Source organism: Ptychodera flava, chromosome 8 (genome assembly GCF_041260155.1).
Source record: "Ptychodera flava strain L36383 chromosome 8, AS_Pfla_20210202, whole genome shotgun sequence".
Taxonomy (NCBI): domain Eukaryota; kingdom Metazoa; phylum Hemichordata; class Enteropneusta; family Ptychoderidae; genus Ptychodera; species Ptychodera flava.
In genome coordinates, this window is record NC_091935.1 from 20538820 (window position 1) to 20609113 (window position 70294).

The 70294-nt window shown below is 37.8% G+C and overlaps 4 protein-coding genes and 2 long non-coding RNA genes across 6 annotated transcripts; 1 reads left to right on the plus strand and 5 right to left on the minus strand.

Annotated features, from left to right (window-relative positions):
• Positions 1 to 251: 251 nt before the first annotated feature.
• On the minus strand, positions 252 to 2802 carry LOC139138012 (uncharacterized). The gene is made up of 4 exons (XM_070706230.1): positions 2634 to 2802; positions 1095 to 1317; positions 593 to 672; positions 252 to 373 (listed from the first exon to the last, which is right to left on the minus strand). The coding sequence occupies exons 1-4, from the start codon at positions 2782 to 2784 to the stop codon at positions 252 to 254; spliced, it is 576 nt and encodes a 191-aa protein (XP_070562331.1). The 5' UTR covers positions 2785 to 2802.
• Positions 2803 to 4350: 1548 nt separating this feature from the next.
• LOC139138013 (uncharacterized) lies at positions 4351 to 23374 on the minus strand. Its single transcript, XM_070706231.1, has 33 exons — positions 23200 to 23374; positions 22745 to 22925; positions 22458 to 22624; positions 21848 to 22021; positions 21534 to 21725; positions 20789 to 20959; positions 20275 to 20519; positions 19918 to 20042; positions 19220 to 19385; positions 18900 to 19059; positions 18614 to 18779; positions 18137 to 18405; positions 17725 to 17945; positions 17345 to 17554; positions 16610 to 16856; positions 15690 to 15902; positions 15402 to 15495; positions 14886 to 15149; positions 14124 to 14260; positions 11090 to 11338; positions 10373 to 10661; positions 9888 to 10017; positions 9511 to 9744; positions 8951 to 9154; positions 8396 to 8570; positions 8102 to 8256; positions 7849 to 7968; positions 7173 to 7314; positions 6504 to 6692; positions 6060 to 6211; positions 5512 to 5690; positions 4656 to 4785; positions 4351 to 4542 (listed from the first exon to the last, which is right to left on the minus strand). The coding sequence occupies exons 1-33, from the start codon at positions 23372 to 23374 to the stop codon at positions 4351 to 4353; spliced, it is 6117 nt and encodes a 2038-aa protein (XP_070562332.1).
• Positions 23375 to 23522: 148 nt separating this feature from the next.
• LOC139137909 (uncharacterized) lies at positions 23523 to 25206 on the minus strand. Its single transcript, XR_011553492.1, has 3 exons — positions 25106 to 25206; positions 24456 to 24627; positions 23523 to 23617 (listed from the first exon to the last, which is right to left on the minus strand). It is a non-coding gene; the product is annotated as an uncharacterized lncRNA (long non-coding RNA).
• Positions 25207 to 28565: 3359 nt separating this feature from the next.
• LOC139138014 (uncharacterized) lies at positions 28566 to 32148 on the minus strand. Its single transcript, XM_070706233.1, has 6 exons — positions 32033 to 32148; positions 31338 to 31548; positions 30509 to 30694; positions 29581 to 29787; positions 29014 to 29328; positions 28566 to 28571 (listed from the first exon to the last, which is right to left on the minus strand). The coding sequence occupies exons 1-6, from the start codon at positions 32146 to 32148 to the stop codon at positions 28566 to 28568; spliced, it is 1041 nt and encodes a 346-aa protein (XP_070562334.1).
• A 455-nt stretch (positions 32149 to 32603) lies between these two features.
• On the minus strand, positions 32604 to 34269 carry LOC139137910 (uncharacterized). The gene is made up of 3 exons (XR_011553493.1): positions 34119 to 34269; positions 33493 to 33563; positions 32604 to 32746 (listed from the first exon to the last, which is right to left on the minus strand). It is a non-coding gene; the product is annotated as an uncharacterized lncRNA (long non-coding RNA).
• A 17452-nt stretch (positions 34270 to 51721) lies between these two features.
• On the plus strand, positions 51722 to 52465 carry LOC139138015 (uncharacterized). The gene has a single exon (XM_070706234.1). It carries the CDS (start codon positions 51722 to 51724, stop codon positions 52463 to 52465), a length of 744 nt encoding a protein of 247 aa, XP_070562335.1.
• Positions 52466 to 70294: the final 17829 nt, after the last annotated feature.

A 70294-nucleotide genomic window follows, 5' to 3' on the forward strand; every position in this document is an offset into this window, starting at 1 on the left:
TTATCTCCCAGATGAGTGTTTTTAAATTCACAACAGGTTTTCGTCAACTTCGCATCGCGATAAGTAACAACAAAGTCTCTGGTTGCCAATTATTATCCTCTTCTGTCGCAATCAAGAAGGAATACAATCCATGGAGTCAATCGAAGACCCCATAAGACTATGTTTCCAAGTGCGACATGTAAAGGTACTGTGCAAGTATTATTATAATTCAGAGAAACCAGTCACACAACTATGCCGAAAATTATATTCCATTACATAATCGTCACAATTTTATACTTACCAGAGTCAAGATTTAAATTCACAACAACATTGTTGTTTCCATTCTCTAGGCGTACTGACGTTATTGTCGAATCAGCTATGACGTCATTCTGACCTATTAGAAGAAACAACGATCTATTAAAATATTGGTCATTACGATATCTAAAGATTTTCGCCTAGGGTCGAGTCCGATTTCTTGCTCAGAAACATTGTCTCGAAATTGTTTATCACCGACATATCGTTAACAAAAAATATTCTAAGTGTTTGTGTCATTGAGTGTCTCGTATAATAACCTTATAAGGGTTTCTTTAATGATTGAATCAATTTTACTTACGGAAAAATATTGTTTTGATAACTTTTGCCACTTCACAATGATGTCCGACAGTGCAAACTGCGATCTGACTGAACAACGTCCTGACAGAGGAGACATGGTGAGAACGGATGAGAGACAGACAGACAGACAGACAGACAGACAGAGACGGGAACACAGCGGCAAATTGAGTCACGCAATAAAATAACTTATTATACAAAGTCAGAGTGGTTTGATAGACAGACAAGCAGACAGATAAAGTTACAAACATAGCAGCATCACGGGAGCGAGATTCTGTAATGCTGATATTATATATTTACCTTTATCACATTACAAAAATAACTCGATACGTTGTCCATCTTGTATTATTGTCTCTAAAACTAGTACGTAGCATCGTGTTTTAAGGGTTTCACGTTTAACCAGAGACACAGATCATTGAACATTGCTTTACCTCCGCCCATACATATATCATCTTAAAAATAAGAAACATATGTTATATGATTTGAAATTTATAACAAATTTATACCTTCCAGGTTCCATGTGAAAATCATTTTCTGTCTTCACAACATCGTTACATATTCTCTCAGCGCATTCGTCGTTAAGGAATTTCAGATCAGAAATGTTGTAGTTTGGAATAGAAGATATGTACATGTATGGGTCTCCGATCCAAATGGTACCAGAATCGTTGAAGACAGCCAGTGTGTTAGGTATCACGTCAGAAAGACCTTCCTTCGTGCCGATTTGAAAGTCTATAAGAGAAAGGCGTAATGATTCCACATGTTTACAGTGTGTGTGACCGCTACATTAAATGGACTTTTTTCGCACAATTATAGACTGACATTACGTAATGTAAACGATAATTTCAGGTAGAAAAAAACACGGCCCCCACTTGGTTCTATTGTCAGCATGCTGCGCTATGGTATTAGTGTAACCACAAAGTAGTAATCTTTTTGATTAAGGACACCCGTTTGCAGTCGAAATCGTCCCTTTGACATCTGTTACTCGTCCTTCTGCTTTCATCTGATAAAAGGCAACATTTCATTCGACGTAATCCGAAATATACTGTTTTATATGTTATCTTGTCTACAAGTTCTGATAGTCAAAAAATTCAGCTAAAGATTCGTGTGGCACTCTGTCCGTAAAACGCTCACATCTTCACAGTATTTTAAAATGTGCAAAACTTATAGTTCAACTTCGACCTTCGTATAGTTCATTAGACCACAGAGGAACACTTGCATGCCTTTTGTTCCATGGTCGTCTCGGTAGACTATTGGCTTTTCATATTAAAATGAGCTTCAAAGGTGTTAAACTTTTTGGAGGCTTTGTCTGTGGTTGATAATTACACGAGATTATGCGAAAAATACGACGAGATGGCATCGTACTGCTAGTCGCGTAGCAACCATAGTTACTTTGTGAGCTCTCAGGCCAGAAACACTGCTTCACGCCAATCAAAACATAACACGCCAGCAGTTTCATAAACATGTCCTTCCTTGACGCACGTGTAAAAGAGGGTATGACTGACCGTAAACCATTGAGTAAAACCAAAACCAGACAGTATCGATAAAGGACTTTCAAATTTGGGTCAAAAACACTCATTATATATTCATAAAAATAAGAGAGGAATTTTTAAAACGGTAAAACTTACTTTCCTGAAGCTCAAAACACTCCCGTTTTCGCCAGCACGTCAATTATGCTCAGCACTGCACGACAACAACAACACAAACTTTGCCGAACATACTTTCGCTTAACAATTGGCGAAAATCCGAAAATTACCGACGGATGCATGGTCGGCACTCTTCGGAAAAGAGAGGCGAGAGCAACCTGAGGCGAGGCGAACATGGATGAGTTACGTAACCGCTTCACGCCTTAAACAATACCCGTTGCGACTCTATCTATCTTTCTCTATGATTAGTCATTCTTTGTCTAGGATTATCGTTACCTCCTCTTAAAAGGGAAGGCTATTCCTTCAAGTGACGTTTAATATCAAGTACTGTGAGTCATTTCGGTACGTTCCATCACTACACAATAAACTTATACAGAACATTGTTACTGGAATTTCACTTACAATAATCGCCGATGATGTCGTTATCAATCCTATCCCACGTGACACCGACTGAATCCAGGTCGTTGCTGAGAAAGGTCTCATTACCAAGGAATGGTTGAACTTCTCCTGACCTTGAAACCGCGTAACAATGCATGCCTGACACCTCTGGCATATCCAGCACCACTTCCACAGCTGTGTGGAATTAGGCAAGCAGTCTTTTCAGTGTTATTAGTGTGAGATATTCTGTATAGTTGGCAGACGAAATGTCGGTGAATAATTATTTAAACAGCCCAGTCAGGCTACTTCGATGTAACTGAACGATAAAAAATTGATAAGTGATACAGTCATTTGCCTGTCAGAATGAAATGAATGACGTAATCCTGTCAAATTAATTGTAATTGAGGACCGAACGGGGTTAATCTCGAATCCAAAAATACGAAGCTTGGTACAAAGTACAAATCTGACTTAAATATCAACCAAATAAATGTAAGATAACAAGACGTTCCATGTGAGCTTCACTGATACAGTAATTACCTGTTGTGTTTCCAGTCTCCAGATCTGCCTGGTCGATTGCCTTCACAGTAATGTAGTACGTATGACGGTTTTGCAGGATTCCAAGGAGATTTGCATTCGAGGCTTGCGTAGCATTTCCGACTGACACAAAGTATTGGATGTCAGTTCCACCGGGTGTAGTACCTATCGCCCATTTGTAGTCCTTGACCTGAGAAAATATGTAAATGCGTCATGCAAATAAATCATTGTAATAGTACCAGATGAACAGAAAATCCGTTATATCTTCAAACATGGCCAGGGGGTTAAGCACTGTCGAAATTTGCCTTAATGTACATACGAAATTAGAAATATGAACTATGTTACTTTAACTCATTATGTTGTTTTCCTTTGTTACTTTAACTCATTATGTTGTTTGTTACTTTTTCTCGTTGCTGTTACATTAACTCATTATGTTGTTTTCCTGGAAAGTAAGCATAGTATTGCATGTTCTTCTTCCTTCCTTCCCGGCGATCTAGACAAGGTTATACTTGCGCGTGTTAGATAGCATTCCTCTAGATGACGAACATCCCCAATCAAACCTGCTTTTCAGGTTGTTTGAAAAAAAAGAGACATTTAGGTCTTCGTCCAAAATTAAGCGTTAAATTTCAAGATAAGTTGAAATATTATTACAAATGATATTCACAGATGATGTGTGTTACTGACAGGTGGCTTGAAGTTTCTCACTGACAACTAATAAAAGTCTGTCAACAACACCGGAAAATTATCAGAGGATACAGCCACTGTCTGTGTTTCACATACCGATGTCCCAATATCATGAGCAGTCCACATGGCAGCTATGGTAGAATCACTGCCTTGGTGTTCTATGGGCTGCTGATCTGACCAGTCTTTGTCAATACTATACAGTGTTTCGAACACTGGGGGCGTAGTGTCCAGTATAATCCCACTGCTATGCGATGTTACCGATCTCCCCGACGCTGAAATATCAAAGTTATCCAAAACAATTTAGTGTGGACGTATCATATCAAATGTGCAATTTGAAGGGTATCGTTCTCACCAGTATAAAAAATCTCATTTATGTCGCAGAAACTGCATCGTTGGACAGGTTCTTATGATCTTTTACGGCAGTCTACATTTGTATCTTTCCTTACAAAATAAGTCACAAACGATGTTACTAAACAGGTCTACGTGGTAACGAGATCCGGAAAGTGATACATTTTCACGATTACTACTTACCGGTAAAAGCCACAACCTTTACGAAGTAGCTGGCGGCAGTCTCTGTGCCATTGGTGATGACCCACTCTGACAGATTTAGCCCGTCAACTTTGACCTGGTACTCTGACGTCGCTGGTGATGGACATCTCGGATCACAGTTATAAATACTACACGAACTGCTACACGTGATGCACGGTCTCTCAACCTGCAAAACAGAGTGTCAATTTAAAATAACAACCATTTGCTAATTGGTACCAGGTACCATGTTTATTTCCGTGGTGTTGTTGAGAAATTCACGACGCATACTCGTATACGTACCTCAGCAAATGGTGTTATGTTCTCATAGTCTGTGTACGAAGCGATGGCTGCGTAGAATGTCACTATTGGAGCAATTCCATTACGAAAGGCGTTACCATAGCGACATAGTTCTTCTCTGTGTGGCGGCATTCTGCAATTAGGAAGAAAAATGACAGAATTGGTTGTCGAACGCTTTTCGTGACTTGAGAATATGCATCTTAGATAATAAATCATTATAATCTGATTTGCATATCTAAACAACACTTATCGATACAATTTGCATGGAGTCTTACCATGTCCCCCTTTGGCCATTTGATGAATTTGATTTCATTGTAGGTTGATTTTTTTAAAAGGTAGAGACTCCCTTAATACTACACATGCAACAATTCATCGGAAAACTGTTCAACATTAATTGTATGTACCTTCGTGTTACAACAGAGTGTATGAATGAATGAATGAATGAATGAATGAATGAATGAATGAATGAATGAATGAATGAATGAATGAAAATGAAAGTAATAATCAACATTCTGAAATTACTGCTATGAATATGATTTTCTGCTTTATACATAACAGCATACCCTTCACTTTAGGGATATTATGAACAGATTTCTACCAGCTCGAAGGTCGGAAATATCCATGGCAGAAATATACCACCTTATGTTGGACTTAGAGTATCTCAACGACTGACTTGCAGCGTGTTTACAAGGTTATATCTGCTTGGTCGATTGTAAATATTCACAGCAACCTAGGGAGTTTATTGGTGCGTATTATTGCATTATACCGGTAAGATTCTGCCTACCAATTGGATGACAGCTTCGAAATCGCTGTCGCCCCCAATCTCCGTGGGTTTCGTTTGATGTTTGATATTTCTTACCTCACGACAGCAAACCTTGCTTCTGAAGAAGGCGGATTGAATACATCCTCATAGGGAGCAACATAATCATCTCTGTTCCAAACAGCCAATGTGAGAGAGGTATTCACGCTTAAGATGGGGCATCCGTGGAGCTCAAAGATTGGTTTTCCGTCCACCGACAACTCTACCAACAATTGTTCCTGACAAGAGAAAAATGGATCGCCATATAATATGTGAAGACAACGATCTGAGATTTTGTCCTTGTTTGGATATTTCGTTCGCATAAATCACATCGTTGAACAGTGAAAAATAAGCATTTCCAATTGTCAATAGTAACATGATGGTATTGGAAACACGATGAGTTTTTATAGATGTCTCAATTAGAGTATCAGAGTAACATATTTCTGCGTTTCGCAATTTGCAAAAATACAGTGCCAAGTATTTAATATGAAAGAAATATTTTCGTTTATAAGTTTTTGCTCTTTTCTTTTGACACTGACGTTGTACGACTCTAACTCATACTTCCTGGTGGCGTACTCAGTCTGTTATGTTTTGCTGTGTATGCATACCTTGTCAGGGAGAACGTTCACTACGTATCTGTGAACCTCGTCGTCCGGGTCGAAATCCAGTTCTTTCATTGCATAGACTGGCACAAGCCTGTCATTTTCATGGCGGCCCCACAGCGTGACAAAACTTCTCACTGTACCATTGTATTCAACACCTATAGAAAGAGGAACATTACGTCATTTGACAATGAACAATCTAACGGTCCGTGTACCTTCAGATGTTACTTGAAATTAGTAGATGCTTTAATGAATGGAGGTAGTATCTTGTGTCTCAAGTTTCATGACAGGGTGCCAATCGTTATCTTTTATTAACAACCCTTCGTACGGTCTGTTTTGTCTTTATACAAGCAGAATTACTGACTGCATGTTACGTCAATATTATTGGCAGACACGTAGGCTCTAAAGTCTCACTCACAAATGGTAGAGAGAAGGATGGGGCATATTTACCAGGAGTTAGTTGGATGCCAATTGATCTGTACGCTGAGCTAGCCGATGTCCTATCATGGCCGCCAGTGTCACCTTCAAGTTCATCTTCAATAATTACTGGTGGAGGGTTGTCATCAGGAATCTCTGTAGTTGTTTCGATGTTGCTGCAATCACACAAATCTAAGCAACCCGACGTATCTCTGTCGATATCTGTAAAATAAACAAATTAGTTATCAAGCAAGAATGAACCTCCAAACTAATGCAGGTAGTATAAATGCGCCTTGCGTGCAATCACATAACTTGCAATCGTAAAAGCGGGGGCCAAGGCATGTGAGCAGCGAACGCGCAAACTCTCTCTCTCTCTCCCTCTCTCTCTCTCTCTCTCTCTCTCTCTCTCTCTCTCTCTCACACACACACACGCACACACACCAACACCAACACAACAAATGTAAAGTTGGGTAGCAAAAGCTTTTCACGAGAGGACTCTTGGCATGGAGGACAGTTGCAAATAACTTTGTATTTTCCTCCAATCTTTTTTTTTGTTCTAAACACGTTTGAGAATTACATTTACACGTAAAGAGACCCCTGTTCCTATTTCTCGAAATTGTCAAGTTTTAGGCTTCTCCTGAAAGATACACTCTCAAAGCACGCACACTTCAGAGTCCTTATAAATGATGTATCTTTAATTACCATGGCAACAGGTACATTCTCCTTCTCCACTGTTCAAGTCGTACAATATCGCACCGAAGTCTCCAACCACACCTTCAGGACCATCCCAAAACACAACACTTGTCACGGCTTCTAACTTCGAAGACGCTGCCCGTATTTCAAACTATGAAAAAGGTGTTGAGAAGATGAAAGCGATTGTTTTTCTTCGAAATTTCCAACATATAAAACATCGATTATACATTGTTTCCTAGCTACATCGAAGAAACACATGCAATTTCATTATTCTTAGTTACGTCTTCAAAACGGTCTTCATCGTCAACATTTGCGTTGGTAACATTTCTGTCTGTGGCCTCTAAGCTAGGCGACTGATGCCGTATGTTGTGGGTTCGAATCCGATTGAAAACTAGCCGTATTTGCAGAACTAGTTATGGAGACAAATTGTATTTCAAAGAAATATCACTAAAGAATATGAACTTTACATCCTAATGAAATCGTGGAAAACTTGAAATCGAGTATAGAAGATTATTTAAAATCATAAACTGACCTAAAATCACTATTGATTATTGTTATTTTAATCCCTTAGATCAATTCTTTTCGTTTAATTGCACCGTGATTTTGTCCCTTTTCAATATATTAAAGTTACTTGTTTGGAAACATTGCGCATGACTGAATTGATGCGTCACAACTGTCGCCATACCTCGTACGTTCCACCGACACTGACTTCGGGTTCCGGTGTATAGTATGCAGCAGACAACATTTGTTCCGACTGGACGTCTCTCAACATCTCGATAGATAAAGCGTTGCCATGGAAATGAAGCTGTAAAATAAGAGTTGATCAACTGTGTAAAAATTAGTCGCGTTTTCCTCGTGCAACTTGGCCTGTTCGAAATATGGCATATACAACAAGGATGTTGGGCCAAGCCGTTTGATCAAGGTGAAACGACACTTACCTGTCTCTCGTCAAACAATATCCTGTGTTCCCTCTCAAGTCCCCATACACCCTTGGTGTGAATGTGATGCCACGCTGGATGGCGCCCTTCTTCAAAGTCGTACACAAGACCCGGACATACTTCGCCCTCGTGCAGTGGTTGATGTATGAAGACACCTGTATATAACACCGAAGTAACAGCTTTGTTAGTATATTGAATACCGACGTTCAAATCTTTTTTTATTATTAGCGAGAACACTGAAGATTTATTTACTTAAATTGTATTTTAATTTTTTTTCATTTGCTTGTCTCTCACCTTCCATTGTTGAATTATCGGCTTGATATTCAACATCTTGCACAAAGTTTAAACCGTCTTTGACGATGCCTATATCAGGATCGTAAGGGTCAACAAGAATCGGCATCGATGTGGCTGTAGTTGTCAGACCGGCATTGTTGATTGCCTTCAGCTGCACAAAGTAGGGTCTATCAACCTTGTAGAGGAAATCATGTAGAAGACGATTAAATGGCATAGTGCGTATTATATGATACCGATATGGCGCAAATACTGCGATCTCACTGGTCGAGACCTGAAAACAACCATGCTATAGCACGGTTGAAACAGGCACGAGCTCTAACTTATAGAAAAATTCCTTTTTTATGTTTCACGCCAGAATTTCAATTTGATAGTATGGTATAATTGCAGTGAACCACTTTAGCAACGGGTATGCCACTCGTTTTTGACCAGTTCACTCTATATATGCACTCGCTATCGCTCGTGCACATATGTTGTTAACTGATCAAAATCTCGTGGCATATATATGGCTCAAGATAAAACGTTACTTTGGAGAAATGTATACTATATTAACAATACCTTTAGTTCAACTTCATTGAAAGTAAAGTCGTTGATGGATGGGGGTACGTCTTCAAAATCGCGCAGCATAACTTGTTGTCCACTACCTTGGCAACTGACACCATCGAACAATGCGATCGAGAAATGACTGATGCCGCTCTCGTCATCCTTGAAATCACGCCATTCAACCGTGAATGAGTCTAACCTAGGTACATATGCCACACGCTGAAATATAAAACGATATGCATCATCATCATCATCATCATCATCATCATCATCATAATCATCATCATCATCATCATCATCATCATCATCATCATCATCGTCGTCATCATCATCATCGCTATTTGTCAAATTCATGCATAGAATCTAAAGGAAAGTGTGTGAGAATCGTAAGACATACAGAAATCGGTCCACATAAAACAACAAAAAAGTCCAAGAATGAAAATATGTCTGTAAAATAAAGAACAAAAGCAGCAAACGATTTAGTTTTTTGCGTTAGTTTTAACCTCCGACAACTATCACAATCAAACACAAGCAGTCTTTAAATGAAACATCTTGACCTGTTGGCATCTGCTTACCTCATCATAAAGCGGACCAATAACAAACTCTCCTTCCTCTGGAGGAGTGATATCAACAGTTATGCTGCTGTTTGCAACGGCACACGTTGCCGACTCGTCGTTAGCAACCACAACAACGATGTACTCGTGGTTATGTTCCAGTTTAAGTCCACTCTGAACAACCATCGTATCATCCCTGACGTATGTCAGCGGGTATACATCAAAATAGCCATGAGCAGCATTTCCTGCATCCCTCTGTTAAAAGAGGAATTGCGATTCAATGAATGATTCTGAAAGCAATCGAGTCTTAACCAAATTGAAAAAGTGATCGAATGATGTACTTCAACTGCTTTGTGGAGGAGAGATCTGCAAAGGATAGAAAAGACAAACAAACATACCAAATCGCTGCATGATATTCCTCCAAGTTCTGTGCCTGCCGACATCATACCCCATTGGTAAAACAAAATCGGGAAACCGAATTCAAACCCAGTCCAGGAAGCCGTCACATTGGTCGTCGATGAAATATACCTAGGCAGTGGTAATAGTATTGGTTATACCCACAGTTTCAATAATGCACTATTGGCTATAAGATATAGACATGGCAAATAACTGCATCGTCTGGGAATCACTAAGCAATGTGCTTGAGCATTTGACCTGACCTTTGTAAATGCCATATCTCTGATAGCAAAAAGTGTCAATTAAAAATCAGAATATGTTTATCGTTCTCATCATCCTCACCAATATTTTACCGAAAATGCGATTGATTATGGCAGTGAAATATGCGACAATGAGTAATTAAATTCAATGACATTATTATTATCCATGTCATTCCTTCTGAGTGGCATACATAATGAACATCATTTGTCAGTGTGCATAGCCCTACCGGTCGACGGTAACTTCGCCTGGACTGAGCACCTCGCCACCATAGCCAACTTTGACCCCATTTGAAGTCGATTCTGTCATCGTAGTGGACACGGCATAAGCTCGGACCGTCAAGTAATACGTCACAGATTGGGGAACGAGACGTAGACCGTAGAACGTGTGTGTATTATTCAAACCAACATCGACGAAAGGGTGAATATCATTTCTGGTACTCGGGTAGCGTCTGTCGGTGCCTGCTGCAACCTCATAGTGATGAACTTGTTGACTTTCAGGAGTAGCCCCAGGGCCGCCTATTAAGTAGGACAAAGATTGTACAGTGGCTATTATGAACGTTAATCCAGGCAACGTAACAAAGTTACTGTATTTTCGTGAATCACGGTCACACAATCCAAATAACTGTAAAATTTTTGCTGCGGTCGAGTTGGCCTCTCCGTCGACTTGTTACAACGCCTGAAATATGATTGGATATTTGCGTTTTTACCTCATTCACAAAGAACAATACAATTTTGAATTAGAATCAAAACTTTTTGAAGTCATCAGGAAAATCAGTATTGCATCATATTGTCGGTCTGTGCGACAATTTAACATAAGCACCACGTGTTTGACAAAGGAATATGCACCTTGTTTATCTCGGCCTCAGAACAGAAAGCAATACAGTGACCACGTAATTAAAACAACTGAGCATAGTTTAGTGCATAAAAAAGGCGAGACCACTAACCGTAGCCATTATCTTGCCCGAACCCGTCCCAGTTTGCTGAAAGGGTTACCACAGATGCTTGGTAGTTGAGGTCCAGACCAACAATGTCACCATCTCGTACGATTCCAGGCAGCAAAGGTTCCATCATGATATTGACACCGTCTGACCTCAACGAATACGAGTACCCTAACGCGTTGGTTGCCTTGACAACGATATAGTAGGATTCGCCATCACTCATGCCAAGTCCATCGGTTGTTGCACTTGTCCTGCCTGTCGAGGGAATGCAGGTAAGACAATATGCTTGTCTGCGGACATGAAGCAAGAAGTATTTTGTGTTGTTGCTATAGAAGCTTATTGACCTGTGATATAATTCAAACTGTGTACAGCACATACAATTGTACAGTGTGCCTCGTTGAATGATGTTCTGAAACTTTTATTATACTGTTGTGGTCTACTGCTTGTGGGCATTATTTTGAAGTTTGTGGCGACGAAATAAAGTCTTCGCAGGCTTATTTTTTTTTTGAAAATCAAAACTTCCCCTTTAGAATTAGCACGGCAGTCATTGTAAGTTTCAAGTGTTAAGAAATATTCGGTAATATGTTTCTCTGGTACGTAATTTTGCACGGTGATCTCTATCCTTAACTTCGTAAGGGAATGCTTATAAGTTCCCTAGCGGAAAGTTTGAGCAAAAGTCAAAGTCATTCAATTTCGAGGCAAAGGCTAAGTTCAATTACAGTAAATCGAGTTTCTTGTAGGTTTAATGGACGACCTTCCACCGTGACGTTTGAAATTTAATTCAATGTAACTGGTTGGTTATGACGATCACAAAATGCAATTTCCTTTAGGGAGCCTTCAGTAATTACAGGGGGGGGGGTGGGCCGGGGGAATTTCGCGAACACCTGTACCGTAAAATGTGACCCTCCCCCCAATCCTCCTGTCTAAAATGTGACCCTCCCCCTTGTCCGACATTCTAAAACTTGACCCTCCCCCCCACCACTGCGGTATTCTCCCCGGGAATAAATAAAACAGTATCAGCTAATTTACATAACAATTGGTTCAATTGTTATGTTAGGGACAAATTACAGAGGGGAGGACTGGTGTTTTTGGAGGGACAGTCGCAATTTATCACGCAAGAATTTTTCAAGAGATATGGTATTTCATACAGTTTAGGGAGGGTCACCATATTTTGTCAACTATAAGAAGGCAAGATGTAGCTGATTTAGTGCTTCATCCAAAAATATCAAATCATAATACATGGAGTCTATCAGGCAAATTATTGACAATTTGCCCCACCAAAACATGCTATATCTGTATTTTATACATGTTTGATAATGTATTTAAATGTACTTTGCTTGAATAGGGAAGTAAAATGAACATTTGTTGTACAAGAAATTGATTTCTGAATTTCATCTAAAAAGTCGATTCACTATACATGGTGTTTATGATGAAATTATGAATAGTTTTTTCCAATACAAAAATAGGTAAATCTTTGCATTTCTGTACTCTTGATTATTGATATTAATTTTCTTGATTAGACTAGAGTGGTTACAAATCTATGGTTGTGTAAGAAATTTGATTTTGGAATTTCACCAAATGTCATTCAATACACTATGCATTGCGGTCTATTATGAAACTATGAATAATTTTTTTCAGTACAAAATTAGATAAATCTGTGCATTTATGCATGCTTGATTATTTAGATTATTGTTCTTGATTAGAATACAGTGGTTACAAGTCCATGGTTGTGTAAGAAATTTGATTTTGGAATTTCACTGAAATGTCTATTCACTATGCATTAGGGTCTATGACAAAACTATGAATAATTTTTTTTCAGTACAAAATTAGATAAATCTGTGCATTTATGCATGCTTGATTATTCACATTATTGTTCTTGATAAGACAAGAGTGGTAACAAGTCCATGGTTGTGCAAGAAATTTGATTTTGGAATTTCACCAAAATGTCGATTCACTATGCATTGGGTCTATGACGAAACTATGAATAATTTTTTTTTCAGTACAAAATTAGATAAATCTGTGCATTTATGCATGCTTGATTATTCACATTATTGTTCTTGATAAGACAAGAGTGGTAACAAGTCCATGGTTGTGCAAGAAATTTGATTTTGGAATTTCACCAAAATGTCGATTCACTATGCATTGGGGTCTATGACGAAACTATGAATAATTTTTTTCAGTACAAAATTAGATAAATCTGTACATTTATGCATGCTTAATTATTCACATTATTGTTCTTGATAAGACTGGAATGGTTACAAGTCCATGGTTGTGCAAGAAATTTGATTTTGGAATTTCACCAAAATGTCGATTCACTATGCATAGGGGTCTATGATGAAACTATGAATAATTTTTTTCAGTACAAAATTAGATAAATCTGTACATTTATGTATGCTTGATTATTAAGATTATTGTTCTTGATTAGACTAGAGTGGTTACAAGTCTATGGTTGTGTAAGAAATTTGATTTTGGAATTTCACCAAATGTCAATTTACTATGCATGGCGGTCTATAAGTGTGTGCGTATTTTGTTGGTGATTTCCTATTCAGGAAATATCACACGGACAATCAAAGTTTTGGCCATAATATCAGCTTCTGTGAAAAGTGACCCTCCCCCCAAGATAGGTTTATAAAAAGTGACCCTCCCCCTTGAACTGTTTTCTAAAAAGTGACCCTCCCCCCAATTCCCCCGGCCCACCCCCCCTGTAATTACTGAAGGCTCCCTTATGGCGGATCGCTAAAGATTACAATTACGTTGTCCGAAGCGTTCCTCCGTGAAGCTCACCGACACTGTCATATCACGTGATATGAATCAACCAATGGAACCTATGAAAGCACATCTAGTTACCGTAAAGTAGTTCTACGGTTAGTTTGCACTGCTCGGCATAGCAACTTAAGATAGTGAACACTTTACAAAGCATCCAAATATTAAACAAAATTGCACCGGAAAACCTTTAAATACATGTAGCCGGTATCTTGAGTAGTCCTAAACGTCCAAAATTATCTCATTTTAGTGAAAAAAATAACGATTTCTGACCAACCGGATGGTATATCTGTCATGGGCTGCATCTCTGCACCGTCAAATCTCATTATCGACCACTTGTACTTCACAATAGGACACGGGTCACCATTAAAATTCCACTGTCCACTTATCTCGTTAGTGTCATCTTGATAATCTCTGAAAGTTTAGAAACAACGCGTAACTCAATAACGTATTCCCTAGTCTGGTTCCATGTCCCTTTTTTTTAACGCTGCTGGCGCTACACTTACGTGAGTAGCCCAGCCAGCGGTAGAAATGGGACAGGGGACCACTGAGACAACGCATTCCCCGGCGATCAACTTGACCGAAAAGGAAATTTCATGAACCTGGTAGTAGAGATAAATTTACCAGTAATTCACTTTTTAACCGCAGTCCAAGGCTCTATAATATATCTTCTCAATGTCTGCCAATTTGTAATATTTCTGCTTCGAATTTTAAAAGAAAACCTAAAAGTGCTTGTTAAGATTTCATTTTTTGCCCTGGTTTTAATTTCGTTTTGTGTCATTTTTTTAACTAGCCGTTTCTTGCAAGTCCTGTTACCATATTTTTATCTGTTTTTACTAAACTTCTCCTGTAAGTACTGAAGTATGTATTTTTAAACTGTTACATCTGTGTTGGAGTTCAAGATAAATATTAATAAATGGACAAAATATGAAGTACAGGCAAACAACTACCTGATACGAAATCTTGCAATGAATTTATTACAAAATATGTGATAAAAATTACGATAGCTTATATCGAAAATTATGTCAATGGCACTTACATGTCGCCGTCAAAAATATCTCCATCCCAAACATAGATTTCTCCAAGTGGGGACAAGCCAGAACTAACACGGCTGATGAATACACCGTTAGAAGAAGCAGTTGCCGACAGCCCTACTTGATTGAAGCCCCGCACCATGGCGTAGACTACCCTAACTGTTGTCAAGTCCAGCGCCCCCACGTGAACTGTCATCTGCCCGTCATCGACGTCCCTGAAGTCCAATAACTGCGTACCCCCGGGGCTTGTTCCCAAGGCAACTTGGTATCTGCACAAATCATCAAGAAGAACATTGCAACTATGTTGTTATTGGTACTAGATTGTTACTACATTGACTGTAATATCGTTCTAATTATGTATTGGACAGAAATATCGCTATTCCAGATTGCGATATACATCAAGTAACTTGGCTCGAACATATTTGTAACCATCATTAAATACAGTTTTTGATGAAACAGTCGTCACGTGATCTACATGACAGATCCAAATAAAGTGCTGATGAAGTATGCAGATTACATACCTTTTCATTGAAGATTCTGGATCTTGGAATGGTTGCCAGGATATTGTGACAGAAGTTAGTGATTTCTGACAGACGGCGTCATGTTTATCACATTCTGTTGAGGGTTTCAAAAAAAGGGTCAAACGTCAATGACATACGACATAAAATATAAATAATTCTTGTGCGAATCTTCAAACAATAATTACTAGTTGTGAATGGTGTAACCAAGTACTAATATATCATTTCCCCTAAAGAGCGTCGGCGATATGGAATTTCTCATATTTTATAGAAATGCGAACCCGCACTCACCTTCGTCAGTTTCACAGCCAATGGCATAACCGCTTGCTCCGGCTGTCAGGTTGAGTCTATGTACACCGTCCAGTTCTATAACTCTACCCGGTATTGGAGGAGTTAAGTCGACTGTAATCTTCTCGGAGTAAGCACTGCTCTCGTAGCCAACGCCGTTCACAGCAATGACCGTGACGTACAAAGTGGACGAATGGTTTAGGTGTGTCTCAAAGTCTTGGGAGAGAAAAGCATTTCGAAACATTTTTCAATAAGTTTAGTAAACACGTAATATCATTTCGCTAATGAAACACTATTTTTTTGCATTTTCATTATTCTATGGACTAGATACTACAACGGATGTCTATTCACTCTAATTAGTCGAGATAGATTAATAAAATTTAAATACTCTGTTGTTTATTTACAAAATTACTTTCAGATATTATAAAGATAAAAACAATAATTAGCAATTATAATAACATCAAGCAACATGCGGCAATCTTTACAGTATTTTATCTATTTGTTCGGGAAAGTGAGTGTATGCTGAATTCTCCTCCTGAGAATCCAAGTGTGTTTTATTGAGAACTATTTGCCTTGATAGAACTCAAAGCACATTGTGCAATATGAAATGACGGCATTGGAGACTAAAATGAATTCAATAACAACGAAACACGGGACATTGCAGACACACAGGCCATCTTAACAAATTAAACGATAGCCTTTTCGACATTGATTTGGGTACTTGAACAATGAAATCTGTTTAAATGTAATTATGGAAAATACACCGGACGTTTCAACTCATACAGCCAGCATTAAATATCAGCATTGTAATAAATACTATGAAAAGTTACAGACGTTACAGAAAGGAATGATAATTGAGAATTTCTATGAAGGTTTATATTATATCGTGGAAACATTTATTTTTCATATTTCTTATTACTTACTTTTCGCTGTAAAGTCCCTGTAGTGAGCGGCAAGATCGATGAATGGATATAAGCTGTCATCGCCCTCTTCGGTGCCAATGCCAAATCTGTAACCGACCACGTCACTTTCGGAATCATGGAATTCAGACCACGTACATGAAATGATTTCTGTATCATCAACGTAGAGTGGACATTTTACAAAGCCAGCAGTGGCGGGTGTTGTGTCCACGATGATACTACCGGAAACAGTTTGCCCCCACAGTCCGGCCTGAAAACAAAAAGAACGTGTTTTCTCGCATGAAGCCTTCATAATGTATAGTTGCATTGACTGACAATACATCTTTTCATTGAATGAACGAATGACTCAAAACATTACTATGGTAGGACACTAAGTGTAACTGACAGGTGTAGGTAAGTCCAAAATATTTTAGCTTGTCACGTGAGGGAAATAGTGTCCTCAGATCTTGATTCGACGGACATTTATCGACAATGACATTATTTTGGATGGTTTCATAGTTTCCCAGATTAAGACTGCTAAGGCGTTCTTTGACAGTTATACCCGACAAGGCGTTTCAATTCCAAGTTAAAGCCATGAGTCCATCGTTGCACACCTAAAAGATCCATTCGTGACTACTTTTTCTTCTGACGTACACTGTCTTCATACGAACACGGAAGTACACATCTGATACTATTATAGAGGCAACAGTGTATGAATGAAACCGTCCTGTGATAGAGAGTACATCAAACAAAACTTACTTCATTCAGGGTTCGAAGGAAAAGTATATTAGATTGGCCCATATCAGCAGGAGACACCATAGCATTTGGTATGTTCAAGCTTTCTGACGTATCGGTACAGTTGTAAACATCGCTTGCTCCTGGATAACTGCCGAAGCAAAACTCCGAGAAGACAATGTCACTTTCTGGTTCATTGATGGCCCATTCTGCAGTGATACTATCACTCGAATCCTGTATAAGACAGATGTACATATATATTACAATTCAAACTTCTTATCTGTTTATATTTATGAATGGTCTGCGTCGATATTATTCTATCTACAATACTTTGGTAATTTTACATAAAAGTGAAAGGCAGATACTCAGTACATAAATCAGTTATTTTTTTTATGCATACTGACCTGATAACAGACGTCAATCATTTTGCTGCAAGTGACATTTTCTTCCATGGCAACGCCGATTGTCACGATGTTGATGTCCGGTTTGACTATATCAACTGTGAAACCATCAGCGACCGATTCGAGGGCGTTTCCAGCGCCAGTAATTGCACGTACGGTGATGTAATAGGTGACGCCGTTCTCGAGATAAAGTAGCGACTGACACTTCCCAAAACCAGCAATTCCTGGGTTAATAGAGTTTTTATGTACATCAAAGTCAACACCAATAATAATAGGGGACAGAAAGTTTCTAAGCCATTTACTAAATACAACACGAGATCTTTTATGCTACGTTTCTGTATATTAGAAAGAGGCATGTTGATTACTCCGTAGTAATTGCTCTGAAGAGCCATCTTCATTTGTCAGACCAGCTTACCTCCACCAGGATTGTTCTCCTCAGAACCTACAACGATTCCAGCTCTGATGAACGGTTGAACATCATCACCTCGGGGAGTTGTACCAACGGCCCATTCATAGTGGACAATACCGTGCATGTAGCTTTCGAAGCCATGGAAGTGGGCCGAGACCACTGTTGCTTCCTTCTGATAGTCTACGTCACCTATCAGTGTTCCGTTCTCTGACATCGCCGGTTCTGATCCGTCTATGACTATACCCACCTGATCACCAGGAACAATCTTTATAGGACTGGATATTGTTGCAAAACAAATAATGAAAATGATAAAGAACTTCGAGACTTTAAGACAAAGCTGATAGACAAGATGGTCAAGAAGAAATACTTTCCACAAAAAATTGCAAGATTGGAATGACAAGATCAACTTAAAGACAGAGTCAAAAGATATTTTTATATTATTTTATACAGTTTCAATTAATACACCTATGCTAATTTTCGTACCTTGACACCATTTCTTCGGACAGACTATTGGCGCCATTTTGTGCCACAACCGTGAGGTAGTATATTGGGCCATCTTTCTCATCATCGTAAAGCTCTAGATGCAAGCCGTCGATGTAGCCTCCTGCCGATGACCCCATGTCTCTCCTTTCACAAACATCAGATTTCCCTGGAAAGATGCATTCAGAAAAGCAATCAAAATGGAGTGATCGCCTACATGACATGTTTCAATGGGTGGGATTTAATAACGTGAAGGGCTACTCTAGCCCTCCACTTTTTTGTTTCATACCTGGTGATGTTCCAACGCTGACGAAGTACGTCTTGATTCCGCTTTCGTAATCAATGGCGTACCAGTACGCAGTGATGCCGAATTCATCAGTCTGCTGAACAAAACCCTCGAATAGTTCCTCCATGTCCGCAGCCATGTTACCAATAGCAACTGTGTTCATCTATTTACAGACCAAAGATAAAACAATGATGGAAAGTCTGACTCCATGTGTGGCTTCGGAGACTGAAAATTCCGCGGAATCTCATGAGAAAAATAAAAACAATAAATCATAGATAAAAATATTCAATATTAAGTAAATATAAATTTATCAATGAACTCACTCTTGGGGCAGTTGGATCAACTATGACTCCATCAGTATCTTGCACGTTTGACAGTCCAGCATAATTGATTGAAGACACTCTGATGCTGTATTGACCTCCCGTTTTCAGATTGAGACCTGGAGAGGTCCAACCAGTTGCCTTGCCTTCAACAATCTCCCACTCGTCACTGGAACATTAAATAAATGCCATATTCTTAAAATGAACAAGTTTGTGGACGAAGGAGATACAACCCTTTTCATCCAAATACAGCGAAAGAACAGCAATTAAATCGAACATGGTATCCGAATAGTCTGCATGTGACTAACCAGTAGCGATAATGAAGATTGCGCACTAATATACTAACATTGAGGAGTCTTGCGCATATACCTTAAATTCCGCACTTGAGTTGGCTCCTTACACTAAACCTTAATTACGTTAAATTTTAATGATATTACTATGAGCAATGTTTCATGCTCATTTACTTTATGTTATATGTATATATAGTCCCTTCGGATCAAAAACAGGTATAGAAGAGTACTCGTGTTGGTGAACGCTCAAATTCACTGCATTGAGATGTGTGCTGTACGAGCACTAAACGATCACGAGATGAAATGTTAAAAATCATCCATTGATATATCGACTAAGGTATGATGTAATAAGAAGAAAGTACTTTAACACAAACTATCGAGGTGTATAGAAACTTAAAAACTCTAAAGTACCTGCTTTTGGGGTGAATTTTCTTCTTTGAGCCACCGTATTTCTCATACACTGCCAATTCATATCGAGCAACACCGGACTCGGGATCTTGGAAATCCCAGTTTGCATGGAGGGTCGACTTGCTTGACTGAAACAGAGAAAATATAGCCGTATTCATTTTTCATGCAACAATAATGTATTTTACATCAAACCTAGGGGCTGATACATCATGTTGAGAGCAGGTAGAAAGTACAGTTTCAATAATGTAGAGGTCTCTGTACCAAAAAAAGATTGTTTTCTTTTCACTCTTGAGCCTTCTGTATTTTGAACAGAATTAGAAAAATCCATTCAAGGCTGTCTGCTGACAGGTGGTACAATACCGTAAACTGGTCGTTTTCTCCAGGTACCAAGCCATCTCCGAGAAAGTACATAATCGGGGCTGATACATCGATGACGAAACCATCCGTAGAATCCGACGTTGACGATCTCGCTCGATTCATTGCTTCAATATGTGTGTAGACCATATCACCTTGTTTATGATGGAAGTGATGCCAGTTAAATGAACTTGAATCTCCTGGCAATGTCACCGTATCTTGCAGTACCTCCCATGATGTACTGTTCTCATCTGAGTAGTCAAAGTAACAATTGAAGGCTGAACATAAGCTCGAAAATCCGCACAGTCACGTTGTACTTTCAATATTATGTCTGATGTCTTCCAATTCATAAAAGATGCAAACCACGTAGTACAACAGGGGAAAGATGCTAAGATGGTCAGCTTTTGTCCGCAAGTGCATGTATTCTATTTGTTATACATTCCGTGCCCTCTATGTTGGGGCAAATTTCGTTGGTACTTTACAAAGACGAAGTCGCAAATTTCACAATGACCATTCTTACCTCTTTTTCTCCAAATTGTTACAGCATACTCTTCAATGTCCGACTCAGGATCTTCGAAGCCATGCCAGTTAGCAGACACTGAGGAGGCTTCCGACGAGAATTCAACATCATTTATAGGATCGAGACCATCCAGGATTTCACCCTTCGTTGGTGGCGTAGAGTCATATAAAACTACAAAATAAATAGGGAAAATGAGATCTGAATTACTACTGTTTGTCAAAATGCAGTAACAGTAATCAGTTCTTGTGACTTCAACGTCATCTACCGTGTTGTTTTAATATAAATATTTCATATACCATATCCCTTAATGGCATTTGCACCGTTATACGAATATTTTACTCTTCAATTCACTTTCTATGCTGGAAACCCATGTACTATTTCCTTTAGCATACAGACACAATCAGTTTTTGATTTGTCAACACAACTTGTGTATCTGAAAGCGCGTTGTTCTTGCTGGCAACCGAATTCAATAGTTAACGATCACAATGCGTCTTTATTATGTGGATAAACCAAAGACTACGGGTTATTTCACTTTACAACAGGATGTATACCAGGAAATATCGTGATATATCCAATGAAGCGGGAAATTATTTGTTAAAAGTGTAAATTGTTCAGTTTCAAATTTGTGCGCCCCCCCAAAAAAAAACGCCCCCCGGCGACCTACCGATCAGTACTCTACGCTACGTAACATACACGCATTTCATATCACACAGGAAAATGTGTGCCAGCTTTTGGTGTTGCCTACCTCCGTTTGATGACACAGTTGTGGTCAGAATTTTGTGTCCAGCATTGTACGCAGTCAGGGTTGAAAAATACTTAGTGTTGTGCTCAAGGCTGACACTCTCATTGCATGCTGCATAGGCCTGGTGATGGTACTCTTGAAACGGACTGACGTCATCACTGAACGGGCTCGTCCCCACGCCCCAAACATACTTGTCTAATGAGTTAAGATTAAATAATTTTAAAGCATATTAGTTCAGTACATTTACATTCTCAGATATCGGCAATTACTGAAAAATTGCTTCAGTTGCTGAAATTGGTTTACATATAGTATATTACCAATGCCACTTTCTGGGTCATAGAAATCCTGCCAATTTGCACATATCTCGTGTTGCGTACTCTGATACTCGATGTCAATTCCATGCAGCGGCCCATCAAATAGATCACCGGCGGCTGGAGGACTGGTATCGACAACCACGGGTATTGGTGCATGTCCTGTCTCGTACAAATCAACTGTAAATAAGAATTAAATATTGAACCAAGTTAGAAATATAAGGATGTTGATAGGCACATTCATATACCCTATCACAAAGTTCTTCGCAAAACTAACTCTCAACGTGAAAGGCTTTACCTTTCGGGGTGTGTCAGAAATATTGCATACCATGTTTTTGTAATCTATTCGAGCTGGGGATAATTGCGGTATATGCGTTTAGAACAGAGGGTGTAAGCAAGAGTGGAAAGGCGAGTAGCGTTACTCAAACACTAAATAACGATAAGTGGATAGAAATGGTCGCCTGATAAGGTAAGATTTATATGTTGTAATGAACTGTTGAATGCAAATGTTCGGTTCACGGATAAGGGTATGGGTGGTAAATTTTCCAAATTTTAGAATAAAAATCATACATTGCATCGGAAAAACAATATGATGTTCACATATTAATTACGGTACCGTTATTCCAAGCTTTGATTCTGACCCAAGTCACAACACCGTCTGGTATGCAGAATTCGTGGGTAAGATTTGTGAAGGTGTAGTGGCGTTTCCAATCCATCAAATAGACGTCCCTTGTGCTCAGTCCATAACCAATGTCGACCTCTCGGATATAAGATAGTGGGTCACTGCAATGCATAGAGTTATTATAAATTATTATAAATTATAAATTTTCTATCATAGCTTCATATACGCAATATGATAAGGAACACATAAATTGTAAATTTCAGAGCAGTTGTTTTTCCTACCTGACATTGTAACCGACAGTCAAGGAGCACGTTTCATCATCATATTCCCAATCATACACTTCATGAACGAAAGGTGGCGTGGTGTCGATGGTGTACAATGTTGTATGGCAGACAGTAGTTGCCATCGGTCCACCAAACTCCACCTTGTTGAGGGCACGGACGGAGATGTGGTAATGTCCGTCTATATAGCGGATGATAATTAAAATATCACATGCAAAATTAGAGATCTAGAACTTGACGTATATGTATATTATTACTCATGCCCGATATTTAATTTTCCAGTTTAATAGTCACTGTGTGAAAGTGCAAACAGGACCACTGTATGATTTGTCTCATTCTAACTTATTACTTGTTTCTTTATCACGAGGGGGATTTAATATTATTGCCATTTTACATTAGCTCGGTTATTAATAGCACACTTGAAAAGTCAAACAAGTACACAGTCACCAACTTACCAGCCAGCAACATTGTAGCCACGCCCTCATGCGTCCATTCACTTTCATAGTATATGTGTGCATGTGGATCATCGTGTTGGTGTATATCCTCTTGGCATGTGTCGTTCCCAACCGACCACGTGTAACCATAGATACCCGTCTGGTCATCCTTAAAACCATCCCAGTTGGCTGCCATGTTTGGCAAAGTTAGTTAATAATTAAGTAAACACATACAATAAACTCTTAAATGTGTACGCTGATAAATTCTAAATGCAAACCTTTGTAAGTATACGAGAACGTTAAGTGATCAATTTCAACTGATGAACTTTCGGTAAAGTACTTACCTGATATGTATGTGTAGGCTCTGGTATACAGCAAATCAACAAAGGGTTCGTGGCCATTGAAAACTGTTTCAGATTCGGGTCCATCTATGACGTATCTAAAAGACAAAGGTCTTGCACTTTGGAAGGGCATGTTGTTACGAAGGTAGTTAATCTCACGCAAAGGTACACCAGTGGCCATCGGCACCATAACATGATTGATTAAATTATTAAAATAATAATGATAATAATAATTAGTAGATTTGCATAAAAATTAATACAAACCATAAAGGCAGAAAGTGCATAAATTCATGCTAAATAACGTTTGGAAGGAGGTTTCGAAGTTTCAACGCAACATATGTTTGAATGATATTAAATACTGAAAATGATTAACACTAAATGAACGAACAAGAGAATTTCACTCAGTGGGTTTGCAACGTGTCACAGTGAGTGTTAAATATTGTTTCTTACATGTGAATTGAACACCATTACCTGTAATGATGTTTGTGATTTGATGCATCGTTTTGTTGCGTGGTCTTAGTCACGCCTTTTATGTTTTTTATATAAAATAATAATTTGATAATATCGTGAGCACGAGCACAAACACGGGGGAGATAGAGCACATGCTACCTCTACCCCTGACGACATGTAACTTCTATACGTATGAAATAAACGGCTGTTAACTTTGAAGAAAGAGAGTATCTGCTGTGTTCATATATCCAAATGACATCTCGCATGGCAATATAGCGTTGGAAGACAATTGTGAACTATAAATAACGTCAGAAAGTTTACTAATGATATAGAACATTAGAAAAGTTATCTCCCTACAGATATACCCATGTGCATTGGTTGGAAAACTGAACCAAACAAGTGGCAAGTTACAAGTCTGCATGCGAGGTTATGATATACAAGAGTTCGTGCTTCAACGTGGAGAGCACTGCCGTTATTTAAACCTACCTATGGTTTGGCAGAGGAGTGTCTTCAATGCATCGCAGATGCCATTTGTCATGAACAAACTCGGTGCACTTTTCATTTATTGTTTCATCAAGTTCCTCGTTCATAATGGGACCAGTATCGGGGGTAGTGAAGTCCGCAAGAATGCCATCAGAAGATACAATCGATTGATAATCTAAGGAATAATTGTGATAACGAAACTAAGGAAAAATGCCAACTTTGAGATCTGTTCGAGAACACGATACAACGCAAAGAAATTTTTAGTCATATTTAGTCCACTGTGCTGACCTATGCTGTACATGCTACACTTTGCAGATCGTCCTTCCCGTTACTGACAGCACTTCACATTTTCTGTAAAGGTTACCATAAGCCACACTCTCGGCCATGTACAATCATCAAAGAAAGGTGGTTAATTTGAATTTTCATTACAAAGACAACATTTTGTGGTGCATGAAGTTGTAGTACATCTAAAATAATTACATATTCTTGGTGCAATATACCTGAAAATGTTGACTTCAGCTCACTGTAACCGTATAAAGCTGATATTTCAGAGTAATGATTCGATCCAGTTAAGTTTGTAATGCTTAATGGATGCTGATGAAACAAGTTGCTGCATCTAATACTAGTTTATCCCTTTACCGGCAGACACTCACCTAGCACGTTCTTTGAATACACATTGAATATGTACAAGTCATTGTGTCTCAAAGGCAAGTTGTCGTGACGATGCACACTCGAATAGCCAACTCCAAGACGTTCGAAGTGTTTGTAGAGGCCACTCTATAGCAATGAGAAAAGAGGAAGAATCAACAAACTTCATTTCATTTAACCGACTAACAATCGTAAATTGAACTTCACTTCAAAACGCACTCATAATAATCACTCGAACCCATTCTTCAAGCGTAATACATCGATGTCCATGCTTTGCAAACTCAGATAACTTTTTTTTTATTACTATCAATACAAACGATTCATAACTTTAAACCATATGTTCATAAGACAAACTTTCAAGAGGTTTTTACTAATACATTTCATAATCTAATTTCTTCAAACTTAGATTTTCTAATTATCAAACAGTGTTCGGTAAGGCATTAACCCTTGCTAAGCGAGGTGCTGGTTGGAAGACTTGTATAATAATCGCAATCATACCAGTCCATAATCCAATAAAACTAGGTCAGAATTCGTAAAACAATCGTTGTAAACACAGACACAAAACAGCACAAAAAAGACAGTAAATGGACGGTACACAAACAAAGTCAAATTCATGAAAGAAAGATATATGGACCTCTGGCCAAAAGACCAAGAAGACTTGTATGTTACCATAACCACAATCGTTACGAGATTATGTCGTTCAGAATGACGCATTGTTGAGATCCACGCACTGATATTATGTAATATGTCATTCATCTTAAATCACTCACGATTGGAATTGAGCACATCAATAATCTTGAGTCTATTGTCATTCCAATGGAATGAAAATAGACTTAACATAATATACTTTTTATCAACAAGCTGTAACTGCATTTTACTCTCACTCTTCTTTGCCAAAAAACACTTGCTGTGGAGCTCATTCACTTTGATATCAACTGTGCAATGCTCATGTAATATGTCGAAATGTTGGTCACTTATGACCTTTTGCTTATTGACCAAGAACTTGTAAACTAAACCAAAAATCACAATGATGCTGACGTGTTAGTCTCAGAGGGTCTGATCATGCTTGATGTTCATAAGCACAGGGGATGATTCAGAGTTTACATTTAAGGTGTATGCAAAAAATTCACTACATATAGACGTCTTTACGAATACAAGCCCAGGAGGAAGAAGGGACAACAATTGGCAGTATGTAATATCTATGCATTAGAAATAAATAGCGTTTTTCTGTGAAAAACCGCTACCCTGTTTGTGTGTCCCGACGGACTCTAGCTAGCAGGCATTTCCTCGGCAGAAGATGTTTAGCTGTAATACATGGTGGAGAAACCGGGTATACAAAGCAAGGTCTTAGTTGGAACCGATAACAAAATTTCGCATGCTTCCATAGTATTTCACATTCTGCATGGTTAACGAGACTATTTTGTTTTCGTGCGATTTTACATAGTCTTCTACAACACGATTGGAACTAAATTGGGATAATTGGATTGGCGTAATTTCTCAAGAATTTTAGAAATTTGTCTAATATTACACCATATTTGCTTACCATCTTTAAAATTTTATTCAAAATTTACAATGCTGTTGAAATATTATGAGTAAGAATCAGTGCATGATAGTATCCAATGCAATATTGTTCAAAACATTTGAACAATATTTATATTTGAATGAAAATATGTGAGCTTGTCTGAAGTTTCTCCATTACTGAAACACTAGTAATGACCTCAGTTTGTCACTTTTCCTCGAACAAAATGAAGCTTTTTGATTTATTTACAGTTAAGTCAGTCAGGGTCATTTAAAATGTGCCCTGACTCAATTTTATTTTTTTATTTTTTATTTTTATTTTTATTTGATATACAGATCAACGGGCAAACCCACTAACAGATCTGCGAAACAAAAAAGTCACACAAACACAAGACAAATAAACAAGACAACCATAAAAGTAGCACGATACATTAAATTGAAAAAAAACATACACGTATCAAAAAGGAGAACTGTTAAAATGACTGGATAAAATAGTTTTAAAACTACACAGCGTAGAAAAAATATCTATATTACATTTAAAAGAGATATCATTAAAACAGACATGCATCTGGGCACTGTCGAGAATTTTCTGCAATTAACAGAACACAAGTCTGGTTTAAAAAGGGGTTTCCTGCGTAAATTTCTACTGGGGGCATAAAAGCAGATTTGATTTAGAATATCTGGAGCATCATAATGTGAATGAATTATTTTGTACAAAAAGCACATGTCAAGGGTTAGTCTTCTATTGTGTAACTGAGGAATGTTCAGAATTCTGCAACAAATGGGTAGCTGGATTTACTGCAGTGAACATTGAGTTTGCGACAAATGTATTTCACAAATTTAATTTGTACTCTCTCGATTTTATCTGACCGGCCCTGCTGGTGGGGTGACCACACAACAGAGCCATACTCTAGAATAGATCTTACATAAACAAAATACAGAGAAATAATTGCTGAAATGTCATTGAATTGCTGGCAGAGACGCTTAATAAAACCAAGAGATTTGAAGGCTCTAGAAACAATGTTATTGATGTGAAAAGAATAATTAAGGTTGGAAGTAAGGTAAATGCCCAAATCCTTGACAACAGAGACCCGTTGAAGAGGGGTACCATTGATGGAGTAATCAAGAGAGGAAATGATTCTTTTCTTAAGTGTAAAACTGATAATTTACATTTACTGATATTAGGTGACAGTTTCCAGTTGTTACACCATTGTGCAAATTTGTCAAGATCTTGCTGTAACATGACACAGTCAGCGAGGGATGTGATGGTGAGATAGATCCTGGCATCGTCGGCATACAAGCTGAGCTTTGCAGAAATATCTAACAGTGAAATATCGTTAATAAACATAACAAAAAGTAGTGGCCCCAAGAGTGAACCCTGGGGCACACCTGACGAAGCAATGTACCATTTTGACGAGCAACTACCAAACACTACCCTCTGTCGTCTAAGATGAAGATAAGAAGCCAGCCAACTGTGCAGATTACCACATATACCGAATTTGGCGGCTTTGTACAGGAGAAGTGTGTGACAGACACTGTCAAAAGCCTTGCTGAAGTCCGTGTAAATTGAATCTACCTGTTGTTTATTGTTCAGTGAAACAGAGATGAAATCTGTATAATCCACTAAGTTAGTTGTAGTGGATCTGTTTTTGACAAATCCGTGCTGGTCGATGGAAATATTTGGTTTAATATGTTGATAGATATGAGGAACAATAACTGCCTCGAAGATCTTAGCAAAAAGAGGCGACAAGGAGATTGGGCGGTAATTTTCAACTGCTGATTGACCACCAGATTTAAACACGGGGACAACATTGGCCTGTTTAAACTGAGAAGGAAACTGACCAAGACAAATGGATTTTTGGAATAAAATTTGGAGGGGAACAACAAGAACATCGGTACAGTGTTTAATGATGCAGGCGGAGATACCGTCCGGGCCACTCGCTTTGTTCAAGTCTAGAGAAGCGATGACAATTTAATGTTTATGAAGTCTTAAATTCACGAAGAAGTCGGGGCATTTCAAAAGTGCCCTGACTCAAAAGTCGTCAATTAGAGAAATTTTAAGCATTTTGTCTCGTTTCTTTAGTACATTTACACAAAAATGAACTTTTTTCATGAAAATGAATCCCATGAAAGAGGTATGCAATAATCGTTGTGTTTTCGTTGTTTTGTTCGATCAGAACAATATTTCAAATTTTACACAGTTCTATCATTTTGTAAAATTTCAGCTGTAAAAATTTCGATATCGTTACATTTTCCTAATAATTACTCTCATCCAATTTTCCCAAATTAGTTCCAATCGTGTTCTACGTAATAAAAACAAATGAGTGAAATATAGCACAGAAAATGGCTAAATATTATGGGAGACCAATAAATGTTTCCTTAAAGGGCTACATACCTGATGGACATTCCGTCCCTCTCCCACTATATGTTCTAGCAATTCACATCGACCACTGCTGCCATAGTCAAAATTGAAACTGAGGCACTTGTAAGTTGGGTACTGTAAACACTTGTAGGCGCAGTTGTACTCGTATCTCTCCCCTGAAGTCTCGAAAGGCCTTGAGTCAAGTCGTCCATTCTGTGGCGCTGTGAAATAATCCATGCTCTCTCTTTCAGGGGGCAGGTTGACCAATTCCGATCCTTCGTCAAACTTTACCTCCGTCCAGTTTACTACTTGATGACCAAACTTTTTGAAACCATATCCAACAGCTTCCTGTAGTAGAGAGATTATCACTTAAGTACTGATACGATGACGCCATATCACATCATATACTTTGCTAAGACCATATTGGACATGGTCTTAGCAAATTTTCAACTTGCCATATAAAGAAGTTGATGAAAATATGCAGGCCATCCTGAATAGGTCGGTCCCACAATGTATTGAAATCTCCATATCGTACTATTTCTTATATGGTATCAATGACGAAAAAACGAGCATTTATACAAATCATCAACTATTTCTCACTTTCTTTAAAATCAACTGTGAATCGTCTGTTATCACCGATGACGCCCTCAGTATCCCAGGATGACTTGTTGTCCGGAAGTCAGGCGTCACGCGACCCATTGGAACTGTCGTGTCATAGGTCGGTATCTCACACTGTAATGCGACACTTCCGTCCCCGTCATTTATGGCTGTCACAGTGAAATGCAATGGAACTCCACTACGCAAAACCTAGAAGTGAACAGGATAACATGGTCAAATATGAAAAGCATTATTATACACCTCGATTATGGTCGATTATGATGCTAAGAAAAGAAGCGCCTTAACTCCGTACTTTATTTTCAACATCGCATCAAATTGTGGTAGAGAATATAAGTAGTTTCAATAATGACATTTCATTTTTTCTTAACATTCAGGGCAACCGGCGGGCACCGGCTATAACTTGTCGCCGGCTCTAATCATTATCTTGGTTACAGTTTATTATATACAGTAATCGTAAAAGAGAATGCCAATTATATGCAGCTGCATCCCATTCCGGGAAAATTCTCTTAAGTTATGCCGATGGCGGTGTTGTTGTTAATATGCACATGACGTGTTAGATACTCAATGTAAAAAAATGATGTCAAAGAATTTATGAGTTATGATTTTTGTGAAGACGTTTATGATTTCAGCAGCATCGTTCGATTTGTTTACTAACAGCAAATGGACGTCTAATGTGTGTGTTGCATCCCAAAAAGTGCAGTAGATTACTTCATTCATATTATTTTTCAAAGTTTTATGTCGTCTTTAAGGCCCAGATAAGTATTTTAGCATCCTTGGTGGGAGATAGCGCCCCTTTAATGTAAAGGTGCTACTCTCCCTCTGTACGTCTTTGAACAATACAAAGTACTTATATATGTAGTCCGTAAAGGACATCATCGCTCTATTGAAGCTGAAGTCTGGAAGAACATACCTCTGTAACCATAGTGCCTTGTTGTCCGAGATCCCGCTGTTTAATAACGTCGCAGCCACCCGAGAATGTCCCAATGCAATATTTCAACTGCACTGGGCTTTCCCCGTCGTGGGCAGAAGCTATCAACTGGAAGGCTGGATCGGTAACATCTCGGTCGATAATTTGGCTGACTTCGCAACCATCATCCTGTCAGAATTAACGAAAATGAGATATTATCTTGATACATTTCACAAAATGAAATGAAAGCTCTAGGGAGATCGACATCGACAGTGTTCATGCATTATAAGATAATGTCATGAAATTGTAAGTGTCTTAGAGATTGTCTAACTATTAGTAATTATGTCCCGCAAACGGCGCTATATCATCTCCCAAAACTTTCACTCCGCTTCAAAATTTATCCATTGAACCGTCCATTCATTTGCTCAATCATGCAATCAATGAATCAGCCAGTCATCTGGTTATTCTGTCACTCTTCCAGTCAGTCATTCAATCAGTTACCAGTTGTAACTTACTCTTTAATCAGTCAGCCATTCAGTTACCAAGCCACTCAGTTGCTCGCTCAATTACTCAGTTATTTGATCAGTTATTTCGTCAGCCATTCTTTAACTTACTTATTCACTCACCCATCTTTTACTCACGTACCCATTTCCTTAATTAGGCATTGTAACAGTCATAGGTGACCGACCAATCAGTCAGTCATTCGATAAGTCACTTATTTTATTAATCATCAAGTCAGTCAGTCAGTCAGACAGTCAGGCTGGCAGTCAGTCAGGTAGTTAATCGCTCAATGAGTCCTCATTTCAATTATGTGATACACCATATCACACACCTCTTCAAACTCTGGTGGAGTATCATCAGGAAGTTGCTCAGATCTGCTATTTCCGGGTCCGATTTCTTTCCCCAATTCCCAACTCCAACCGGGAAGATGAATGTCGATGAGGGTAAGTGAAATTTCTATTCGTCTAGTGCTAATTATCTCAAGGATGACATAAATGTGAAATTCGATACGGAGAGCGACAAGGTAGTATACCACATCTTGCCTAAAAATTAAAACAAAACAAACCCATCAGAAAGGTGCTACATTGAGAACACAATTATCAAAGGAAGCTTATCGTGTATGCATTGATTTGATATGTAGCCCCTATTGCGGCAACATAATGAACATGTCTTATATGAAACTTAAATTTTCCTGTAAAAGAATGGCCACTTATCTAGCATTGCTAGGTTTGTCACATGTTACAATATCCTCGAAACGTATTTCAACTTTTGCATGCAAAAGAAAATTGCAAGCTTTTTATTGCAAAATTATCAGAGGATATGGTTTTGAATGTTTTTTGTAGGCGAAAAAAAGAGTGGCGAGGCATTTATGAACATGCCCAATTCCTTGGAATGAGAGATTTCCGTTTTAGAGACTCTGAGTTATTTGCTTGTATCTGATGAGTTTATCTGGACCTATTTTATCATCACTCTCTCCCATTGTTTGTGATGGTTGTTGATTCTAACTCTTTGGCAGTGCAGCGTCACCTTCCGACTTGTGGAAAAGTGATAAACACCTGAGTGTGCAACATTCCCATTTCTTGCCCTTTCACAGGATATTCATTAAGGGAATCAATTTCACATATGTTCACAGATTGTGCCATCGCTCAGTTTGGAGGTAAAACCGTAGGAGGGTGTTAAAACTGAATTTTCATATATAAGCGGGGTTTTCCTTCAGTAACATAGAAAGAATAAAATTTACATGTGAAATGCACTACCATACGATGTGACCGAACAATTTCGTGTGGGAGTCCAAACTTTCTCTTCATTATTTATACATCTTGCAGCTCGCTATATTCACTTCTTCAAGAAAGAAAACTGTCATTATTAAGAATCATAGCACCACTTCGTCAGCGTGCTCGTTTTACCCTGCGATACCAATATTTGAAACCTTGAATTCAAACGAAGCATACTCATATTGCCTTACACTACTTCACATATCTGCCGAGTGACGGTTTTACAGTTTGATTTAGCCCCGCCCTTTCCACTATGCTGGCAATCTAATGTGCGTGCATATGATCAACAGAATGGATATGCATACTTTGTTTCCATTGGTTCATGCAGAGCGTCGTTTGAACTCTCGACTCTTTCTTGAAGGTCTAAGAAGAATCCTAGCAGTGACGTTCTCAGGTACAGTTTCTTCAGCCCAAAGTTAGCATACGCCTCAACGAAGGATATATCACCCACAGGACCAGTAATTGCCTGCAAGGTAAATTCACCGCAAGGATTACAAGAAACAACAACATCAGTATCTATTAAGGAGAATGTGCCGGGGAACTGATATTCGAAGATTCAAACTTTTACCGACAACTTGTAGGGACTCATTTTGAAGCTCAAGCAGTAAAAAAGCTTTTGCCGCTTTCGTTTTGTGCAAACAGGGAAATTATTATCGCCCATTAAGACAGCACATGAATGACAGCCATTTGAATTTTGAATATAGTGGGTATCTCTTGCACCAAAAGTAATTTGTATGGCGACTCTAATTTTCATTCTTAACTGTGAAATGAATGGATGAAACTTTCCTTGAGAAGACTTTGAGCAAAAGTCTGAGTCGTTCATTTTTAAGGCGCAAATTGCGTTGAGAGCACGATGAACACGTGTAAACTTGATTAAAAACTTATGAAAGAAAACGTTATCTCGTCGAGAGCCAGCAAACTATAACTTTCGCAACATTGCGCTCTTCGCGATATAAAGACACCCGTAGGCATAGCTGTAATGTGACATTCGTGACAGCTCTACAATGCTTAGGATTTGCCACATTGTTGACGGTAACTTAATCCTAAATGTTGCTTTTCCGCAAAGACAGACAGGTGTGAAGAACACCCATTGCTTCGTTTGGTCTCAGGCACTATCTGTTTGAATTATCATACTTATGGCGTCAAAGGCTATGTTTTATATGTTTATAATCTGTTTGTCGAGTTTTGAGTTAAAATTGACAATAAACTTACCTCGCAGGTCATTTCATCTGTGGATATTGTGATCTCAGCCCCTAACAATTTATCGCCATACGAAGCCATTCCTACAAAAAAGTTCATAATAATTAAATCATGTTAAATGGGAAAGGCAGTCCCAACGCTTTCCAATTGCTAGCAAAACATATTGATGACAAATAATTAACTTTTATATCCCTTGTGAAATACTCGTGTTTACCAAATATAGTCAGAAAACAAAATGTCATCCGTCATGGAACGAATATCCAAACATTCTCAATTATTCGGAGCCAAAATGATGCATTTTCACGTGTCAGTTCTTTTCCTTGCACAATTTCATGACCTGAAATGTGTATTATATATCATAATGGTACAGACACAAAAATCAACAATTTTTTTGTCAAAAGTATTATTTACGAATATCAACTACAACTGAGTCTGTGATTAGGCACCAAGAATTTTTCCAACATGAAGGTATTGGCGCTCGAATACATATTATTAATAAATTTGCAAAACTCGGAGTTCCAATTTTGAGCAAAAATGCTAGAAGATTCCTCCCACTTTTTGCTCAATTTACACTACAAAATTAATCAGTCACATGCATTGTTACTTATAATTTATATTATTTGTCCATAGTCACGTACCAAATGTAATATAAAATATCCAAAGTCTAATTCCCGGCCGCAAACGTCTGTCCCATAATTTAAAGGTTCCAAACAAGGGTAATCTTATTGTAGGTGACAAGGTCATTATTTCGGTTTCACGAGCAAATTCGTTTATCCGCAATTCAGATACTTTCACGTCGATTGCATCGAGAGCCTGGGTGAAGAAAGAAAACGACACAGAACCATACAGATCAGTAATGTAGAGTAACGCCGAGTACAAGTGCCCATTTAGAATATATATTACGACGCTTTATAAAATCTGTCGCTGCTATAATATGCCTTCAATTGGTAGAATCTGAGTATGAACATTGTATCGCACATGAAAAATCAAAGTAAGTAAGTAAGTAAGTAAGTAAGTAAGTAAGTAAGTAAGTAAGTAAGTAAGTAAGTAGGTAAGTAGGTAAGTAAGTAAGTAAGTAAGTAAGTAAGTAAGTAAGTAAGTAAGTAAGTAAGTAAGTAAGTAAGTAAGTAAGTAAGTAAGTAAGTAGGTAGGTAGGTAGGTAGGTAGGTAGGTAGGTAGGTAGGTAGGTAGGTAGATGGGTAGGTGGGTAAGTAAGCATGTATGTATGCATGCATGCATGAATGCGTGCGTGCGTGCGTGTATGTATGTATGTATGTATGTATGTATGTATGTATGTATGTGTATTATATATATATTGTATATATATATATATATATATATATATATATATATATATATATATATATATATATATATATAATGAAAAGTATTGCCTGACAGAAACATATCTGTCGTTAATTACGTCACCCCTACATTATTATTAAGACATGACCAGTACACATTGCTTTTCAAGTGTATATATATATATATATATATATATATATATATATATATATATATATATATATATATATATATATATATATATATATATATATATATATATATATATATAATATTATATATATAATATATATATATATATATATATATATCTGTCGTTAATTGACGTCACCCCTACATTATTATTAAGACATGAAGAGTACACTTTGCTTTTCAAGTGAACACTAAGTATTCAAAAGTCAATTAGTTCGGTTCTCTATTGTAACATGACATCGTCATCGGCAATGCCAGCAAGAGACTTTCGCCTTTAAAATCATAAGATATATACGTCCTTCGATAATAAAACCATTATTCCTCATATCTGAGTAGGGACTTACGTCATTGAGGGTTAAGTCAAGCAAGGAATCCATGAAGTCGGTAACAATAGATTCATCGAAACCAAACAAATCTAAAAGGCTTTCGAATTCACCCAAAGTCGTTGATTCCATCCAACCTTTAAAAGGCAAAAACAAGTGTATGATTATGTGAAAAAACAGTTGAAGGTAAAGTCTTTCACAGCTTTTTGATGGCCACACAAATGTACTCCCCTCATGCATACTGTGAACCCCAGGGAGCGATCTGATTTATATCAAATATAGTGATTGATTCATTCTCATCATGTTTATCTTGCATTTGTGTTCTTTTTTGGCCCCTCGGTCCCCCTTTAGATGCAATGATAGTGGCAGTGAAAGGCGAAACAATTAATAGAAAGTGAAAGCAGAGCAAATCCGAACTGATCTTTTTAGCTTGCTTAGCTTAGTGGTGTAGAAGGTTTGCTCCGAGTGTGTGAGCCTAATTTTGTCTCATTACTACTGTGCATCACAGTACGGCCGACAACAAGGGTCATGTAGCGGCCGTTTCGCATTTTTATCATGACAACATACACCTAAATTGTGCTATCCAAACTGTACTTCTACAATGATTTGTCCTTGATAAACGTGGGTTGTCATCAAAATAGATAACATACTGTAGCATTATTCTTCATCAAAACTTGCAGTATCTGTCCCCGCAATAATTTCATGCAATTTAATAGACACAAGTAATACCTTGAATGTCAAGATCTATTCCTCTGCTCTGATCACTGCATTCTTCGCTTGGCAAAACTAATTCGCTAAGAACTTCGATAGCGGGAAGACATTCGGCAACGACCGTCGAACAAATCGCTGCTTCTACCTTCACCTAGGATAATTTAGTAGGGTAAAAAAATATATCGAAATATAGCGGGACGGATACAACATACACACTACATTTCGTTGATTACTGCACGAGGGATCTTGAATCATATCTCTCCACAAGCTGTTGTAAACGGGGCGAGGATCTCCGATGCCAACTTAGGCGAGTTCTCAAACATCAATACTTACTGTTGTTCAATTCACGTATCGAAAGTTGAGCGACCATTCCGTCACTTTAAAAACTTGATAATTGTGATACCGAACGACAAAACTCGCATGTTCCCAGATCTAATAACATCAAACACGTCATCTTTTGTTGTTTCAATTTGTCCAATAATCTAAGCAAAATAACCTCCATCATTGAAGGTTCTCAGGGTTATTATTGCCAAGCTGGGTAAGAGATTGAACACGGGTGATAATCGCGATGTTGACGTAATGTACTTACCCTTATCTGATCTCCACTTCTCTCTACCCGGTACCATAGCATATTTAACAACTCTCCTAGAATGTCATCTGAGAATGCTTCCACCATCTCATCTTCGTATGCTGCAATCAAGTATATTTGAACAATGTACAATACGACTTGATACGTAAATACTGAAAAATACTTCACGTCTCTCAATAATTCTGCAGGAAGAAAGGGATGGTTTAGCAAGTTGAGAAGAAAGGAAGAAATAATTCCTGACATTGCTGTGAGTTGCTACGATGGTGATACATAGGTGTATGTACGATCAAATCGTCGGTGCTGTTCAGAATATTATCTTTCAATACCCTTCAAGCTCACCTGCATCTCCATCAGAGATATCCAATTGATGTTCATGTTCGCCACCTCGAATTGTGAGTAGCTCATTGCAAGGATCGTGTCGCACAGAAACTTCAACACTTTGATGAAAGTGATTCAGAAACTGGAGATCGGCACAACAACGCACTCCGAGACAGTCTTCATTAAAGCTACAGAAGACAGAATCACCCAGCGTGGCCTCAATCATTGGGCAACCTATCAGAATAAGGAATCAGTAAGTCGATATGTGACATGGAGACAACCTCGTTACCTCGGGTTAGAGGCAACAACTTTCATCACGAGTTACTATACTACAGTACCCAATATACACGACAATGAGCTCGCTCTCTCTCTCTCTCTCTCTCTCTCTCTCTCTCTCTCTCTCTCTCTCTCTCTCTCTCTCTCTCTCTCTCTCTCTCTCAACACTTACTTGTATCAGGTTTCATGAACCTGGCGATTAATTCTCCTCTTGTCCCGTCTGTGGGCTCCCCTCTATTCGAAAGATCAATTCTCAACTGGACATTGTCCAAACTCTCGGGCCTTACACATTTAAATGATTCCATTGCGATCTGAAATAAAGACGATCATATGCAATGCCAATTTCGCATGTATGAATTGTCTTTAAAATCCAGACTAGATGCCGGCGACAGTTATTGCAGGAAAGCACTAAAAGTTCATCTTTATACATCCGGAATTTGAGTCCCTGACTCAAGACTAATCGAAAGGTTGTGATAGACTTTCATAAAGTAGTAAATCATCTCTTTCCTTGCTGTTTTTTTTCCAGGGACTTTCTAAGATAATGTACCAAGACCTTTTTGGTAAATGATATCATTGTGACAAAACAAACTTACCTTTAGCTGTTGTATCACTTCTACAAAAGGCTCCAATTTGTCATGTTTGGTATCTTTCAGGAATTGGTAAACCCCGCTCAACGGGATATCCTTGACTTGAAAGTCAAGGTTTGGACCGAGTTCATCAGCTCTTGGAATGTTCAGAAACTGCAAGCTGAATTCTGGACCAGGAGTTAAAATGACAGCATTCTGTTCCATAAAATCGCAGCGTACAAGTCATAGCAGGTAAGAGTTTGCATTCTAGTCACGTTATCATCCTGAGCTCATTCAGAAAGGTTTAAAATTTAGTAAATGGTATTTTTAAGTGACAAGACTGTAAGTATCATATATTTATATTTGTTTACGTGCTCATATTTTAATTTGGAAGCTCAGTCTTACATTAAGTTTTAGTATGTTCACTCCGAATTTACAAAGGACGATGATGAAAGATTTATTATTCCGGCATATTTCTAGTAATAATCTTACCATCTGGGACTGCCCGTTTAGTTAGGTTGCTTCTTCGAGGATTCTTGCCTTTTAAGCCGCGAGTCCTAAGATATTCTGCTTTCATTTGCGCACCGATAATTCGTTCAGGAGTAGTGTCTACCAGCTTGGGAGGGCCAACAAAATCACCAAAATTTGTGAATATGCCCTGTGCAAAGTTAAAGGTAGACATACCTTAATAAAGTTCACGCATATATATGATCTGTCAGGGTGAATATATTTATGTATCTAATCTCTGATAGTATTTGTTCATCATAAACTAACTTAAAAATGTTGCAAATGACGGTGAATAATGAACTGAAACAACAGTAATGGCGATTGAATAACGCTCGCACGACGCATATATGAACAGAATCATGGGCGTTCAATGAAATGGTGTTCGATCTGTAAGAAAGTCTTGCAAATATATCCTGTAAAAGGCATTTTTGCTTCAGTAATTTTTATTCATTGTGACAGAAGATAACGCATTGTACTAACCAGCAGACCAGTTGAAAGAACATTGTCCTCTTCCTCCCAATCAGATTTACACTCTTTCTTTTCCAAAAAGTATGAGGGATCATAGACTTTGTCATCACTCAACGAAAGAATGGCGACATGTACAGTATTTGGGTTGCATCCGGATTGTTGAACAGTGCCAAGAACCTCTCCCTTGAAAACCTGTTGACAATATAACTCATGTCAATATCTTAAACATGTTTGGGATATCCTTAGTTACCATTAAGTTATTGCGCTATTTAATTCCCGTGTGGACTGGTGCAACAGCTGTTAAAAGTGAATGGTACTAGAGGTATGAATTTCTCCTATGTACATTTTACGTTCATTAAACTTTGCTTGTCTTAGCATTTTGCAGAGAGGTAAAGTTCACGCAAAATTTAAATGTTGAAAACTCGAAAATTAGCTGAACTATCGTGTATTTTGTTCAGAGGCTAAGATCAGAAGGAGACACGATGAAAAATTGCGACTACCAAAAGTATATTCACTTTATTTATTTACGTGCATGGCCTTAAAAAAGGGTCAAATTATAATTCCAAAAGGCGAGCAATGTGTTGTCTTAAGGTTTTCGATATCGACATCGCAGAGTATATTATATTTGTATTTTAGTTTACTTACCGGGTAGCCTTCCTTACCATCAACTAATACCACAGGAGATAGTATGATCTTAACGTCCTGTACTTCGTTCGATATACTTGTATTGCCAACAAAAATGGTGACTTCGTTGTGATCGGTTGTTTCGGCGATTCCATCAAACGGAACAACAATCTACAAAGGGACAGCAGACATATCAAGACACACATACACAAACCCCTCTCTTTCTCTCTCTCTCCCTCTCCTCTCTCTCTCTCTCTCTCTCTCTCTCTCTCTCTCTCTCTCTCTCTCTCTCTCTCTTATTATTCTAGTACCTCTGATCGTGCATCGATTTCCAGATCAATGCCTTCTGGATTGCCACCAGTAGTTGTAGGGAAAAATCCGTTTCCACAATCTCCGTCTGCTATTCCTCTTGGAAATTCTTTTGCCATCTTAGGACCAAATAGCTCATTTATTTTGGTACGAGCTGCATCGAACCTATAACAAATAATAAAGAAGAATTCTTATGCAAGCTTAATTATATGGCGCTTTCTAGCGTTCACTGACTGCTTTGTAAAACTGGCCTTGTTTTTAAATTTCATCATGAGTAGTGTAATTTTACCCTCGTTTGACGTTCTCAAAACCAATATCCATGCCTTCCTTCAAAGCAACCATTTTGTTAAATGCCTCTTCAAAGTCATCGGTGAACGAGGATAGCTTCTCAAGGTGCGGTATTAGCTTGTCAACTGCATCTTCTGCCTTCTCAAGTAGGGCTGTCTTAACGTCGATCTATACGAGCAAAATGACAAGTAAAACATTAAAATAAAAATATCGTTGATCCTGTACTATGATCCTGGTTTGTTAGTCTCTGGTTACAGTTTGTAGTTTGTAACATTCCAAACATACCAACACTACTATTAACCTAATCAGATTTTTAAATATGTTTTTACGCTTTAACACTGTTAATATATAAATATTATAGTTTTTAAGAACAGTATGATAATATTTCATTTTTGCCTTGACCTCCTTATACGAAATGCGGTACTTGAAAAACACACCATGTAAAAGACTAGCTTACATAAAATGATCTTCGGGACAAAATACGATGAACATCGGCCTACAGTCATTTCCTGATACTCTGATATGTTAAACACGTTGTTGTTATATGTTACCTCGTCAATGCCCGTGAATATCTTGTATGCAATATTGGAAACCGTTGAGTTAAGCGCATCCTTCCCTTGCTGTATTTTCTCTTTAACCTCGGTCAAGTCTCTGAGAAACTTTTCAGTGATACCTTCAAGGTCAAAGAAGTAGGGCAATGCTCCATCCTGTAGTTGAGTAACATTTTGCAATTTTTCCATCACGACTTGAATGGTGTCCATTCCATCCTTTGACCTATCAACGGGTCAGAAGACATGTTGGATTAGTCCAAATTTTTCAGTAGGAAATAGTAGGACATCGTTAGTTTTCAATGACAGCCTCATGCATTAATTCTTTCAACACGGACAGGGCTGGTGAATATCAATGCAAGAAAAAATGCGCATCGCAAACATCGTAGCCTGTTATCTGTCTCTTATGTCCAAAAATCGATACATATCGATTGATATAACACTGCATGAAAACCCAATAATTCAGATAAATTCACATTAATGAGTTGCCTGTATTATAGATTAATACACGTAAATTCACATGAATCCACATGAATACAGGCTTGCTGAATACAAAAAATGGATTCTTGACTGTATTCATCTGTATATGCACTCTTCAGCTAAAATACAGGCAATAATCCATGTTAATACAGTAAGTATTATAGGGTTTTTATGCGGTGTAAATTTTTTCTCATTGACCATAATAACTGTGTAGTTTAGTAGTTCTTATAATACTGTAGTATATATGGTCTCTCTCAAGTTAAAATATTTTACACTCCCCTTCGTTAAATAGGATTGACTAGTAATCAATGGAAAGGACAGTGACAATATTAAAAAAATAAACATATTACCTGTCAATCATTTTCCTTATGTCCGGGAGCGCAACATTTGGCGAATCAAAGAATTTTATGATAGCTTCTTGAGCGTTCTCCATTGCCTCTTCGATTTGTTCTATTGACCATGGAAGTTGAACGTCAATGGAATCCACTATGTCCTAGACGTGACAAACACCAAACATCTTTCAATGGAAAAGACTACATAAATTCAAAGGACTGGATAGAAAACATATGGATATTCCAAAAGTTCAGTGTTGTTATCTTAAAGATTCATGAAATAGTGGTCTAGCGCATCCGTTACTGCATCTTTAAATGCCACCTATATATTCTGTCCTGTAAGTTTTCTCATTTAAAAAGTTTGCAAGATTCCGAAAAATAATTAGTACTAACATTAAAGAAATCTGTGACATCTGTTTTGACATCATTAAACAATGCATTGGTATTTTCAATGATTGATTCAATGTTTTCAAGTATCTCGCCAAGTCCTGATATTTCGCCCAGAATTTCTTCTACCGCCTCTCGTGCGACGTCACGCAGATCTCTCACGTTATCCACCATTTCATGGAGATCCTCAGAGAGTTCCTCGATCGTGTTTCTGGCATTCTCAGCTCCCTCGAGGAAATCGCCGACAAAATCATCGAGAGGCTCCTTAATGCCGCCAACGACGTCAACGATAATGAAATCGTAGGCCGATGCCAGCTTTTCCTTCATCAAATAGACAGAGTCCTAAAAGGCGAAAACAAAAAATGTTTTCAAATATTCGTCTTTTGTAAACTCAAAACTGTTTCAGTGGCGAAAAGTTACTTCAAAATTTGATTGAGTGTAAAATTTCGGGAAGATAGGAACAACGTCGTTTGGTGTAAATTTAATCTTGATAACATTAACATTGGATTGCGGAGCCATTAAAGTAATTAACAAAGCGCTATCAGTGTCTGAGGAAGTACAAGGAGGTTGTATTTCACCCCGGGTTCTACTCACACTAGAAAGGAAGACCATTTACCAAATTTTTATCAGTGGACAACACAGTCAACTCCTGTAAAATATTTAGTTTCAAATATTCAAAGAAACTAAAGTTTACATGTTCTGACTATTTGTGATATGAGCTAGTAAATATAGTATTAATGTGTTTAAATGCGTGCTTACCGAGTGAGTGGTCAAATGCCTGTAAAGTTCAATTGTAAAGAATTGTTAACTGGCACCCAATGAGTTTAGGTATTGGCGTTTTGTCTCTGCCAAGATTGGAGATTCAGTCATGTATTTCTAGCAAATTAGTGATACATCTTTCAGCGATAGTCTTTCCAGACTTGAGTCCTTATCCTGTTCTATTTCTAAACAATTATTAAATGAGTCAAAATTACAATACGTCTAGGTTACCAACACGTTTTGTCTGGATTTGTTTGACCGTGTCACAACTTTATAGATCAATATAAAATATGTTAATGTTCTTTTTTTTAATTTATTCACTTTCAAAATTGCATTATTTCTGTAGCTGGAACTAAAATGTCCTATTGGAATTTACTGTATTGTTCACGGTTGAAAGTATACTCCTCGAAGGAATGGTATAATAAACGACCCCCTTCAAGTTCCACAGACACTGATAGCACCTAGTTAATTACTTCAGTGGTACACTAATCTAATGTTTAGGTTATCATGGTGAAATGGACACCAAACGACGTTGTTCCTGTCTTACCCGATCGAAATCTTTAGTATCTATCTATAGATTTCATGATATCCAGCAGACCAACGCTGTTTCCCGATTCGGTCACTTGCTGTACTATTTCAAATATCTATCATGCAAAGACGGCTTATCGACAAATTATTTTGAAAATCATATAGGCTTTCAAACTTAAACTTAATACCCTCAATGCAATTTTCAGCCTCAATCACCTTCATCGACTCACAAGCTCATAAAAATTTTCACTTCTTTTTTCTCTTAACAATAACTAAAAAACTAACAATGGTTAAGCTACGGGCTCGGTGATTTATGTAGTGTTGCAATGAACAGAATTTGTGAAATTTCGATATGATTATAACAAGTACCTAGGTTATACTACAAAAACGAATCTGTTATACTACAAAAACGAATCTGAGCGATAAACCATGAGTACATACTTGTAAAACATCAATCCCTTCGAAATCTACTAATCCTTTAATTCCTGTCTCGATGTTCAGAAAATCATCCAGTATATCCATCCATCCAAGTACTCCTTCTACTTTGGCTTTTACATCCAAGTCGAGGCCAAATGTACTGGCCAGTGGCTCTGAAGAAAGTTGTACAGATAGAATGGAAATATCAGTTTTCATTCCATGAGGGTATGGAAATATCAGTTTTCATTCCATGAGGGTATGCTCTTCGTCTGGTTCAGTTGTCATTTCATGTAACCTATCTCTTCAGAGCTGTTATTTTTAAGTAGGACATCGCGACTCCTAAAGCTGGAAATGGGTATTTTATGACCTTACCGTACACAAGCATATTTACGTTGTTCTATCGAAAATCGGTATTGATTTTGAATAAAAGTCTCGCTACTTGAATAATTACTCACCTATGACCATGTCAAAAGGATTGACACCGTCAATTATCGTATTCCCACCAAATAGCGATCCTCCAAAGGGCTTTCTCCATGAAAGTCCTGGAAGCTCAACGTTAAAAGCTCCCAGTGCCCTCTTCGATCTTGATAGAGCCGTTGAATTTTTATGTCTTGGGAATGTAAAAATATTGATTTTTAGTGACAAAATCAAAAATAATAACAAATAAAGATCGTCTGCTTGTTCTTTTATTTTTGGACGGAATGTACTTTTGTAGTGCATCTTGGAATGCGTATTTGGAGACTTTCTGATTCTCCAGTCGTAAATAATAAACTCGTTAAGTACATATGGCATAATGCATTTTGTCATTAATCAAAAAATTATCAGAAATGTCGCGGCGACTTAAGGTAGAATGTGCCTCGGGACGGATATTCGAACTCTCAAACTTTTATCATATTCTTTTGGGCCTACCACTCGTGAGGGTTTATTGTGAAGGTCTTGGAGTAAATAAAGTTTTCAGTGGATTAGTTTTGTGAAAATTTGATGATTTTGTTTTCCTTATAATTGGAACTTAGGGATGGCGGCAATTTTGAATTTTAAATATCGGTAAAGACTGGGTACTTTGTTTTTCTTGTACCAAGATTTGCACGGTGACCCCTGATTTTTATTCTTGGTTTTGAAAGAGTACAGTTGAAAGTTTGCTTTATGAAGAAAGTTCGATTAAAATCTGTCATTTTTGAGGTGCGAACGACCTTTAATTTCGATTGTTGTGTCGGATACATTGAAACAACCAATACTTCAAGGGTTGTATATGACTGTAGAAAAAAAGTTTGTTTTCTTTCTCCGAAACCGTCAGACACATTACTGACGACGAACGCAGCCGAGCTATTGTTTGTGATGCCCATTATCGTAATATTGTTTTTTAAGTTTGAATTTCAATATCTGTCGGTACGATGGTTAAGTTTACTTTTCATATTATTTGAACAAAAATGAATCATCTACTCACGAGCTCACAACGGTTTCCTCTGGTGTTAGCTTCTTGCCATGGGGATGGTCAATGTACTCTCGCAAAGCGACTCTGCGCATGGTTACCGTCGGGTCAGTCATCGCTATCTCAAACAAGACTTTCGCAGCCTGTAGTAATATCATATATTCATCGAATGAAGGGTTTATGTTTAAGAAATGTGAAAAGAACCGCTATATTTTTCTCATTGGACTTTGAAAAACTTCAAAAGTGTGTGACATTAAAGCCATGATTGGGAGTAAGATGATCGATTCTTAAAGGTGAAAGTAACCTAGTTGCCGTGATCAAAGTTCAAAATGAAACATTCTTACTTTTCTCACAATTTAGTGGATGCATTGCTGAAAACCCATTTGAATTATTGTTTCAAGACTAAAGTAGACACTTGTCTGGGTTACTCTGAACTGAAGATATACAGGGTCACATCAAATGTAATACGATTGTATACATTGTGAAATAATGATGCCTAATGTTACTAAATATTCCGCTCAATTTTTAAATTGCATACCTTTTAAGGTAGTGGCGGCTAGCACACACATCCATAATTGAATTTTCGACCTCTCTCATAGCTATAGACATACGTGTATTGCAATGGCGCTTACACGGAGAACGTTTAAACTTTAAGCTCGCTTTCTCTGGCTTTAAAAGCTTATTCAGTCACAATTTTGCACTAAGTCTTCTGTTTGAAATTTATTAATAGAATAGCGTCAAGTGTGCTTGGCCAGGAGTTATACAAATAACTGCGAAGCACCGAAATTACGTCATACTAGTCAAACAAATTCAAGCTAAAATATACTAAAACCAGGTATTATAGTATTGAAATTAGAGCAGATCAGCTTTCAAAAAGCAAAGTTCCAGGTTATTCAGCGCTATATTGTACGACATTTCGCATTCATCAACTGTCCTTTGCTGTGGACGTATAAGAAGCGACGACTCCAAGCAAAAATAAATCGTACTGAAAGTCATACTTTATCTACATTTTATGAGTTCCAGAGAATTAGCTGAGATTGCAACCACTCATTGTGGCTGTAAAAAGTCACTCATTAAAAGAGTACACAAAAGTCTTAAAATATAGGGATATTGTAAAAAATACAATGAAGGAAATAGTTAAGGTATGGATCGTTTCTACCCCAATAATGAGAGCAATACAATGATATCCAAATAGAGCCTATGTTATCATATATTTCTGACTGAGAAAACTTCCACCACAATGCATTAAAGCATCTTGAATTATACTTACATCATGATGTTTGAATCTCGTGATTGCTGCTAGCGCTGCGCGTCGTAGACGATGAGGGTACCTGGTATTTTTCACAAATTTGACCAGAAGAGGAAATGACGTATCACTGTGGGCATTACCTAGGGAGACAATCTTTACAGCTACTCTAGATATCTTCAGACGATAGTCTATCTCTGGCAAGACAGGACGACGGTTTTCATAAAAGTCTGGTTCTGAAATAAAAGAGAGCTCTGTTGGAGTCAAAATGAACCAATGGCACTTTCCAATTTTGAGTGCTTTTATTTCGTGGAATAAGATATTACTTTTTGTCTTTGTGACTTTTGTTATATTGTCGAGGTGCAGCATGGTAAAATATTAAAAGACCATTGCCGAGACCATTGAACGACGACACGACATCATAAAGGCTAAAGCTGGTCTTGTATTTCTTCCTTCACATTCGTCAAGTTCCAATATTTGTCAGTAAAATCAACAAAATCTTGACTTCTATACAGGGATCTCTCATGTAAAGATCATAACATCATTAAATGTAGCATGCACGAGTAGTAATGGATATCTTTGATAGATTCGACGACCTTTATCTTATATATAGGAGTACAATATATAAACGAAGAGTTTTGATTCACTTACATGCAAATTAGCCTTGTACAGAACGTTTACACAAGATTGCAAAACTGGAAGACTTGCACATCAATAAAAACGACTAAGTGAGTCCCAATATAACAGAACAGATCACTAGGATGTATCCATTGCTTTGATTAAGTTTGTGTGCGATCTATGATCATTTTGTGTGAGTGCTTCATGAATTCTATAGCATAAAAGGGGTCGTGGTCAGAAAAATTGTAAAAAACCTTACTCGGTTACTGAACCAATTTCCTTAAAGTGTGGACATTTAGAAGATATTTTTGACAGACTGCTGTGTTTTTCGCTGTGACTAAGTGCCTAATGTGAGTGATCGAATCAAACGGAGAATTTACTGCATCAGACTTACCACGATTTTCTAATTCCTGTTCAACTTTATGTACAATCCTTAAACCTTCATCATCGCCCAAAGTCATATAGGTCCTGGCTACAGCGCCGAGTACAAGAAGAGCTCTATTGGTGACGTAAAACGTCATGTTTTCGTCTGGCACAAAGAAAAAGAAAAAGAAAAAGTTACCGTAAAATCAATAGATGTTTGTCATCAGTCACAAGATCGGCCGTGATTGTGGACAAAAATTGTGTCATTGCTGTTCAATGCCTACGTTGAGCCTTAGTGGCATACATAAATACGACGCGAATCAAATTATTAATAATATAATTAATATATAATTTATCAGCATTACACGTGTGAAGTATATGCTGGGTACAGATTTTACTACATACACGATATGTGAAATACAGATATGTACTTCGATTTCATACAAACGTTTCTGCTCAAAGAGACTAAAAACCGTAAGAGGAAAACATCACTTTCACAAAACTTACCTTCAAACTTTAGCTTTTCATCGTTTGCTATCTCCTTCAGTGTGTCCAGGAAAAGCTTTGGCGGAGCCTGGTCAAGAGATACGAAGTGAAGAAGAGTGTCCGCTATAAGTGTTGGATCTGGTTTCTTGGATAGCAAAATCTTTTTAGTTAGTATAAGCTGTGAAGCTGGTGTTGCAAGGGCGCCCAAGACGTGCATCATATTGTAGTTGTCGTGTCTTTCTTCCTCATTCTTGAACGCTTGCTTGATATAAGTATCAGCGAAGTAATCCAAATCTTCCTCTGTTAATTTTGATAGCATCATCCGAAGGTGTTTAAAGCATCGGAGCGCGTGTGGGGATTCTGGGTAAAAAGTAGTAAATCTTGGTTTTAATGCGCACCTATATCTCTCTTGATAGACCCCTTTCCCCAATACCCAGATATGAATGTTTTAAAATCCAGCCCCACATGTCAAGCCATCGGATTGCAATATACTGAATGACTTCTAAAAAATAGTCAACTACAAATGTATCAAACTTTTTAAGGCAAATTCAAAAACCAGTCGTTTTATCCTGGCTTCCATACTTCTCTTAGAAGTCTTTAAAGAAAAACATTGTGTTATTGTTTTCTTGTTCCTGCACGAGTTTTAAAAGAAAAACATTATTTTATTGTTGCTGTCTTTCGCCCAGTTTTAGCGATATATTCATTGCTTTGATGCTTTGATAATGTTTGTGTGAGCGATGGGTGATAGTGAGTGTAGGAACGTGAGTGTTTCATAGATGAGTATGATTGTGATTATTTTTCATGAACTCTACAGCGTGTGGAGGGGTCACAGTTAGAAAAATTGTAACAACGTAGCACGGTTATTGAACCACTCTTCTTTTAGAGTGGGGATTTGGCCAAGCGGTCTTATCTGTGGCTTCTCCGCTAGGTGATTAGCTGTCGTATGTTTTAAGTTCGAACCCCATTGGAAACACCGTATTATCTGGCTTCTTGAATATGTCATCTTTTCAATACGAAGAAACTCAAACATCTACCATTCACTAATTCATTCTAAACCACGTTAAAACTCCCATTTCTTGTGCTATCGAGATTGAATGGAAAGATTTTGACAAAAAAATTGTAAGTGAAATTTTAACGAACTCCCTGAGTGACCTTTCGTCTTTTTGCATTGCCAAAAGTTTGATAGTCAACCTCAAATTTCTACTAGAATACAAAGGTAAAGACAGCGCAATACAACTATAACACGATTGGAACCAATTTGGGATAATTGGATCTTCATGTTCTTCAAATTTCTCAAAAATATTAGTTTCCCTATAGCTGAATGTTGCAATGTTACAAATTATTCATAAAAAACAAGTGAATAACTTAAAAAGAAAATCAGATGAGTATATATTTGCAGATTGAACAGACATTACCTCACACATCCCAAATTAGTTCCAATCGTGTTCTATACTAATAAACGAAAACACACAACATCTATAAAATTAATATAGAAAATAGAATGTAAACTTTACAGCGCTAACGGTTTAAAGTTGAATTCAGTACATAAAGAGTTTGAGTTAACCTTGAAATGCATTAAGTCCGAAATGACCCATTAAAAGTAAAGCTCTACAAATTTCCCCTGCAAGAAAGAAGGGAAAACCTGACGGCTCTTACCCTCGGGGTCTACATAGCGTTCTTTACGATGCTGTCGTATGCAGGACACGTTGCCCCTGATGTCATCCATGACAGTATGTATTGGAACTGGAGGGTCTTTAATCTGAAAAGTTGTTTTGATACATAACAATTCCTTAAGGTTAGCATAATATTTACGTCTCATTTTATGGATAATCAATTCCTATCTGAAAAAAGACAAGCTTCTCCTCAGTAAGATTCGCATTTTACGGCGTATGGCAAGCTGTTACCTTCCATTTTTTTGTAAACATTGTCTTAAAGGGGAAGTTCACCAAGGATGATTTTTACATATGTGGTAGCTCTGTGGTCATTTACCCAGGAAAAACTATTTTCACCATTTATAACTCGCAAGATTTTTTACAAAAAACGATAAAAATAGTACAGGAAGTTGCCATGTAATTTGAATCATGGGAAAAAAGCTCCAAGCTTGGAGCTTGCATAATGTGATATTGAAGGGACCATCTCCGGACGGGTATGGCCCCCACATTGTCCACTCACAGTAACACAGTAGTAAACAGCAACACAAAATCTGACAGTAGACAGTTTATTATAAGTGAATCATCGTTTATGCAAGGATACTCAGTATAAACAAAAGTTATGTAAATACGCACAGCCTGGTTTAAGCATGGGTGAGTGAACAATGCCACACCCATGGGAAAATGGTCCCTTCCATATCACATTATGCAAGCTCCAAGCTTGGCGCTTTTTCCCATGATTCAAATTACATGGGCAACTTCCTGTACTATTTCTATCACTTTTTTGTAAAAAATTGCGAAAATGGCTTTTCCGGGGTAAGTGACACAAAGCTAGCACATGTAAAAATCATCCTTGGTGAACTTCCTCTTAATCTGGCACCATCATATGAGGCAGCAGGCCAGAAAACTCCTTAAAAATCAAAACGACAAAAGAAACGATATCCCGAAAAAGGCAAAGCCTTTAGCGAAACATAGAATAATTTGAAATTATCACAAATTATGAACTATCCCAAATAAACACCGCTACGACGGATTTTTATACCTTTTACAAACAAGCACAGCACTTTAATTTGATCCAAATCAGAAAGAGACTCACCTCGGCGGGTGTGACGTCATCTTGGACTAAATTGTCTGGTTTGTCTTCGATGACTGAGTTGGGTTGATGACGAGTTTCTATCAGCCGTACATTACCGCTGGATACCGTGTTAGGTAGGGGATTGTCTACAGACGAGTAAAATTGAACATGTCTGCGTAAATGCTTAAGCATAAGCATTCACCGGTTCGAAAACGTGTCATCACCCTGCGTCCGGACTCCAAAGGGTATAACACTGACATATCTGCAGCCAAGAAACTCCGACGTAAATTAGAAAACAAGTGGCGGCACAACAAGCTTGAAATCAACAGGCAAATTTTCCGCAGCCAGTGTAATTAAGTCAACTCATTAATTCGTCATGCAAAGGCCAGGTATTACACCGAACTCATTGAAGAGAAAAGTCATGACCACAAAGCTCTTAACAGGGTCGTTTCCAACTTAACTACAGTCATACCTCGTGGTTCAAGTCACTCACCTATAAATGCCCCAAATATTTTCATCAAATATTTCATCGAGAAAATCGTCAACATACGTTTGAATCTGGATGGCAGCACCCAGCGCCAACCAACCTTCTGTAAATTCTTCAATCCACATCATCATCACTTTCGCCCTTCTCACCAGCAAGTCAGGAGGAAATCAACAATATGATAATGTCATCTCCATCGAAATCTCGCAGCCTTGACCCAATCTGAACAAACCTACTCAAAGGAGCCATTGACACACTTGTGCCAGCCATCAACACCATCGTCAACCTTTCACTGAACACTGGGATTGTTCTGAGCTCATTTAAATAAGCAGTTGATACTCCATTAATGAAAAAAACCTTCACTTGGTCAAGACATCCTGAAAAATTACAGACCCATTTCTAACCTTCCATTCATCTCAAAAGTTAAAGAAAAAGTAGTTGCCAAGAGACTCAATGCCTATCTCAACAGTAATTTACTTCTTGAACCGCCCAAATCTGCCTACAGAAAATTCCACAGTACTGAAACTGCACTTCTAAAGATCCATAATGACATTACTCTCTCCCTCGATGCTGGGCAATATGTTATCCTTGTAATGCTTGATTTATCTGCAGCGTTTGACACCATCAACCACAACGTTCTGCTTTTACGCCTCGCTTATCTGGGTATTCAAGGTACTGCCCTCAAGTGGCTTTCATCATATCTAACCAATCGATACCAGTCCGTCATAATCAATGGTCATTCGTCACAATCAACTCCACCTCAATTCGGTGTTCCACAGGGATCACTTCTAGGCCCGCTGTTATTCACTCTCTATACTACACCCTTTGACAGATAATCCGAAACCACAATCTTAGATTTCACCAATATGCAGATGATAACCAACTGTACTTGGCCTTCACAAAAATCAATATTTCAGCAGCAATTTCTCAAATCGAAGACTGTCTGGTTGACATTAAAGATTGGATGACATCAAACAAATTACAACTCAACGATGGCAAAACAGAAATCCTCCGTATTCGTTCACGATATGATCATTCACCAACCACCATTGACAGCATTCAAGTTGGGTCAAGTTCCATTCAACTGGCAGACGCAGCACGCAATATTGGATTCCTGTTAGACAGTAGCCACTATTTCAAGAAACACATAATTCAGACCTGTCAGAGCATCTATCTACTTATCCGCCGTATTGGATTCATCAGGAAATATCTCTCTCAACAGACTTGTCTGACTCTCATGTATTCAACTCTTTCTGCCAAGCTAGACTACAGCAACTCCCTACTCTACGGTGTACCGGACTCATACATCAGATTACTAAAAAGAGCACAAAACCCGGCTGCCTGTCTCATCACAAAAACAAGGAAAAGGGATCACATTACACCAATCCTGAAGGAACTTCACTGGCTCCCCGTGTCTTACAGAATTCAGTTCAAAATCCTACTTCTCGCATATAAATCAATACATGAACTCGCTCCTTCATACCTGGCTGAACTCATTGAAGTCAACACCCCTAGCAGATCTCTCCGATCAAGTCTACAAACCACACTCAAAGTTCCACGAACTCGGTTAAAATCATACGGTGACAGATCCTTCTCCTATTCCTCATCGATTCTATGGAACAAATTGCCAGCTCCTATTCGATCAGCCCCAGACATTCGCACCTTCAGATCTAGGCTTAAGACTCATTTCTTCAAGAGAGCTTACTAGACTTGGTTCAAGTCTGTGATTTGTGAATGTTTGAGTGGAGTGAACGCAATGATTTGCATTCTGCTTTCATGAGAAACGCGCGCGTGAGTGGACGCGATGAGTGGAGTGAACGCTATACAGCGGAGTTTCACCCGGAATCACTGACTTGGCTTTCTTGCACGATCTGCGTTGCTATAAATTATTCATGAGATGACGTTTTCTTTACTCATACATTATTCATAAGATGACCTCTCTAAATTTTACACATTGGGAGGAGTTACCAATTGACCCAAACGAGACGTGCATGAAACTCACATGGCGTTGCTGACAAAATGTGCGATCACTTCCACAAAATTCAGCACAACCTCTGTTGTATCACCGAAAACGCGTGAAAACGCGTGAAAACGTGTTTGTGGGGCCCATGTTGCAAAATGCGAAAATCGTCGCCGGTTATTCAAGGATGGAAAAAGACACCGTCCTTTAATACGTTCGCCCAAAGCGATGGAAATCAAAACAATGCGGGGCGACTTCGTATGTCAGTGATTTTCCGCTGCCGGTTGGTGCGCAGACGTACACATCTTTTCCCTCAATGTAACTCTCAACAAGCTTTCTTTTTGTAATCTCGCATGATTAGCGATGGTCAACCGAACAGTTGTAAAACGCAGTTGATGTACGAACTTGATGCCATTATTCGCCCAGATACAACACGTACTCGATGTCTAGCTTTGCACGAGATGACAACAAACCTAGCTAGGCGACTGATGCCGTATGTTGTGGGTTCGAATCCGATTGAAAAACTATCCGTATTTTCAATGCATGCAGAGATTTATTAGAATGCGTTCTTCTTATTGGCCAGAATAACGGCGGGGGCTGTCAATCATTTTGTATATGCTCTACGTCACTGTGTACACAGTCCGTCTCACCGCCTGTACTTTGCAAGAAGTCCAAGTCGGTGAATCCGGCAGAAACTAACTCACTACTGCGCAGACTCAAACGTTACGCATTCAATCGCTGGGAAAACCTGGCGTGAGCTGCCAAATTCCGGATAGGTTTGTACGAAATAGGAGAGACACATGAGAAACTATTATAAATGATTTTAATTTTTGTAATTCACCGACTTGAACCAAGTCTTCAAGAGAGCTTACCTGTGACCTAGTGTAAAGCGCCAGTGAACATTGCTGATGGATACTAGGCGCTGTATAAATTATTTATCCTATCGTAAATGCTTGAAACACAATCAGCGTTCTTGAATTGTATATGTACTAGTATCAGAGTACGGATATCTGCTCCCAAGGAGCATTCTAATTATATATTAGAGTACTGGAAAACATGCCATGCACCATGCAAGTAAAATAGTTTCTTTTTACCTATTATTGCCTCTTCCTCTGTTGTGTGGTGTTCGATGTTTTCTGATGCTGATCTTTTCATGCGGCGTTGCTTGAACCTGTAAAAGAGTGATGTATTGTTGAAGATACAAAGTAAATAATGGGTGATTATCCTTTAGTAGACGCAAAATTATATAAATTATATCACATTATGTGATATCGAAGTATATCATGCCATATCATATATCATAATTGTGGTGCATATCACATCTCATACATCTTACATGTATCACATCATCATATTATATACAACATCGTATCCTATTATATCATTGCATGTCATAATGTCATCAGATCACGTCATATATTGTCAGTTGATATCATAACAAGTGAAATAGAATTCATTTGATTAGATTATGATGAATACAGTAATATTTGACATCATAATATTGTACTCAAACCACTCCCCATCTGATCACCATAAATATCTGTACAATCATCGACATCTACTCTATCTAGCATTTCACGGCCATGCAACACCAATATTCCCTTCACAGCATTTCATTACACCTCATTTTAGCCACCTCACGTATCATTCGATTATCGCCATTGGCTTAGACTTTGCCACGTGGTATATTCGAAATGGTGATAAAACATGGTTGAGGAGACTTTTGAACGGTCGGTTAGGTGATCTAGAGTAAAATGTGAGTGCCTATGATAAGGTACAAAAAGTGGTCGTTCTCAGAAATTATTTAAAAGCAATTTATAGGTATGGCGATCGGGACATGGAGTCGTCAACAGTGGCGACTCTGTCTGTGACTACGTTTTACTGAGACCACGATTTCAACGAAAAGGTTCGGAAAATTTTTTTTTCGGTGTAATGAATTCATAACAATTATAGCTCGGGCAATATCTGGATTTGTCATCTGCCCTCGGGTTGGTTCTCATGACCGTAATATTTGCGATACCATCTTCTTAACACTATATCCAAATGGGTGGTCCAAAAATATTTCCTACCATCCAAACATAAGCTCTGTCGCATCACACAAATAAGATTGTAGAATACAACGGAAAAACGTTGGAGAGTAGAGCGGCAAAATAAGCGCCGTGAATACCAATAAGGCTCGCAAGAATGCTTATGATAAACCTTAGCTCAATATGTAACAACGATTTGTCGACTTACTTTTCTCGTTCTACCGGGTTGTCGATCATGTGTTCTTGAATGTTGATGGTATGTGGCATCTGTATGTTTTCATCATACAAGATTTCCTGGGGAAAATAATTGTATGGTTTAATGCATGCAGAAAGCGCAAGAAAATGCGTTTTCAAACTTTTGTGTATATATTAAAAGAGAGTTTGTAATAATGTCAAACAAAATCTATAATGCTATTGTGTTTGAATAATGTACCGATAACAAACGACTTTTTAGCTTTTCTTCAGGTGAAAAATGTTCTTACATGTGACAGACAAAAAACATAATTTGATGGAATACGGGTTTGAAATTTTTCTTTGCCGACATACCTTCGTGTGACTTCTATCAATCATTGGCCATTCATTCCAGTGATCAAGTTTTCTTGTGAAATGTATGCCCTCATCGGTCGGTTTTGCGATATAGGTAAATGGTGTGTTTTCTGTAAAATGATACATGAAAAATAATCGCAATCATACCAATCCATAATCCAATGACAGTAGGTCGGAATTCGCAAGACAATAGTTGTAAACATAGACACAAAACAGCACAGAACAGACAGTAAAGAGACGGTACACAAACAAAGTCATATTCATGAAAGAAAGATATATTATAATCAATTGTATTTAAAATAAAATTTTATTGCAAGAGCATGTCATTCAATCATTGTGCTGATGCTTGCTTGAGGTGATATAAAAATTAAAGCTACACACTCTATGCCAGCTACGAGTCAGCCGAAGTGAAATGTCCAACCACTCAAAATATCCACAATGGTTTTCAATATTGATTTACGCGCGCATATGCAAATATGCAATTTTTTTGTTTTTCAATTACATTATAAAAGAGAAGTACTGGTAGTAGACACAGGGTACTGATATCTTGAAATTGTTCACTAGCTAGATTAAAATGGGTTGTCGTGAAAATGTTAGACATTAGCTAAAATAATGCTGACTGTCTTTATATTTTGTACCTTTATGGTCAGTTTTCATTACTTGATATGACCAATGGTGTTTGGCATTGGCTGTCATCGGTGTTGAGTGAAGCTTTGCTGACAAGATATGAATTAATGCCTTTTTCATGTTCACAATTTCTGGGTCCTCGTCGTCGGGGTAGTAGACAGTGTGGACTTCTCCATGATGAGACATAAGGAACGAAAACCTGAGGGGAAATATCCGACACGAAAGGGTATTTTATCGCCCTTATAGGTGTTAGTAGACCATTACTCCATAAATCGTCTAGGCAATATTTCGTTGTTCAAATTAAAAATAAAATATTGAAGTGGGGCATCATTTAAAACATCCCTTGATTAAATATCGCTTCATTAACACCAACATAATCCACTGCAAAGATATATTTTTCCAAATATTTTTCATAATGTAATGTTTTGTTGTCCGTATGTATTTTCTGTCACCGATCACCTCCTTTTGTGAGTATTCTGTAATTAAGGTATCAGATTGGTCGAGGCCCAGTACCAAAATTAACTGAACTTTCAACTTTGAACCTTTGAAATTTGAACTTTGAAATAGACAATTACACCATAGGGGCAGGCCACATGTCTGTCCCCAGGGGTGGGGTTGGGAGTAGGGGTGTCTTGGCCTCAACACAGGTGTACGTGTTGCTATCGTTCATTTTATTTTAATACGTTTGACAATAATATGTATTACCAAACAAGTAACCTTTTCTGTCTTGGTCTTATTTAGCACTGGTTTTGCAAAGATTTCGTTATCTCCTTCACTTTGTCATTCATTTGTCCCTAGACAATATATGTATGGTGGCCTTCAGTTGTCACTAATATAATTACGTCTTAATTATTAGTCTATTTTGTCTTTATGTCAAATATTATTTTAAAAGCGATTTTGTAACAAAAGAATTCGTGAGTAATAAGTAATATCGAAACAAAAACGAAAAACTGTCGAAAATTAGTCAAGCGAACTTTATGTCCACTTGTTGTGGATATATCGGCCGGTCAGTATAACAGCATGGGACTGTGTGCTAGTACTGTTACCGGCCTCCCACCACAACTAGCGCCTCGGACTTGCGGCGCGCGATTTCTCCACCGAAAACAGTCGATTTGGAACCCAAAACTTGCTTTGGTCTGCATTTTCGAGCACACTGACGTCGTCTACTCACGTGATATGCTAAGCCGCTCTTGTAAACTCACGCAAAGCCCACTTTTTCCCCTATATGCGAGGGAAGCTTTCGTATCCGCCGTCATTGTGGATATCCTTCCCGAAAAGCATGCTGGTATACTATGACAATCCTCGGCCATCGCCAAATTGTGATTTTTTTCTTTTTGAAAATTTTTGTTTGTGACTCGACGGCCGAGGATTGTCATAAGACTGCATGTAACTCTATGGGAACCGAGAAGGATTCTGGTCTACTATGACAACTGTCGGCCATAGTTGAAATACATTTTATTTCGTTTTCATTTTACTTTGAATTTAATTTTCTTTTTACTTTGAATTTACTTTTATTTCCATTTTACTTTGAATTTTTATTTTCAATTTTACTTTAATTTTCTTTTCATTTAACTTTTAGTTTCTTTAATTCACTTGGAATGTTTTTTCATTTTAATTTCACTTTATTATATTTTCATTTCAATCATGATTTTATTTTTTTTATTTCTTAAAAAATGTTTCAAATAAAATTTTCCTGCTTTTTTAATCAAAAGTTAATCATAAAACAAACAATTTTTGTATCCTATGTCTAATGTTTGATTTTTTCCTTTTCAAGACACAAAAAAAATATTTTTCAAATTTATTTTGTCTTATTTGCAATAATTTTTCGTTTTTGTTTCGATATTACTTATATAAGCACGAATTCGTTTGTTAAAAATCGCTTTTAAAATAATATTTGACATAAAAACAAAATAGACTAATAATTTAGACGTATTATATTAGTGACAACTCCAGGCCACCATACTTATGTTGTTTGTCCGTAGGCAATCTTATGTCAAGATTCATCACTGTGTTGCGTCTATTATCTGATGCGTTTGATTGTCTAATGCGCCAAAGTAAGCTTTGTTACTAATCTGTGGACGCTGTCATAAGATTATCACCGTTTAACTTTGAGAGAGTCAACAACGAATGCACCAGCAAGTGTATACCCTTGACAAAGGACAAATATATAAAACAGTGATGGAGAAAAAGAAATATTCACCAAACTAATGCTAATATGAGACCAAGACATCAAAGGTTGGTAGTATAAATCTTTATTGGCAATACACATCAAGGTCCAACGTATTGAACAATAAACAATATCATGAACAAACCTGTGTTGGGAACAGAGACATTCCTGTTGGACCTCTTGGACGGACATTTCAGCCGTCCCTATGGCTACGCAAATCACTTAAAATGTTTGTCTTTTATTTTGTGATAAAAGCATTTATAGAAATAGTATTTATATTGGATATAAGCATCGACTGAATTAACTCACCAGCCATCCCAGTCTACTGAGGAACCTATCTCTGGATCGACAATCTCTGTAGGAACGAGAAAGATTAATATCAAAAATATGACTGTTTTGATGGGATTTAATTTTCACAAAGCCAATCAAATTTTGAGATGCTTTCGTGCTTACCTCCATTTTCTTCACGTTTTAATTGTACGTGGTACTTCATAACAGTCACTCTGCAGTGAAAGCCGTCCTCCAGTTCTTCTACCAAATCGATTGCCAGCTGTGAAATGTCAATCATTCTATTGTCAATCCTGAGCAAACCATGTCAGTTTTCAATAATGCTTTGATTTTATGTACTGCTCTGCTGTTAAGTTGTAAGCAGATGATTTAGTAAATCATGCTATGCTGTAACTTCGTCCGTCTTATTTACGCCTTGTATTACATACAAAGTTTACTTCCTCGACTTGATAGCGTATAAGGTACTTTGTTCCTGCCCTAGTATTTTCGTTTTGACTCCGTATCTAGATGACCTACCAGTGGGCACAACTAAGCAGATGAGTGCCCCCACCCTGCATGCTGCTATTTTACCAACATTCATTGTTTGTCCTTTTTTTAAAATTTTTTTGAAATGTTTTTTTTGTCGTTTTTTTATTTAATTGTTGTCATCAGCAAAAATGTTATAATTACAACACGATTGGAACTAATTTGGGATAATTGGATTGGCAACATTTCTCAAGAAATTTAGAATTTGTCTAATATTACACTACATTTCTTACCATCTTTAAAATCTTATTCAAAAATTACGATGCTGTTGAAATGTTATGAGTAAGAATAAGTGCATGATAGTATCTAATGCAATATGTTCAAAACATTGAACAATATTCATATTTGAATGAAAATATGAGAGTTTGTCTATAGTATCTTCATTACTGAAAACAGTAGTAATGATCCCAGTTTGTCACTTTTCCTCGAACAAAATGAAGCTTTCGATTAATTTACAGATAAGTCAGTCAGGGTCATTTAAAATGTGCCCTGACTCAGTTTAATGTTTATGAAGCCTTAAATTCACGAAAACGTCAGGGACATTTCAAAAGTGCCCTGACTCAAAAGTCGTAAATTAGAGAAATTTTAAGCATTTTGTCGCGTTTCTTTAGTACATTTACACAAAAATGAACTATTTTACATGAAAATGAATCCGATGAAAGAGATATCCAATAATCGTTGTTTTTTTGTTGTTTTGTTCGATGAGAACAATAATCCATATTTTACACTTTTTTATCATTTTGTAAAATTTCAGCTGTAAAAATTTCGATTTCGTTACATTTTCTAATAATTACTCTCATCCAATTTCCCAAATTAGTTCCAATCGTGTTTTACATAACTAATAAACGCAAGGATTCACTCGCAGAAAGCTTTAAGGAAATTCAAGTATTTGTCATGAGTCTCATTTCACATCACCCTTGCTTGGTATTTATCTACCTTAAGAATGTAATTAAGGAAGAAAATCAGTCCGTATAAATTCGGTAACATTCCTTTAAATCTACAATTGAAAATAAATTTCTTTGTTAACAATATGAAGTAATTTATAGATTTCCACAACTCATTTGTGAGGTTACGACGCTGATCGCTTTTTATACCTAATAGAATATCAAAGGGAGAGAAGCATATAACAATATTACATCTTGCCTGTAAGCGTACCTCAACTTCTTTCCATAACTTTAAAATAACATCACATTCAAAGAAAAAATGCACAAGGCTTTCTTCAAAGTATCCACAGAAAGTACATTTTTCAGAATTTGTCTTCCCTCTTATCTTCAGAAATTTGTTTGTAGTAGTAATTCTACTAATAATTCTGAACTGAAAGTTACGCAAAGTACAATCCTTTGTTATGATAAAGGGAAGAGCAAAATATACTTGAGAATCAAAGTTACCAAACAGACGTTCCCATTTCTGTATGCACCTCATTGGTTTAAGGTTATTACTAAAAAACTTAAGTAAAATAGTTGAACTCTTTTTACACGATCCCTTCTCAGAAAATACGTTTCGGGAATCATAATTATGAACTCGATCAGATTGACGAATCTTTTTAAGCCAAGATTTAGGAAAAAAATTTATCAAGCCCATATATTTAAGCCGGTCAGGTGTAAAATTATATCGATTACAGAACTCTCTAAACGACAAAAGAAAACCATTGTCGTCAACTAGATCGGCAAGATACGTGACCCCTCTATCATACCACTTGCGGTAAAATACAGTACCATTATTGACAGTCACTTCTGGGTTAAACCAAATACACCTAGACAAAAGGTCATCATGTGACCAGCATGGTACAGTCTTGGACCAACTAACTAAAATGCATACCAAAATTTATGACGTAAAAAACGTTTGTTAGCAAGTTCAATCACTTGATCTGGGGTAAAAGATGAGAGGCAAGAGGGCTGGATACCTGCCCATATTTTGAACATTTCCGACTACTGAGAATTGTGATTCGAAATTAATCTATGAATCCAAGACGCTTGCACTGCTTGCAGGAAAGATGGCAGGTGTGTCATACGCAAACCACCATCTTTATAACCACAAGTTAATCTCAATCTATTAACCTTATCTGGCTTTGAATTCCAAATAAACTTGTAATTTAAAAATACATTCATTAGTGCGGTTATTTTTTTCCCGATATACAGGGTAAAATTGAAAAAATGTGAATGAACTTAGACTAAGCAAGTGTCTTAATAATTGTAATCTTTCCACATAAAGTCAAAGGACGCCACGACCATCATTTATCTAGGAGGGAAGTAACAGACTTCACTTTTGGTACAAAATTGAGCTCTTCTAACCTATCAAGATCAACTTTTAAAGTAATCCCTAGTGCTGAAAACGCTTCATCAACCCACAAAAGATTTCGGCTAGGTAACAAAATATCCCTTGAATGACGTTTCGCACCAAACGAAATCAGCTTTGTTTTATCGTAATTGATACGTAACCCTGACAACCTTGCGAATGAACACAGGGTGTCTAAAAGATGTTTTAGAGAATTTTCGGAACCATCTAGAAAAGCAAAAGTATCGTCAGCGTATTGCCCAAGTAAAAATACTTTTTCTTTAAGAGTTATACCCTTTATATTTTCATTCCTTCTTAATTCATGGGCAAGTATTTCAACACAAGTAATAAAAAGATAAGGTGACAGAGGATCTCCTTGTCTGACACCTCTTTCAAGAGAAAAGAACTCTGAAAAATTACCATTATTTATTACACATCTTGTAATATTTGTATAAAACACTTTAACCCATTTGCGGAAAGATATCCCAAAATTAAACCTGTGAAGAATATTATCTATGAATTCCCAAGAGAGTGTATCAAAGGTCTTTTCGAAGTAAGCCAGGTACGTTGTCAATCTTGGAGGTCAACAAAACGTCGTAAAGGAGACGAGTATTTTCACCTATATATCTTCCCCTTAGAAAACCTTTTTGATCGGAATGGATAATGTCCGGTAAAACAGTTTTCATACGATTTGCTATAACACCAGATGCTATTTTATAATCTATGTTGAGTAGCGTGATAGGCCGCCAATTTTTCATGTAAAACCTATTCTTATCAGGTTTGGGGATACACGTAATAATGCCTCGCTTCTGAGAAATGGACATTTCACCTGAGAAATAGGCAGAATTTATGGCACGGACTACATACTGGCCAATATCAGCCCAGAAAAAACTTTTAAAATTCAGCCGAAAACCCATCTGTTCCTGGTGATTTGTTATTTGCCATCGAATTAAGCACTACTTCACATTCTTGCATGGTCAAAGTCCCTTCTAAACTATCCCTCTCCCCGAAGGAAGGGAATTCTCATGGAGCATAAAAGTGTTTAAACTATTCAATTACAATCTACGTTTTCAGATGCCGCATACAGATTCCTATAAAAGTCAGCTTGCGAACGGAGAAGATCTTTATCTCCTCATATTGACGAACCATCCCCCAGGTAAAGCTTACCAACAGTCTTATTTAATTCCTTTTCTCCATCGAGCAAAAATACTTGGTTGTTTTTCACCTTCTGTTGACCATCTCGCCCGAGCGCGCACTTTGCTCCCTTCAACTTTCCTTTGTCGAAGCTGTGTTAACTGCTCTTTTTTCGCATGAAGAACGTTAAAAAAATCTATTGAGGGAGAAGTATTTTAACGAGCCTCCAACAAATTTATCTCTGACTCAAGCTTTCGTTCGGCGCTATCATACTCCGCTTTTTTACTAGTAGCATATGGGATAGTAACTCCGCGTATTTTCATTTTCAAAACATCTAATAACAACTGATCTGAGATACTAAAGGTCGCCTCGCCTTGTGAATTTGCGTCTATCCTGTGTTCATTCACTATTTCGCGAATAGTTTTCCTGACTAGGTCTGCTTAATCTGTATCATGCAACAGTGATGTATTAAATTTCCAAAAACCTTTACCGCGCCTGTTCCGATTCAAACACAAGGACAACCTAATTTTTGAATGATCACTGCGATAACCAGCATGAATGTCAGCGGCGGTAGTCATATTAACGAAATCTGGCGTAATGAGAAAATAATCAAGTCTGCTCTGAACTATTGTTGGGTTCTGCCTACGCTACGTGAATTGACGCGAAGACTCGTTCACCATCCCATAGTAAGTGAGGCTACCCACAACTCCCCTTGATTTGTGCACTCGGACATTATTTGCTAAAGGCTTCTTCAATTTTATCAGGTTCTGAACAATTTAAAACTTAGAATTTAATTTAAGGATTATTTGTTAAAACTATGTTCCAAAATTATTGGTTATGTTTAAAATTCAAGAGTAAATTTAATAAAAAGTCGATGTATGAAGGTGCTAAAAATTGTAAACTTGTCAAGGTAAACTTTCCTTGGAAATATTGTCAATGGCTGTCAAAAATCTATGTCAACAAAATTACAAAATTACTATCTCCTCCGCGGAAAAGGGGTTATTCTTCTCATTATCCACAGTGAGAAATCAGAAAATTATGATTATCAAAACTATGTTGCCAGAATTTTGAAATATGGACCGAGCTGTTCTGTGTACAGAAGAAATTTGCTTCAGTTCAGTGAGTGATCTCCGTGTGTACGGATCATGGAGAATTGTGGGTAGCCTCACTAACTGTGCATCCGCCAAATATCTATCAAATTGTAATCTTCGCACCAAGAATCGATTTGCTGACGCGCCTCCGCGTGAATATCCGTTGTGCGGCCATCTGTATCTTTGTCAAAATCCCTTACAACATTCCAGTCCCCTACAACGATAATCGACTCATTACCAATCACATTAATCTTTTCTTTCAAATCAATAAAGAAATGCGGGTCACATTCATTAGGGCCATATAAACAAACAAGAGTGAAGCGAATTTTTTCTACGGTCAAATCTGGAAGGAAATACCGACCGTTTGGATCACCCTGCTCAGAATGTAACTTGAACTCAAAATTATTTTTGAAAAGCACAGTTACTCCTTTACTATTGCTATCACTTACAGTAGAAAACACAGGTGCGCCCCACTCTAACCGCCAACTAGTGAGATCATTTGCAGAACAATGGGTTTCTTGCAGACAATAAATGCAAGCATCTGTTTTGCGCAACCAGTTCATAACGTCCCTTCTTTTGTACGGGTCACGCAGACCTCGCACATTCATAGAAATTATATTGAAATTCTGACTCATTTTAACGTTACGGCAGGTGAAATACAGACGTACTGAGAGTAATTTCTATGATCTTGAAAATACATCAAGAAGAACAAAAAATTATAAGCTACTGGTGCGAGTATCATAACTAAAAAAAAGCCAATGACAACAGCAAAAAAAAAAAAAAACACAACGAAAGAACACAGCCGGAAAAGAAAAAACAACCACGAAAAAAGGTGGGGAAAGAAAAACTTGAAAACGCAAAAAAAAGGAGGCGGGCGCAAAAGAAGCCACAACAGTTCAAAAAAAAAAGCAAAAAACAGGCCTGGGGGCAAGGAAACAACAAGAGAGAAAAACTTAGGCCAAAGAAAAGAAAAAAGAGGCACACAAAAACAAAAAAAAGAACCAAAATGGCGCAAGCTAAAATCGCAACTCTAGGTCAATGTAGCCTGGAATAAGCAGATTAAGACAAAGGCCAAAACTCGGCTAGTAATCTCCTTTTTACACATTTAGTTCAATAAATTTGACAGTTCTACCGCCCTTTGACTTCTTCACAAAAGTTGTTCCAAATTTGGTCCACACACTGTGCCACTTCTGCAGTTTTCCCAACTTTCTAGCTCTGTGGAAAATCCCAGCATTTTCTTTCATCAAGTTTTCATTAACATATATTCGTTTCGATTAAGGGGAAATTCCAATCTCTTCGTTCTTAACCCGACGTAATTTAGCTCTTGCGACGTACAACTTGTTTGCAAGGTGACTAGATTTAAACTTAACCAGATGTATCGGCAATCCTTGACTTGAGCGTGGTAGGGGATGACAGTTATCGATATCATTTACCGACACGTTGACGCCAATGGACTGGGCTATTTTACAAATTTCGACACTAACGTTTTCAAAAATTTCATTTTCAATGTGTAGCCCATGAATCTCCACCGTATATCGTCGATGATATTGATCTGAGTCTTTCATTCTATCTTTCAACTGTTGAATTTCCTCTTTGCTAGCGATCACCTCATTTTCAAGAGCCAGAATTTTCATATCATGTCCTGTGACCGTATCGTCCAGGTGCGAGAGACTCTTCTTCAAATCTTGTCTGTCTTGACTTCGGCACTTATTGTGTCCATTTTCTCCATTAATTTTGTAAATACTTCCTGAAGCGACAGGCTCGAAGTCGTCGTATCTTTGGCTTGTTCGTTAATATTGGTATCCGAATGCTGAGGACTTGCCTCATGTTCCATTGTTTAAGTCTCACCTGCTGCGGCCATCTTCCCACGTTTTGGTGTCACACCACCGTTGCTGCTCGTGCCACTCACACTTTTCGAAGATTTTCGTTTTCTCTTTTGGCGTTTATGCATCAGAAGTAATACAGCATGCAGACCAACAAAGTAAAACTTATCACCAGACCACTTTTCGACGTTATATCTCGCCTTTAGCCTTGGTTTTGCTAGCAAAAGGCGGGAGCCATAAAAAAGCGTGGTTCACGCTATGAATGCAGAACAGCGCCCCCCTTCATTGTTTGTCCTTGATAAAGCATCGACTCTCCCCAAAACGCTGGTGTCATTGCCAAACTTGATAATGCGTGTAATCTTTTCGTGTTTTCAATTGTTGGTCTTGCGATAGAGATTGTTGTAAAGTTCATAGGATGACCGTTCCTTACTATTATCATCTTATCAGAGCAGTATCGATTTGGATGACCAGGATGTTTCTTTTCAACCGTAATTGGGTATTGTCATGAAGTCATTTATTTGTTCCTTCGTTAACAATGCTTATACAATTTATTCGATTGTCAAGATTCGTAATCTTTCTCTTCTGTCATGTTATTAATAGAAGCATGGAATGACTCCTCTGACCTAATTATGTTGAAACCATTGTTTTTATCTTTAAGGAATTATCAATAGGATTAAGGTTCCAAGACAAGAAATTGACCTTTTTAAACTTACAATTCTCTAGTGTTCAATAAGCTCAGAACCCCCGCAATTTATATATTTTCGGAAAGCTTAGATATAGAGGAACATTTTGGTTATCATAGTATCACCATTGTTTACATAACTATCACGTGAGAGTAATTTGCGTAACCTTTCAAAAATCGGTTTGCCCTATATGTTTTGTTTCAATGCTTTCAGGTAATTGGCTGAAATTTATGTGAGTGCAAGCTGTCCTAAGGATGTTCTAAAGTGTGTTTCAGATTTTTTTAAACCTTCTTAAATAATTTTTATGCCAGGAAAACTTCCCGAACGGTGAATTTAACCATAGTGGATTTCTTTAAAATTGTGCTCCAAAAAACTAAGCAAGATATAAGGGAGCATTCGTTATTTACGGGGAGGGGGGGTTGGTGGAAATCAGGGAGGGTTGACTTTTACAAAACCGCTTTTTAGGGGGGGGGGTCAAATTTTACAATCAATGATTGAAAGGGGGGGTCAAATTTTACAAAGGTTTGTATTGAGTTATGGAACACAAAATTGACTTTGGAATTTCACCGAAATGTTGCTTGTGTAACCGATGTTTCGAGACGGCAGAATAATAACCGACCAAAGCTCAGCCAAATTTATTTCTCTAGCAGGGCCAACAAGTCCGAGATTGGCATTAACCTCTCTAGAGCAGCAACAGAGCATGTAGCCCTGATTACAGGTCTGTGTGTTCCTGGCGTATACGACCTCCACCACAGCCCTGCAATGGTCTGTGGAGCTTACTGGGGTCTCTGCAGCGAGATTCAAAATGGGGATCTCCATGGGTAAACAACTTGTCGAGTATGTTATGTTTCAGAAAATGAGCGGTTTTGGACGTTAGGAGAAGTCAACCGCATCTTTTCTGAGATTGGTTAGGAGGTAAAGGTAGGCAGGGAAAGGATTTTGCCCCAATAGAGCAGAATTTTGGCCAAAAAGACCGCTTAGTCTTCATTGCGGTCCAAATCCAGGCCGCAGACACCTCAAGTCTGTTCAAAGACCATTGCAGGGCTATGGTAGAGGCCATATAATGCTGGGAACACACTTGCACACACCTGTACGCAGGGCTACACAGCATGGGGCATGAAATGAGGAACCAACACACAGTCATATAATGTAACAAACAACTTCTGTATATTACTACATTGTGTCAAATATCGGGTTCTACATATAAAATAGTAAAACCGTACTTCAAAACTATAAATATTACTCCATGGTGACAGTAACCGTACTGATCGACCTCCCGACGGCAGGAGTCGAACACACTTTCAGAACAAAAACTCTGTTCAAACCCTTTCTAAACGCTTAACAATTTCTATGGAAAACTTAACGTTACCGCAGAGGTACCTCAGACTTGACCACGCGGCAGGGAAACACAAATAGTTCACACGCGACTTTAACTAATGTTCAATGATGAGCACAATTGGAAGTCCCGTGTAATGTCTGCACATGAAAGTCGGCGACAACACACGCAATTCACTGCTAAGCAGCGTCCAGTTCAGCTACCACGGGAGCAGCCATCTTAGATCTTTGTTTATTTCCGGTCGGGACATGCCGAACTAATCTGAAGTCTTCCTCTGCTAACTCCGCGCATCGACAAAAGCTCAGTGGAACGATCATAAATAATGTTCTCATGACAATCTCAGACATCTGACTGAACTCATAAACGGAATAAAGTTCACAGATAACACACAATTTGCTGCAGAAAGATCAGCTTTCAACTTGTGGTGATATTATCATCTTAGCGTGCAGTGCGTATATTGCAAATATACGGCACGGCTTTCACTTGTGTGAGCAATGTTCGTTCCATCGACTAAAGTAGAGGATGGCGTAGGGTTTAAATAAACAGTCCGATCCGCATAAAATTCGATCTCTGCCACTCACCGGTTTCTTTACATATCTGCTGACTTGAGTAAGACTCAAAATAGAGAAATATCTGACTTAAAAAGCACACGCTGACACCCAAACCTTCCAGTGCCAGTGCAGCATGCAACGTAAAACACTCTCTGGAAAGTTCCCGTCTTGGACTCCCTAGGTATACAGTGCTAACACACAAGAACTTCCAGGCAAAATAGAAAATACACAGGTCCTCCATACATAATCTATGAGAAGCTATGAATAATTTCTTTTAAATACAAATCTAGCTAAATCTGTGTATTTATAGACTCTTGATTATTGATATTAATGTACTTGATAAGACTAGGGTAGTTACCAGTGCATGTGTGAGCAAGAAATTTGATTTTGGAATTTCACCGAATTGTTAATTCACTATCTTGTCAGAGGAGTCTATGAATAATTTTTTTCCATTACAAAACTAGTTAAATCTGTGTATTTATGTACGCTTGATTATTGATATTAATTTACTTGATTAGACTAGGGTGGTAACAAGTGGATGTTTGTGCAATTTGATTTTGGAATGTCACCGAAATGTTGATTCACTATTTTGTCTATATGGAAACTATGAATATTTTTTTTCCAATATAAAAACTTGGTAAATCTGTGTATTTATGTACGCTTGATTATTGATATTAGTGTACTTGATAAGACTAGAGCGATTACAAGTTCATTTGTGTGCAAAAAATTTGATTTTGGCATTCCACCAAAAATGTTGATTCTCTAGTATGTGAGGAAACTTTTTTAGCCCGGGGCCACAGGTGCGAAGGGTTAATGAATCAAATCTGATGAATTTTTTTTTCATGGGGGGGAGGTCACATTTAACAATTGATGAATTGAGGGGGGTCAAATTTTAGAAATTTGATTTGGAGGGGGTCGCTTTGTACGATTCATTTGTCGCTCAAATTCCACCGCCCCCCCCCCCCGTAAATAACGAATGCTCCCTAAAGAGTCTGAGACATACTTTGGAAGAGCGTTGTGACAGCTTGCATTCTAACAAGTTGAGTCAGATATTTTGAAGTATTGAGACAAAACATAGGGAAAACAGATGTTTGGAAGGTCTTGCAAATTACCTGTCACGTGATAATTATGTAAATAATGGTGACACTGTGGTTACCAAAATATTTCCCTTTATCTAGGCTTTCAGAAAATGTATACTTTACAGCGGTTCTGAGCTTATTAACCATTAGAGAATTGTTAGATTAAAAAGGTCAATTTCTTGTCTTGGAACCTTAATCATGTCTACAAAAACCATATTACGTATGATTCAGATTATTGACAAAGTATTGTTTATCGAGTACCTGAATAGGGCAAGGTGTGGCAAATTGCCTTGACACAGTAGCAAATGTTACGTTAATGAGTAGATTAAAGAGAAAAGATGTCCCTCAACATGGAATCAAGAACGGAATTATTAAGAATTAATGTTTAAAAAAAAGACGAGTCTGATAACCTATTACACAGTGTTTCATCTAGGATGCTCCACCAGGGGGGATCGATCCCCTCTACAGGAATTTTTGAGGGGGATTTTAATTTTTTTTTTTTGGGGGGGAGGATTTAACGGAAACATATAATGACGTCTTTACACATAAGTTTTAATGTTGCAGTGATGTCACTTGTGATATACATAGTACAAACCATAAATAATTTGCTTACACAATCCAAGCTGCCAACTACAAACACCATCCTCTATAAGATCTTGTCAAAAGTCAAAACATTTGGGTATCACTGTTGTTAATGAATAGGGCTTCCAAGAGTGGCGGACAGCTCATTAATATTCATAAGCATTAATATTCCTGAAAAGATCGTAGCATGCTACAATATTCTGTATGTTTATTTGTACATATTGTGTATGTTTGTTTTCTTAGGGCTTAAAGAGTACATTCAAACATAAAAATTAACAACAGCTAGCCATTCCACTGTACCTTCAAGGAATTTTTTTTTTCATTTTTAACTGAACTGTCTGCACTAACACAAAGCAAGAAAAAAAAGCTTTAGTAGTTATAAGGAATGTTTTGCAGCTTCTGAAAATTAATGTACTTGTTTGGCACGTTTTTACTGTGCTTATATCATCCCTCACCACTGTAAGTTTGGATCAACATTGCCCTACACAAAACACTTAGCTGTATTTTTCTAGTGACCTAGCTGGTCTTGTAGTTTTGTGCGCAGACACAGTAGAGTTAAAACGAACAACTTAGAGGGTCGGATCAGTCTGCCATATTTTGAATGCGGAGTTTCTCGATGTCAGATTCGCTCCAGTTGCTTTTTGTCAGTCAATTTAGAATGGAAAAATAACAAACAGAAAGGTTGGTTGTCACCAACAGATAACTTTAGGGTTTATTTGCCCGAAAATTAGTCAGTGTCTGTCCACTGAATTCAAAAACCGGACCCATTGATGCCACAGCTCTCTTGTGACTTTCATAAAGTTTCATTGCATGCAGTCTGAACTGAACACGTTTCTGTGACAGT

Coding starts and splice junctions, on each gene's coding strand:
- LOC139138012 (XM_070706230.1), bottom strand. CDS start 2,784: ATGCCAGAGGTGTCAGGCATGCATTGTTACGCGGTTTCAAGGTCAGGA. Junction 1,318..2,633: donor CGACATCATCGGCGATTATT/GTAAGTGAAATT, acceptor TTTCTCTTATAG/ACTTTCAAATCGGCACGAAG. Junction 374..592: donor TATCAAAACAATATTTTTCC/GTAAGTAAAATT, acceptor TTCTTCTAATAG/GTCAGAATGACGTCATAGCT.
- LOC139138013 (XM_070706231.1), bottom strand. CDS start 23,374: ATGGCAGCCAACTGGGATGGTTTTAAGGATGACCAGACGGGTATCTAT. Junction 20,043..20,274: donor GAGAAAACGACCAGTTTACG/GTATTGTACCAC, acceptor TCTCTGTTTCAG/TCAAGCAAGTCGACCCTCCA. Junction 7,315..7,848: donor GTGTCGGTGGAACGTACGAG/GTATGGCGACAG, acceptor CCTTTTTCATAG/TTTGAAATACGGGCAGCGTC.
- LOC139138014 (XM_070706233.1), bottom strand. CDS start 32,148: ATGGCACAATCTGTGAACATATGTGAAATTGATTCCCTTAATGAATAT. Junction 29,788..30,508: donor AAGGCACTATGGTTACAGAG/GTATGTTCTTCC, acceptor GTTCACTTCTAG/GTTTTGCGTAGTGGAGTTCC. Junction 29,329..29,580: donor CACAGTTGATTTTAAAGAAA/GTGAGAAATAGT, acceptor TCTCTACTACAG/GAAGCTGTTGGATATGGTTT.
- LOC139138015 (XM_070706234.1), top strand. CDS start 51,722: ATGACATCAAACAAATTACAACTCAACGATGGCAAAACAGAAATCCTC.